This window comes from Zeus faber, assembly GCF_960531495.2.
Source record: "Zeus faber genome assembly, chromosome: 7".
Classification (NCBI taxonomy): domain Eukaryota; kingdom Metazoa; phylum Chordata; class Actinopteri; order Zeiformes; family Zeidae; genus Zeus; species Zeus faber.
Genome location: NC_137203.1, coordinates 35,366,959 through 35,439,047, shown reverse-complemented (window position 1 = coordinate 35,439,047; position 72,089 = coordinate 35,366,959).

Here is a 72,089-nt window from a genome sequence, read left to right as displayed (position 1 = left end):
TGATGAACTAGTATGTGCTGCTAAAGTGTTGTTTGCCAACCAGTTTTAGGCCCATATAAAATGTATTTTTCGAGTTATGATCATTTTCCGAACTTTGGACCGTTTGCTGTCGAGCTGAATTAGAGAAACACCGAACCATTGTCTCTTTGTAGGTGAATGATTCAGAATGCTGCAGTACACCATATAACTTTAATTAATATGAGGAACAATTATTTTGCTTCTTAAGTCCTTCTCAAAGACAGTTTAAATACAATGATAAACTAGTATGTGCAGCTAAAGTCTTGTTTGTCAACCAGTTTTAGGCCCATATAAAATGTATTTTTCGAGTTCTGATAATTTTCATCAATGTCTACACGTGGGAAAAAACGCATTTTCAGTCGATTTAAACGTCGATTTGGCGGAACGGTTAAACGCTTCAGTCATTACTCTATGTGACAGTGTCAGTCAGTTTAAATACAATGATAAACTAGTATGTGCTGCTAAAGTCTTGTTTGTCAACCAGTTTTAGGCCCAAATAAAATGTATTTTTCGAGTTCTGATAATTTTCATCAAAGTCTACACGTGAGAAAAAACGCATTTTCAGCCGATTTAAACGTCGAAAAGGCGAATCGGTTAAACGCTTCAGTCATTACTCTATGTGACAGTGTCAGAAAGTGTAAATACAATGATAAACTAGTATGTGCTGCTAATGTGTTGTTTGCCAACCAGTTTTAGGCCCATATAAAATGTATTTTTCGAGTTATGATCATTTTCCGAACTTTGGACCGTTTGCTGTCTAGCTGAATTAGAGAAACACCGAACCATTGTCTCTTTGTAGGCGCATGATTTAGAATGCTGCAGTACACCATATAACTTTAATGAATATGAGGAACTACTATGTGCTTCTTAAGTCTTTCTCAAAGACAGTTTAAATACAATGATAAACTAGTATGTGCTGCTAAAGTCTTGTTTGTCAACCAGTTTTAGGCCCATATAAAATGTATTTTTCGAGTTCTGATCATTTTCATCAAAGTCTACACGTGGGAAAAAACGCATTTTCAGTCGATTTTAACGTCGAAAATGCGAATCGGTTAAACGCTTCAGTCATTACTCCATGTGACAGTGTCAGAAAGTGTAAATACAATGATAAACTAGTATGTGCTGCTAATGTGTTGTTTGCCAACCAGTTTTAGGCCCATATAAAATGTATTTTTCGAGTTATGATCATTTTCCGAACTTTGGACCGTTTGCTGTCTAGCTGAATTAGAGAAACACCGAACCATTGTCTCTTTGTAGGCGCATGATTTAGAATGCTGCAGTACACCATATAACTTTAATGAATATGAGGAACTACTATGTGCTTCTTAAGTCTTTCTCAAAGACAGTTTAAATACAATGATAAACTAGTATGTGCTGCTAAAGTCTTGTTTGTCAACCAGTTTTAGGCCCATATAAAATGTATTTTTCGAGTTCTGATCATTTTCATCAAAGTCTACACGTGGGAAAAAACGCATTTTCAGTCGATTTTAACGTCGAAAAGGCGAATCGGTTAAACGCTTCAGTCATTACTCCATGTGACAGTGTCAGACAGTTTAAATACAATGATGAACTAGTATGTGCTGCTAAAGTGTTGTTTGTCAACCAGTTTTAGGCCCATATAAAATGTATTTTTCGAGTTCTGATCATTTTCAGAACTTTGGACGATTTGCTGTCTAGCTGAATTAGAGAAACACCGAACCATTGTCTCTTTGTAGGTGAATGATTCAGAATGCTGCAGTACACCATATAACTTTAATTAATATGAGGAACAATTATTTTGCTTCTTAAGTCTTTCTCAAAGACAGTTTAAATACAATGATGAACTAGTATGTGCTGCTTATGTCTTGTCTGTCAACTAGTTTTAGGCCCATATAAAATGTATTTTTCGAGTTATGATAATTTTCATCAAAGTCTACACGTGGGAAAAAACGCATTTTCGGCCGATTTTAACGTCGATTTGGCGGAACGGTTAAACGCTTCAGTCATTACTCTATGTGACAGTGTCAGACAGTTTAAATACAATGATAAACTAGTATGTGCTGCTAAAGTGTTCTTTGTCAAACAGTTTTAGGCCCATATAAAATGTATTTTTCGAGTTATGATCATTTTCAGAACTTTGGACGATTTGCTGTGTGTTGTTTGTCAACCAGTTTTAGGCCCATATAAAATGTATTTTTCGAGTTATGATCATTTTCAGAACTTTGGACGATTTGCTGTCTACCTGAATTAGAGAAACACCGAACAATTGTCTCTTTGTAGGTGCATGATTCAGTATACTGCAATACAGCATAGAACTTTAATTAATATGATGAACTATTATGTGCTTCTTAAGTGTTTCTCACAGAGTTCTAGGCCCATCTAACATGTATTTGTGGAGTTATGATCATTTTCAGAACTTTGGACGATTTGCTGTCGAGCTGAATTAGAGAAACACCGAACCATTGTCTCTTTGTAGGTGCATGATTTTGAATGCTGCAGTACACCATATAACTTTAATTAATATGAGGAACAATTATGTGCTTCGCATATACTATGCACTACGCATTTTCAGCCGATTTTAACGTCGATTTGGCGGAACGGTTAAACGCTTCAGTCATTACTCTATGTGACAGTGTCAGACAGTTTTAATACAATGATAAACTAGTATGTGCTGCTAAAGTGTTGTTTGTCAAACAGTTTTAGGCCCATATAAAATGTATTTTTCGAGTTATGATCATTTTCAGAACTTTGGACGATTTGCTGTCTAGCTGAATTAGAGAAACACCGAACAATTGTCTCTTTGTAGGTGCATGATTTTGAATGCTGCAGTACACCATATAACTTTAATTAATATGAGGAACAATTATGTGCTTCTTAAGTCTTTCTCAAAGACAGTTTAAATACAATGATAAACTAGTATGTGCTGCTAAAGTCTTGTTTGTCAACCAGTTTTAGGCCCATATAAAATGTATTTTTCGAGTTCTGATAATTTTCATCAATGTCTACACGTGGGAAAAAACGCATTTTCAGTCGATTTAAACGTCGATTTGGCGGAACGGTTAAACGCTTCAGTCATTACTCTATGTGACAGTGTCAGTCAGTTTAAATACAATGATGAACTAGTATGTGCTGCTAACGTCTTGTTTGTCAACCAGTTTTAGGCCCATATAAAATGTATTTTTCGAGTTCAGATAATTTTCATCAAAGTCTACACATGTGGGAAAAAACGCATTTTCAGTCGATTTAAACGTCGATTTGGCGGAACAGTTAAACACTTCAGTCATTACTCTATGTGACAGTGTCAGACAGTTTAAATACAATGATAAACTAGTATGTGCTGCTAAAGTCTTGTTTGTCAACCAGTTATAGGCCCATATAAAATGTATTTTTCGAGTTCTGATAACTTTCATCAAAGTCTACACGTGAGAAAAAACGCATTTTCAGCCGATTTAAACGTCGAAAAGGCGAATCGGTTGAACGCTTCAGTCATTACTCTATGTGACAGTGTCAGAAAGTGTAAATACAATGATAAACTAGTATGTGCTGCTAATGTGTTGTTTGTCAACCAGTTTTAGGCCCATATAAAATGTATTTTTCGAGTTATGATCATTTTCCGAACTTTGGACCGTTTGCTGTCTAGCTGAATTAGAGAAACACCGAACCATTGTCTCTTTGTAGGCGCATGATTTAGAATGCTGCAGTACACCATATAACTTTAATGAATATGAGGAACTATTATGTGCTTCTTAAGTCTTTCTCAAAGACAGTTTAAATACAATGATAAACTAGTATGTGCTGCTAAAGTCTTGTTTGTCAACCAGTTTTAGGCCCATATAAAATGTGTTTTTCGAGTTCTGATAATTTTCATCAATGTCTACACGTGGGAAAAAACGCATTTTCAGTCGATTTAAACGTCGATTTGGCGGAACGGTTAAACGCTTCAGTCATTACTCTATGTGACAGTGTCAGTCAGTTTAAATACAATGATGAACTAGTATGTGCTGCTAACGTCTTGTTTGTCAACCAGTTTTAGGCCCATATAAAATGTATTTTTCGAGTTCAGATAATTTTCATCAAAGTCTACACGTGGGAAAAAACGCATTTTCAGTCGATTTAAACGTCGATTTGGCGGAACAGTTAAACACTTCAGTCATTACTCTATGTGACAGTGTCAGACAGTTTAAATACAATGATAAACTAGTATGTGCTGCTAAAGTCTTGTTTGTCAACCAGTTTTAGGCCCAAATAAAATGTATTTTTCGAGTTCTGATAATTTTCATCAAAGTCTACACGTGAGAAAAAACGCATTTTCAGCCGATTTAAACTTCGAAAAGGCGAATCGGTTGAACGCTTCAGTCATTACTCTATGTGACAGTGTCAGACAGTTTAAATACAATGAATAACTAGTATGTGCTGCTAAAGTGTTGTATGTCAAACAGTTTTAGGCCCATTTAAAATGTATTTGTTGAGTTATGATCATTTTCATCATAGTGTGCACATGTGGGAAAAAACGCATTTTCAGCCGATTTAAACGTCGAAAAGGCGTATTGGTTAAACACTTCAGTCAGTACTCTGTGCGACAGTGTCAGACAGTTTAAATACAATGGTGAACTAGTATATGCTGCTAAAGTTTTAGGCCCATACAACATGTATTTGTCGACGTATGAGCATTTTCAGAACATTGGACGGTTTGCTGTCTAGCTGATTTAGAGAAACACCGAACCATTGTCTCTTCAGAGGTGAATGATTCAGAATGCTGCAGTACAGCATTGAAATTTAATTAATATGATGAACTATTATGTCCTTCTTAAGTGTTTCTCACAGAATTCTAGGCCCATCTAACATGTATTTGTGGAGTTATGATCATTTTCATCATAGTGTGCACATGTGGGAAAAAATGCATTTTCAGCCGATTTAAACGTCGAAAAGGAGAATTGGTCAAAAGCTTTAGTCATTACTTTGAGTGACAGAGTCAGACAGTTTAAATACAATGGTGAACTAGTATATGCTGCTAAAGTGTTGTTTGTCAAACAGTTTTAGGCCCATGTAAAATGTATTTGTCGAGTTATGATCATTTTCATCATAGTGTGCACATGTGGGAAAAAATGCATTTTCAGCCGATTTAAACGTCGAAAAGGAGAATTGGTCAAAAGCTTTAGTCATTACTTTGAGTGACAGAGTCAGACAGTTTAAATACAATGAATAACTAGTATGTGCTGCTAAAGTGTTGTATGTCAAACAGTTTTAGGCCCATTTAAAATGTATTTGTTGAGTTATGATCATTTTCATCATAGTGTGCACTGGTGGGAAAAAACGCATTTTCAGCCGATTTAAACGTCGAAAAGGCGAATTGGTTAAACGCTTCAGTCATTACTCTGTGTGACAGTGACAGACAGTTTAAATACAATGATGAACTAGTATATGCTGCTAAAGTGTTGTTTGTCAAACAGTTTTAGGCCCATAGAAAATGTATTTGTCGAGTTATGATCATTTTCATCATAGTGTGCACATGTGGGAAAAAACGCATTTTCAGCCGATTTAAACGTCGAAAAGGCGAATTGGTTAAACGCTTCAGTCATTACTCTGTGTGACAGTGTCAGACAGTTTAAATACAATGAATAACTAGTATGTGCGGCTAAAGTGTTGTTTGTCAACCAGTGCGCATGCGCGACTGGCATCCGACAACACCAGGAAGTGGAACACCGCGGGTGGAACACGGAAGGGAGTTTTTTCCGGACTCCAGAACGTCTTTACGGAATCTTTTTCATTTTTATGTGACTGATCCTCCAGCAGTGGTTGTTTTCAGTGCGTGGGGGGTCCCCCCCCCCACACACCCCAACCACCCTTTTTCTTGGGGTGTGCGATGACCGATCACATTGAAACAAACTCTGCGACCGGGAAAATGGATCACGTACGGCTGAATGAAGAAGCAAACGCACCAAAAGGTGGCGGCGAAGCAGACAGAAGCTATGGAAAAGAGCTTACAGTCTGTGTGGACCTGCAAGGGGAGGAAAGTATTACAAGATTCAAGATTCAAGATTTTTTATTTGTCACATACATATACATACTTCCATACATTTATGCAGTGAAATGTAATGCATGTGATAGCACACAATAAGTCCTAGGAAAAAGTACAAAAATAAAATAAAATAAAAAGTAGAAAATTCCTTTCTAATAGACCGACTAACTGACTCCTAAAACGTAATACAGTAAGTGGAATACTTATAGAATAAGATAAAAAATATATAGAATAAAATACAATAAAAAATAAATTGAAATAAAATGGAATAGGTTGAAGGAATATGGGTATGTATATACAGATATGTGCATTTAAAGTGGCATGTGAATTAAAGTGGCATGTGAATGTGAATAGTGTGAGGTAGTGTTTTGGATAATACAGCACAGTATACAACAGTACGGCGCAGCAATACGGCATCACGAACAACCCTGAACAGTGATACAGTATGCGGTACAGTATGCTTCATACAGTACAGTAGGTAGTGGAGCCTAGTGCATGGCTCAGTTAGGACCCCTGGTGAGGTCAGCGTTGACAGTTCTGATGGCTTGAGGGAAGAAACTCCGTCTCAGTCTCTCTGTTCTCGCTGCGTGACTGCGGAGGCGCTTGCCTGACCGCAGCAGCTGAAACAGTCCGTTGTTGGGGTGATGAGGATCCTTCATGATCCTACGGGCTCTGCTACTACACCTCCTGGTGTATAACTCCTGCAAGGGGGGGAGGGTAGTTCCAGTGGTACGTTCAGCTGAACGCACCACCCTCTGCAGGGCCCGCCTGTCCTGGGCAGTACAGTTCCCAAACCAGGCAGTGATGTTGCCTGTCAGGATGCTCTCCACTGCTCCAGAGTAGAAGGACTTGAGGATCCTCACCGAGACCCGGAATTTCCTCAGCTGCCTGAGGTGGTAGAGACGCTGCCTCGCCTTTCTCACCAGAGTGTCTGTATGAACAGTCCATGTTAAGTCCTCTGTGATGTGGACTCCCAGATATCTGAAGCTGCTCACCCTATCGACAGAAGTCCCATTAATCCACAAGGGCGCGTGCGTCCTCGATTGTGATCCACGCCTAAAGTCCACAATCAGCTCCTTGGTTTTGCTGACGTTCAGGTGGAGGCTGTTGTCCTGGCACCAGAGTGACAGGTCAGCCACCTCCTCGCGGTAGGCCTTCTCATCGCAGTCGGTGATCAGGCCCACGACCACGGTGTCGTCAGCAAACTTGATGATGGTGTTGGAGCTGGACCTGGCCACACAGTCATGTGTGTACAGGGAGTACAGTAGGGGGCTGAGGACGCAGCCCTGGGGGGATCCTGTATTCAGGGTGAGGGAGCTTGACATGTACTTCCCCACCTTGACCACCTGGGGGCGGCCTGTGAGGAAGTCCAGGATCCAGGTGCACAGCGGAGCATTCAATCCTAGCTCCAACAACTTGACAGCCAGTCTGGTGGGGACTATGGTGTTGAAAGCTGAACTATAATCAATGAACAGCATTCTCACATAGGCCCCCTTCTTGCCATCCAGGTGCGTGAGCGTGGTGTGCAGTACCTGGGAGACCGCGTCATCCGTGGATCTGTTCTGCCGGTACGCGAACTGCAACGGGTCCAAGGTGCGGGGGAGGGAGGCGCAGATGTAATCCTTAATCAGCCTCTCGAAACACTTCATGACCACCGAGGTGAGGGCCACCGGACGGTAGTCATTCAGGCAGGTTGGAGAGGCGATCTTCGGGACAGGAACGACGGTGGACCTCTTGAAACAGGACGGGACCACTGATTCAGCCAGGGAGATGTTGAATATTGTGGTGACCACCGGAGCTAGCTGGTTAGCACAGGTCTTCAGTACTCGTCCAGATATGCCATCTGGACCCGCAGCTTTCCTGGTGTTGACACGCATCAGAGCCCTCCTGACCTCGTGCACGGACACTGAGAGTGCGCGCTCGTCCCCAGCGGTGTAACTCCAATTAGCCGGCGAGCTAGCGGTGCTGCTGCCGGACTCGAACCGCGCATAAAAGGAGTTCAGTTGGTTGGCCAGGGAGGCGTCCACACTCGTGGCTGGGGAGGAGCTGCTCTTGTAGTTTGTTATTGTTCGCAGCCCCTCCCACAAGCGTCTTGTGTCCCCCCGCTCCATCTGCAGCTCCACGGTGTCTCTGTACGTCCGTTTGGCGTCCCTCACCGCCCTCCGCAGATTGTACGACGCCGCTTTGTAATTGTCCATGTTGCCAGATACAAGTCCGTCGTTGTAAGCGGCCGTGCGCGCATTCAGAGCGCAGCGGATGGATTTATCAACCCATGGTTTCTGGTTTGGAAATATCCGAACTTTCACCGTGGGAACGATTTCATCCGCGAGCGTAGCCACAAAACTCACTACAACCTCCGTAAACTCGCTGACGTCACTTGAGCTCGCTTGGAACACGTCCCAGTCTACGTCAGTCAGAGCGTCCTGAAGCGCAGCCTCTGATTGGTCCGTCCACCGCTTCACTTCCCTCGTCATCACCAGATCCCGCGCGATCAGAGGCCTGTAAACAGGAAGCAGCGAGATCGCGGCGTGATCTGATTTCCCGAAAGCAGGAAGCGACACGGGCTTGTATCCGTTCTTGTAAGGAGTGTAACAATGGTCCAGAGTTCTGTCTCCCCTGGTGGCACACGTGATGTGTTGGTGGAAATTCGGCAGAACTTTTTTCAGGTTGGCCCTGTTAAAGTCCCCAGTCACCACCACAGCCGCGTCGGGATGTCTGTTCTGAAATCCGCACAACACATCGTGCAGAACCGACAGAGCTGCGTCGGTGTCCGCTTGCGGTGGGATATAAACGGCTGTAATGATGACCGTGCTGAATTCCCGGGGGAGATAAAATGGACGGCATAGTATGGTCAGCTGTTCCAGGTTCGGCGAGCAGGAGTGGGAGAGGAATTTGGTGTTGTTGGCATTACACCAGCGGTTGTTTACCATTAGGCAGACGCCTCCACCTTTGGATTTCCCCGACTCTCCCGTTCTGTCGCCGCGGAACACGGAGAAGGCCTCGGCTGGACGTATGGCTTCATCCGGCACCAGTGGGGTCAGCCATGTTTCCGTCAGGCAGAGGACGCAACAGTTCCTCGTGTCACGCTGGAATTGAATCCTCGCTCGAAGTTCATCCATCTTGTTCTCCAGGGACTGGACGTTAGCAAGAAGGATGCTTGGCAGAGGTGGACGGTAAGGTTGCGTCCTCATTCTGACCCGAATGCCGCCTCGTTTACCTCGGTGCTTCCTCCGTGGGCCGGCTCGTGGAACAGCGACTCCATTTTTGTTGTTGTTGCGAGTGTTCCCGCGTAGGATTTCCGCCGGCCACTCTGCTCCCACGGATAAAAAGTCCCAAAGTTGTTCGTTTAGGGAAATTTTTATATCCATGAGTGCATCGCGGCCGTATGAGTTAATTGTTGATGTTTTTCTGGCGAACATCGTGATAAAAAAAGGAAAAAAATACTAAAGAGTAAGAAAGTAACCGGAGCGCCGGCGCAGGCGACCGCTAGGGGCGGCGCCACTATCGCCACACATCGCCATACGACGACGGAATTGATGAAGAACGTGCGAGAGCTCTGCGGCGGTTTACTAGCTTGCCGCACCACCGGAGATCGACGATACGAACTTACAATGAGTCACCAAAGAGGGAAAGATCGCCTGCTGGAGGGATTCAAGATTGGAGAGGTAAGAATAATAGCCAGAGAATTGAGGAATGACGAGATGGTCGTTTCCTTCCTCAACCTCCCGGCTTATATTACTGACGACGAAATACTGGGGAAGCTACATGGTTGGGGCGTGTCGGCCACCTCGCCGATTAAGCGCAGAATGTGGCCAGGAACCCGTATTGCGGACGGTACACGGTTTATGAGAGTAAAATTCAATAAATTAGTTCAGAGTCTTCCATACTCTGCAAAGTTTCACACTGCCATAGGGCCAGAGTACTTCCGCGTCATTCACGATAGACAATCAAAGGTCTGCCGCCTCTGTATACAGCCTGGACATATCCTACGGGAATGTCCGGAGTTCTTCTGTCGCAAATGTGGATTGCAAGGACACTTTGCGAGAGAGTGCAAAAGTGCCAAGAAATGTGACCTGTGTCATAACACTTGGAATGAATGTGACTGCAATAAGAGCGAGGAGGACGGCGGCGCTCCGCTGGTCACGACGGCCGCTTCAACCGATAGGCAAGGCGAACTGCATAGCGAGGATGAAAATAAAATGGAGACTGAGACAGGGCAGGCGGATGTGAGGGATGAAACTCAACCTGCAGTGGCGGGTAGTATGAACCAAGCAAGCAAGGTGAGGCTAGATCTGAGCTCCGGCTCTGACGAGGAGAGCGGAGCGAGACGAGGAGCGAGGCTGAAGGCGGAGGTGGGAGGGGAGGTGCTAGCCTTGGGAGTGGGCCCCACCCCCGCTCCTACCCCGCTGCTGCTGAAGCAAATCAGAGATCCTGCATCTGAGATGGGAATGATGAATAGGTCATCATCTCAGTCCCAGCCCCTCCAGCGACTGCCTCTTGATAACCCGATCTCAAGTGCAAGTGAGGCCGAATCCGAGATAGACTTGTCTCATATGAACAGAATTGGGAAAAGGCTAAGTGAAAAGCAGATGAGAAGGAGAAGCAAGAGAAACAAAGACAGAGTTAATAACTAAATGTCGAAATCATACTCTCTTCTCAGTGTGACTCTAATGATTAGCTTCACTTCTCTAAATGCTAACGGCCTACGCACAAAATCGAAAATAGATTCTGTACTGCAAACTTTGAACTCAGATGTAGTCTGCCTGCAAGAAACTTGGTGGGACCAGGAGCATCACGACTATGTGGCGAACCAGAGAAACAAGCAGGTATTTTCAAACCACGGGTCAGCAAGATCATGCGGGGTAGCAATCATATCTAAGATTGCTTCAGGCATGAGTGCTGAAGAGATATACAAAGACGATCAAGGCAGAGTATTAATTGTAGATTTTTCACTTAATAAACAACGATATAGAATAATTAACATATATGCACCAAACAATGAAAATCATAGAAAGCAGTTTTTCATTAAATTAAAGAAATGGTACGGAAACAATGTAATAATAACTGGAGACTTTAATGTGGCTCTAACAAAAATGGACGTGTCAGTAAACAATACCTTCAAGAGTGACGCCAGTCGAACAACCCTAATGAATTTGATAAATCACCATAACCTAGTAGAAATGTGGAGAATCTCAAACCCTTTGAAGCGGGACTTCTCGAGAAGGCAGATTGTAAAGGGGGTCCTCAAACAGTCCAGAATCGATCTCTGTCTGGCTTCCTCCAGCATTATCAGGGACATTAACAAAATTAAATATGAGTTCAATAGCTGGAGCGATCACGCATCTTTATACTGGCAATTAGGGGACGATGGAAGGCCCAGAGGTGGGGGCATCTGGTGCTTCAATGCCAGTCTCCTTGAGGACCAAACCTTAAAAAAAAAGACAAGGAATCTACTGAGCAATATAACAGATGAATTAGCTGTAGAAGAAAACTACATTAAATCATGGGACGATGTAAAAAGACGAATTAAGAGAGCCTGTATAAATTATAGTAAAGAGAAAGGATGGCGGGAAGGAATGGAGGAGAGAACATTAAGGCACCTCCTCGCAAAAGAAATTACATTACTTGACCATAACCCTGACAGAAGTTGTGCAAAATTTGAAGAATATGAAGCTAAACTTCACTCTTTTGAAAAGAAAAGATGCATAGGAGCAGCTGTTAGAAGTAGATTTAAAAATATCACAGATGGGGAGAAATGTACAGCTTTTTTCCTTGGCCTAGAAAAACAAAAACAAAACAAAGCCAGAATGGGTCAGATTGAAAATAGTAAGGGGGAAATAATAGCTGAGCAGGAAGACATACTGGACGAAATACATAGGTATTACGAGAACCTCTTTACTAGTAACAGCTCCAATCCAAAACAGACTAAAGAAATACTGGAATGTATTGATAGGGAAATCAATCACATCGACAAAGAAGAGTGCGACACGGTAATCACATTAGCGGAAGTAGAACTGGCAATAGATGGACAAAATAAGAACAAAAGCCCAGGCCCAGACGGAATCTCGACAGAGTTCTACCAGTGCTTCAAAGCCCAGCTGGCCCCCTTGCTGCTAAAACTTTACACTAGTATTAGAGTAAACCAGACAACTCCGGACTCCCTCACAAAAGGTATCATCACAATTGTATTTAAGAATAAAGGATGCCGGAACCAACTGAAAAACTATAGGCCAATTAGCCTACTCAATTCAGATTATAAGATTCTGGCAAAAATTCTGGCTAATAGACTTAAAGCAGTAATAGGCTCAATCATCAGCAATACGCAAACTTACAGTATCCCAGGCAGAGATATTACAGACTCCATCAATACAATTAGGGATACAGTAAAAACAATGACTATGCAGAGGGGCCTGCTGCTTGGAGTAGACCTAGAAAAAGCTTTTGACAGGGTTGAGCATCCGTTCCTCTGGTCCGTAATGGAAAAGTTCGGCTTCGGAGCAAAGTTCATCGATTGGATCAAGGTTTTATATCGAAGTGCGAGTAGCAGGGTGAAATGCAACGGACTTCTCACCAGGGACATTCGGATCGAGAGGTCGGTGAGACAGGGATGCCCCCTCTCAGCTCTGCTATACACCCTGGTCGCAGAACCCCTCGCACTCCTAATACTGAAAGACAAAAATATAAAAGGTATCTTAACGCCAAATGGCAGCAAAACCAAAATAGTCCAATATGCAGACGACATTAATATCATGGTCTCGGATGGTGACAGCATAGACCATGTCTTCAAACACCTAGGGGCCTATGAGAAAGCCTCTGGCGCAAGAATCAATAAAGAAAAATCTGCAATAATGTTCTGCGGTAAGAATCAAAAAACGATAAACAAATGGGGCCTTAAAGAGACCACAGGGTGCAGAGAAATCTGGGGTGTGTACATTGGGAAAGACGAGAGTGAAGCAAGAGATAAAACATGGAAGAGTGTGATAATTAAAATACAGTGTACCTTGAACCTGTGGAGGGCGAGGGGGCTTAGTCTAAAAGGAAAGGTAATAGTATCTAATGCCCTAGTGCTGTCAAAAATAAATCATGCTTTGGGAACCTGTGAGCTGCCCGATTGGGCACTAAATTCATTGAACGGTGAGATCTCCTCCTTTCTTTGGAAGGGTAAGGGAAATATGTTCGCCCACAGGACGTTAATTGCTAATAAACGGGAGGGGGGATTAGGGCTGATTGACATTGGTGCCAAAAGAGACGCACTGAGGGTTAAATTGATAGGGAAATTCTTGGATTCGACCAGGCAGTATCCCTGGGAGGACGCACTCGCAGGCTACCTGGCGGAGTTTGGGGAGAGGAGCAAATACAATCTCTGTACCCACTACCCCAGAAAAACTTACAGTGGCCTGCCGGGCTTCTACCAGGAGGTGCTGGAGGCATGGGGAAGGATACTCCCCCACCTCAGACCCGAGTGCAGTAAAAAAGAGCATGTGCTGCAGTTACCTTTCCTCTCGAATCCATGCTTCACCTATAATGGGAGAAACCTCGTCAGCAGTCACTTAACGGCAGCAGGCCTAACAAGAGTGGGACAGGTGACCGACCACAAAGGGAACTTTGATATAGGGAATGTACTATGGGAATTAGACAGATGGAAGGTGCAATACAGGGAAAAACTGATTGTCTCTTTCGGGGAAAAATTTGATCAAAGCCTACTACCTGAGTGGCGAGGCATGCTCAAAGAGAAAGGAACCAAGGTGCAGGATGATGCCCTGAACTTCCTCCTGTGCCTTAGAGGAAAATTCCCCACCATCCAATCAGTGAAAACCAGAGACTGGTATAGATTACTCATTTCAAAGATTGTGACAATTCCAGCTTCAGAAAAGGCCTGGTCAAGGATATTTCCTGGCTATTCAATTAGAAATATATGGAACAACATGGAAATCCCTTTTGCCACATCAGCCATCTTCCACCTGGATTTCAAGATAAGGCACAGGAGGATTTTTACTGGCATCATCCTGCATCAATAACACAAAGACTTGCACAAAAGGGAGTGTGTGGTCTGCATGGAAGAAGCAGAAGACATTGAGCACCTGTTCCTTAGGTGCACGGCCCTCACAAACTATAGGGAGAGGGTCAAGAGCCTACTGGTGGAACATTGTGGCCTTAGGAGACTAACAGGGCTTACATGTGACTGGGCCTACATGTTTGCCCCCCCCCCCAAAACAATGAGCCCAACGGTAAACTTACTGATAAACACTGTGCTGGCATTTGCCAGGCGCGCAACATGGACAAGAAGGAACTTGGCACTATATGAGGGTAGAGACGTAAGCATACAAAGCCTCTTTGGAAACTCACTAAAGGCCCACCTATTGTTGCTAAATGGAGGAAACAAAGACCTTTTTGTAATCCAATTTATGCAACAACCTACCCTACTCCAGGAAACTGAATGCCACTCTCTCTCCTTCGCATTCTGATAGGATAGAGAAGGGAGAAAAAGGGAAAACATGTATTTCCCAAGTGTTTAAAAATGTTTTCTTGGCATAATTGTTACTGTTGATGATTCTGTATTTTTATATAAAAAAAAAAAAATGTATTTGTTGAGTTATGATCATTTTCATCATAGTGTGCACATGAGGGAAAAAACGCATTTTCAGCCGATTTAAACGTCGAAAAGGCGAATTGGTTAAACGCTTCAGTCATTACTCTGTGTGACAGTATCAGACAGTTTAAATACAATGATGAACTAGTATGTGCTGCTAAAGTGTTGTTTATCAAACAGTTTTAGTCCCATAGAAAATGTATTTGTCGAGTTATGATCATTTTCATCATAGTGTGCACATGTGGAAAAAAACGCATTTTCAGCCGATTTAAACGTCGAAAAGGCGTATTGGTTAAACACTTCAGTCATTACTCTGTGTGACAGTGTCAGACAGTTTAAATACAATGATTAACTAGTACGTGCTGCTAAAGTGTTGTTTGTCAACCAGTTTTAGGCCCATATAAAATGTATTTGTTGAGTTATGATCATTTTCATCATAGTGTGCACATGTGGAAAAAAACGCATTTTCAGCCGATTTAAACGTCGAAAAGGCGTATTGGTTAAACACTTCAGTCATTACTCTGTGTGACAGTGTCAGACAGTTTAAATACAATGATTAACTAGTACGTGCTGCTAAAGTGTTGTTTGTCAACCAGTTTTAGGCCCATATAAAATGTATTTGTCGAGGTATGAGCATTTTCATAACATTGGACGGTTTGCTGTCTAGCTGAATTAGAGAAACACCGAACCATTGTCTCTTCAGAGGTGAATGATTCAGAATGCTGCTGTACAGCATAGAAATTTAATTAATATGATGAACTATTATGTGCTTCCTAAGTGTTTCTCTCAGATTTCTATGCCCATCTAACATGTATTTGTGGAGTTATGATCATTTTCAGAACTTTTGACGGTTTGCTGTCTAGCTGAATTAGAGAAACACCGAACCATTGTCTCTTCAGAGGTGAATGATTCAGAATGCTGCAGTACAGCATAGAAATTTAATTAATATGATTAACTATTATGTGCTTCTTAAGTGTTTCTCACAGATTTCTAGGCCCATCTAACATGTATTTGTGGAGTTATGATCATTTTCATCATTGTGTGCACATGTGGGAAAAAACGCATTTTCAGCCGATTTAAACGTCGAAAAGGGGAATTGGTTAAACGCTTCAGTCATTACTCTGTGTGACAGTGTCAGACAGTTTAAATACTATGGTGAACTAGTATATGCTGCTAAAGTGTTGTTTGTCAAACAGTTTTAGGCCCATGTACAATGTATTTGTCGAGTTATGATTATTTTCATCATTGTGTGCACATGTGGGAAAAAACGCATTTTCAGCCGATTTAAACGTCGAAAAGGGGAATTGGTTAAACGCTTCAGTCATAACTCTGTGTGACAGTGTCAGACAGTTTAAATACAATGGTGAACTAGTATATGCTGCTAAAGCGTTGTTTGTCAACCAGTTTTAGGCCCATACAACATGTATTTGTCGAGGTATGAGCATTTTCAGAACATTGGACGGTTTGCTGTCTAGCTGAATTAGAGAAACACCGAACCATTGTCTCTTCAGAGGTGAATAATTCAGAATGCTGCAGTACAGCATAGAAATTTTATTAATATGATGAACTATTATGTGCTTCCTAAGTTTTTCTCTCAGATTTCTATGCCCATCTAACATGTATTTGTGGAGTTAGGATCATTTTCATCATAGGGAAAAAACGCATGTGGGAAAAAACGCATTTTCAGCCGATTTAAACGTCGAAAAGGGGAATTGGTTAAACGCTTCAGTCATTACTCTGTGTGACAGTGTCAGACAGTTTAAATACAATGGTGAACTAGTATATGCTGCTAAAGTGTTGTTTGTCAAACAGTTTTAGGCCCATGTACAATGTATTTGTCGAGTTATGATTATTTTCATCATTGTGTGCACATGTGGGAAAAAATGCATTTTCAGCCGATTTAAACGTCGAAAAGGGGAATTGGTTAAACGCTTCAGTCATTACTCTGTGTGACAGTGTCAGACAGTTTAAATACAATGGTGAACTAGTATATGCTGCTAAAGTGTTGTTTGTCAAACAGTTTTAGGCCCATCTAACATGTATTTGTCGAGTTATGATAATTTTCAGAACATTGGACGGTTTGCTGTCTAGCTGAATTAGAGAAACACCGAACCATTGTCTCTTCAGAGTTGAATGATTCAGAATGCTGCAGTACAGCATTGAAATTTAATTAATGTGATGAACTATTATGTGCTTCCTAAGTTTTTCTCTCAGATTTCTATGCCCATCTAACATGTATTTCTGGAGTTATGATCATTTTCAGAACTTGTGACGGTTTGCTGTCTAACTGAATTAGAGAAACACCGAACCATTGTCTCTTCAGAGGTGAATGATTCAGAATGCTGCAGTACAGCATAGAAATTTAATTAATATGATGAACTATTATGTGCTTCTTAAGTGTTTCTCACAGATTTCTAGGCCCATCTAACATGTATTTGTGGAGTTATGATCATTTTCATCATTGTGTGCACATGTGGGAAAAAACGCATTTTCAGTCGATTTAAACGTCGAAAAGGGGAATTGGTTAAACGCTTCAGTCATTACTCTGTGTGACAGTGTCAAACAGTTTAAATACAATGGTGAACTGGTATATGCTGCTAAAGTGTTGTTTGTCAAACAGTTTTAGGCCCATCTAACATGTATTTGTCGAGTTATGATCATTTTCATCATTATGTGCACATGTGGGAAAAAACGCATTTTCAGCCGATTTAAACGTCGAGAAGGAGAATTGGTTAAACGCTTCAGTCATTACTCTGTGTGACAGTGTCAGACAGTTTAAATACAATGGTGAACTAGTATATGCTGCTAAACTGTTGTTTGTCAAACAGTTTTAGGCCCATCTAACATGTATTTGTCGAGTTATGATCATTTTCAGAACATTGGACGGTTTGTTGTCTAGCTGAATTAGAGAAACACCGAACCATTGTCTCTTCAGAGGTGAATGATTCAGAATGCTGCAGTACAGCATTGAAATTTAATTAATGTGATGAACTATTATGTGCTTCCTAAGTTTTTCTCTCAGATTTCTATGCCCATCTAACATGTATTTCTGGAGTTATGATCATTTTCAGAACTTGTGACGGTTTGCTGTCTAACTGAATTAGAGAAACACCGAACCATTGTCTCTTCAGAGGTGAATGATTCAGAATGCTGCAGTACAGCATAGAAATTTAATTAATATGATGAACTATTATGTGCTTCTTAAGTGTTTCTCACAGATTTCTAGGCCCATCTAACATGTATTTGTGGAGTTATGATCATTCTCATCATTGTGTGCACATGTGGGAAAAAACGCATTTTCAGCCGATTTAAACGTCGAAAAGGGGAATTGGTTAAACGCTTCAGTCATTACTCTGTGTGACAGTGTCAGACAGTTTAAATACAATGGTGAACTAGTATATGCTGCTAAAGTGTTGTTTGTCAAACAGTTTTAGGCCCATGTAAAATGTATTTGTCGAGTTATGATTATTTTCATCATTGTGTGCACATGTGGGAAAAAACGCATTTTCAGCCGATTTAAACGTCGAAAAGGGGAATTGGTTAAACGCTTCAGTCATTACTCTGTGTGACAGTGTCAGAAAGTTTAAATACAATGGTGAACTAGTATATGCTGCTAAAGTGTTGTTTGTCAAACAGTTTTAGGCCCATCTAACATGTATTTGTCGAGTTATGATAATTTTCAGAACATTGGACGGTTTGCTGTCTAGCTGAATTAGAGAAACACCGAACCATTGTCTCTTCAGAGTTGAATGATTCAGAATGCTGCAGTACAGCATTGAAATTTAATTAATGTGATGAACTATTATGTGCTTCCTAAGTTTTTCTCTCAGATTTCTATGCCCATCTAACATGTATTTCTGGAGTTATGATCATTTTCAGAACTTGTGACGGTTTGCTGTCTAACTGAATTAGAGAAACACCGAACCATTGTCTCTTCAGAGGTGAATGATTCAGAATGCTGCAGTACAGCATAGAAATTTAATTAATATGATGAACTATTATGTGCTACTTAAGTGTTTCTCACAGATTTCTAGGCCCATCTAACATGTATTTGTGGAGTTATGATCATTTTCATCATTGTGTGCACATGTGGGAAAAAACGCATTTTCAGCCGATTTAAACGTCGAAAAGGGGAATTGGTTAAACGCTTCAGTCATTACTCTGTGTGACAGTGTCAAACAGTTTAAATACAATGGTGAACTGGTATATGCTGCTAAAGTGTTGTTTGTCAAACAGTTTTAGGCCCATCTAACATGTATTTGTCGAGTTATGATCATTTTCATCATTATGTGCACATGTGGGAAAAAACGCATTTTCAGCCGATTTAAACGTCGAGAAGGAGAATTGGTTAAACGCTTCAGTCATTACTCTGTGTGACAGTGTCAGACAGTTTAAATACAATGGTGAACTAGTATATGCTGCTAAAGTGTTGTTTGTCAAACAGTTTTAGGCCCATCTAACATGTATTTGTCGAGTTATGATCATTTTCAGAACATTGGACGGTTTGCTGTCTAGCTGAATTAGAGAAACACCGAACCATTGTCTCTTCAGAGGTGAATGATTCAGAATGCTGCAGTACAGCATTGAAATTTAATTAATGTGATGAACTATTATGTGCTTCCTAAGTTTTTCTCTCAGATTTCTATGCCCATCTAACATGTATTTCTGGAGTTATGATCATTTTCAGAACTTGTGACGGTTTGCTGTCTAACTGAATTAGAGAAACACCGAACCATTGTCTCTTCAGAGGTGAATGATTCAGAATGCTGCAGTACAGCATAGAAATTTAATTAATATGATGAACTATTATGTGCTTCTTAAGTGTTTCTCACAGATTTCTAGGCCCATTTAACATGTATTTGTGGAGTTATGATCATTCTCATCATTGTGTGCACATGTGGGAAAAAACGCATTTTCAGCCGATTTAAACGTCGAAAAGGGGAATTGGTTAAACGCTTCAGTCATTACTCTGTGTGACAGTGTCAGACAGTTTAAATACAATGGTGAACTAGTATATGCTGCTAAAGTGTTGTTTGTCAAACAGTTTTAGGCCCATCTAACATGTATTTGTCGAGTTATGATAATTTTCAGAACATTGGACGGTTTGCTGTCAAGCTGAATTAGAGAAACACCGAACCATTGTCTCTTCAGAGTTGAATGATTCAGAATGCTGCAGTACAGCATTGAAATTTAATTAATGTGATGAACTATTATGTGCTTCCTAAGTTTTTCTCTCAGATTTCTATGCCCATCTAACATGTATTTCTGGAGTTATGATCATTTTCAGAACTTGTGACGGTTTGCTGTCTAACTGAATTAGAGAAACACCGAACCATTGTCTCTTCAGAGGTGAATGATTCAGAATGCTGCAGTACAGCATAGAAATTTAATTAATATGATGAACTATTATGTGTTTCTTAAGTGTTTCTCACAGATTTCTAGGCCCATCTAACATGTATTTGTGGAGTTATGATCATTTTCATCATTGTGTGCACATGTGGGAAAAAACGCATTTTCAGCCGATTTAAACGTCGAAAAGGGGAATTGGTTAAACGCCTCAGTCATTACTCTGTGTGACAGTGTCAGACAGTTTAAATACAATGGTGAACTAGTATAAGCTGCTAATGTTTTGTTTGTCAAACAGTTTTAGGCCCATGTAAAATGTATTTGTCGAGTTATGATCATTTTCATCATTGTGTGCACATGTGGCAAAAAACGCATTTTCAGCCGATTTAAACGTCGAAAAGGGGAATTGGTTAAACGCTTCAGTCATAACTCTGTGTGACAGTGTCAGACAGTTTAAATACAATGGTGAACTAGTATATGCTGCTAAAGCGTTGTTTGTCAAACAGTTTTAGGCCCAAACAACATGTATTTGTCGAGGTATGAGCATTTTCAGAACATTGGACGGTTTGCTGTCTAGCTGAATTAGAGAAACACCGAACCATTGTCTCTTCAGAGGTGAATGATTCAGAATGCTGCAGTAAAGCGTTGAAATTGTATTAATATGATGAACTATTATGTGCTTCCTAAGTTTTTCTCTCAGATTTCTATGCCCATCTAACATGTATTTCTGGGGTTATGATCATTTTCAGAACTTGTGACGGTTTGCTGTCTAGCTGAATTTGAGAAACACCGAACCATTGTCTCTTCAGAGGTGAATGATTCAGAATGCTGCAGTACAGCATAGAAATTTAATTAATATGATGAACTATTATGTGCTTCTTAAGTGTTTCTCACAGATTTCTAGGCCCATCTAACATGTATTTGTGGAGTTATGATCATTTTCATCATAGTGTGCACATGTGGGAAAAAACGCATTTTCAGCCGATTTAAACGTCGAAAAGGGGAATTGGTTAAACGCTTCAGTCATTACTCTGTGTGACAGTGTCAGACAGTTTAAATACAATGGTGAACTAGTATATGCTGCTAAAGTGTTGTTTGTCAAACAGTTTTAGGCCCATCTAACATGTATTTGTCGAGTTATGATCATTTTCAGAACATTGGACGGTTTGCTGTCTAGCTGAATTAGAGAAACACCGAACCATTGTCTCTTCAGAGGTGAATGATTCAGAATGCTGCAGTACAGCATTGAAATTTAATTAATGTGATGAACTATTATGTGCTTCCTAAGTTTTTCTCTCAGATTTCTATGCCCATCTAACATGTATTTCTGGAGTTATGATCATTTTCAGAACTTGTGACGGTTTGCTGTCTAACTGAATTAGAGAAACACCGAACCATTGTCTCTTCAGAGGTGAATGATTCAGAATGCTGCAGTACAGCATAGAAATTTAATTAATATGATGAACTATTATGTGCTTCTTAAGTGTTTCTCACAGATTTCTAGGCCCATCTAACATGTATTTGTTGAGTTATGATCATTTTCATCATTGTGTGCACATGTGGGAAAAAACGCATTTTCAGCCGATTTAAACGTCGAAAAGGGAATTGGTTAAACGCTTCAGTCATTACTCTGTGTGACAGTGTCAGACAGTTTAAATACTATGGTGAACTAGTATATGCTGCTAAAGTGTTGTTTGTCAACCAGTTTTAGGCCCATCTAACATGTATTTGTCGAGTTATGATCATTTTCATCATTATGTGTACGTGTGGGAAAAAACGCATTTTCAGCCGATTTAAACGTCGAAAAGGGGAATTGCTTAAACGCTTCAGTCATTACTCTGTGTGACAGTGTCAGGCAGTTTAAATACAATGGTGAACTAGTATATGCCGCTAAAGCGTTGTTTGTCAAACAGTTTTAGGCCCATACAACATGTATTTGTCGATGTATGAGCATTTTCAGAACATTGGACGGTTTGCTGTCTAGCTGAATTAGAGAAACACCGAACCATTGTCTCTTCAGAGGTGAATGATTCAGAATGCTGCAGTACAGCATAGAAATTTAATTAATATGATGAACTATTATGTGCTTCTTAAGTGTTTCTCTCAGATTTCTATGCCCATCTAACATGTATTTCTGGAGTTATGATCATTTTCAGAACTTGTGACGGTTTGCTGTCTAACTGAATTAGAGAAACACCGAACCATTGTCTCTTCAGAGGTGAATGATTCAGAATGCTGCAGTACAGCATAGAAATTTAATTAATATGATGAACTATTATGTGCTTCTTGAGTGTTTCTCACAGATTTCTAGGCCCATCTAACATGTATTTGTGGAGTTATGATCATTTTCATCATTGTGTGCACATGTGGGAAAAAACGCATTTTCAGCCGATTTAAACGTCGAAAAGGGGAATTGGTTAAACGCTTCAGTCATTACTCTGTGTGACAGTGTCAGACAGTTTAAATACAATGGTGAACTAGTATATGCTGCTAAAGCGTTGTTTGTCAAACAGTTTTAGGCCCATACAACATGTATTTGTCGATGTATGAGCATTTTCAGAACATTGGACGGTTTGCTGTCTAGCTGAATTAGAGAAACACCGAACCATTGTCCCTTCAGAGGTGAATGATTCAGAATGCTGCAGTACAGCATAGAAATTTTATTAATATGATGAACTATTATGTGCTTCCTAAGTTTTTCTCTCAGATTTCTATGCCCATCTAACATGTATTTCTGGAGTTATGATCATTTTCAGAACTTGTGACGGTTTGCTGTCTAACTGAATTAGAGAAACACCGAACCATTGTCTCTTCAGAGGTGAATGATTCAGAATGCTGCAGTACAGCATAGAAATTTAATTAATATGATGAACTATTATGTGCTTCTTAAGTGTTTCTCACAGATTTCTAGGCCCATCTAACATGTATTTGTGGAGTTATGATCATTCTCATCATTGTGTGCACATGTGGGAAAAAACGCATTTTCAGCCGATTTAAACGTCGAAAAGGGGAATTGGTTAAACGCTTCAGTCATTACTCTGTGTGACAGTGTCAGACAGTTTAAATACAATGGTGAACTAGTATATGCTGCTAAAGTGTTGTTTGTCAAACAGTTTTAGGCCCATGTAAAATGTATTTGTCGAGTTATGATTATTTTCATCATTGTGTGCACATGTGGGAAAAAACGCATTTTCAGCCGATTTAAACGTCGAAAAGGGGAATTGGTTAAACGCTTCAGTCATTACTCTGTGTGACAGTGTCAGACAGTTTAAATACAATGGTGAACTAGTATATGCTGCTAAAGTGTTGTTTGTCAACAAGTTTTAGGCCCATCTAACATGTATTTGTCGAGTTATGATCATTTTCATCATTATGTGTACATGTGGGAAAAAACGCATTTTCAGCCGATTTAAACGTCGAAAAGGGGAATTGCTTGAACGCTTCAGTCAGTACTCTGTGTGACAGTGTCAGACAGTTTAAATACAATGGTGAACTAGTATATGCTGCTGAAGCGTTGTTTGTCAAACAGTTTTAGGCCCATACAACATGTATTTGTCGAGGTATGAGCATTTTCAGAACATTGGACGGTTTGCTGTCTAGCTGAATTAGAGAAACACCGAACCATTGTCTCTTCAGAGGTGAATGATTCAGAATGCTGCAGTAAAGCATTGAAATTGTATTAATATGATGAACTATTATGTGCTTCCTAAGTTTTTCTCTCAGATTTCTATGCCCATCTAACATGTATTTCTGGGGTTATGATCATTTTCAGAACTTGTGACGGTTTGCTGTCTAGCTGAATTTGAGAAACACCGAACCATTGTCTCTTCAGAGGTGAATGATTCAGAATGCTGCAGTACAGCATAGAAATTTAATTAATATGATGAACTATTATGTGCTTCTTAAGTGTTTCTCACAGATTTCTAGGCCCATCTAACATGTATTTGTGGAGTTATGATCATTCTCATCATTGTGTGCACATGTGGGAAAAAACGCATTTTCAGCCGATTTAAACGTCGAAAAGGGGAATTGGTTAAACGCTTCAGTCATTACTCTGTGTGACAGTGTCAGACAGTTTAAATACAATGGTGAACTAGTATATGCTGCTAAGGTGTTGTTTGTCAACCAGTTTTAGGCCCATCTAACATGTATTTGTCGAGTTATGATCATTTTCATCATTATGTGTACATGTGGGAAAAAACGCATTTTCAGGCGATTTAAACGTCGAAAAGGGGAATTGCTTAAACGCTTCAGTCATTACTCTGTGTGACAGTGTCAGACAGTTTAAATACAATGGTGAACTAGTATATGCTGCTAAAGCGTTGTTTGTCAAACAGTTTTAGGCCCATACAACATGTATTTGTCGAGGTATGAGCATTTTCAGAACATTGGACGGTTTGCTGTCTAGCTGAATTAGAGAAACACCGAACCATTGTCTCTTCAGCGGTGAATGATTCAGAATGCTGCAGTAGAGCATTGAAATTTAATTAATATGATGAACTATTATGTGCTTCCTAAGTTTTTCTCTCAGATTTCTATGCCCATCTAACATGTATTTCTGGAGTTATGATCATTTTCATCATAGTGTGCACATGTGGGAAAAAACGCATTTTCAGCCGATTTAAACGTCGAAAAGGGGAATTGGTTAAACGCTTCAGTCATTACTCTGTGTGACAGTGTCAGACAGTTTAAATACAATGGTGAACTAGTATATGCTGCTAAAGTGTTGTTTGTCAAAAAGTTTTAGGCCCATGTAAAATGTATTTGTCGAGCTATGATCATTTTCATCATTGTGTGCACATGTGGGAAAAAACGCATTTTCAGCCGATTTAAACGTCGAAAAGGGGAATTGGTTAAACGCTTCAGTCATAACTCTGTGTGACAGTGTCAGACAGTTTAAATACAATGGTGAACTAGTATATGCTGCTAAAGTGTTGTTTGTCAAACAGTTTTAGGCCCAAACAACATGTATTTGTCGAGGTATGAGCATTTTCAGAACATTGGACGGTTTGCTGTCTAGCTGAATTAGAGAAACACCGAACCATTGTCTCTTCAGAGGTGAATGATTCAGAATGCTGCAGTACAGCATAGAAATTTTATTAATATGATGAACTATTATGTGCTTCCTAAGTTTTTCTCTCAGATTACTATGCCCATCTAACATGTATTTCTGGAGTTATGATCATTTTCAGAACTTGTGACGGTTTGGTGTCTAACTGAATTAGAGAAACACCGAACCATTGTCTCTTCAGAGGTGAATGATTCAGAATGCTGCAGTACAGCATAGAAATTTAATTAATATGATGAACTATTATGTGCTTCTTAAGTGTTTCTCACAGATTTCTAGGCCCATCTAACATGTATTTGTGGAGTTATGATCATTCTCATCATTGTGTGCACATGTGGGAAAAAACGCATTTTCAGCCGATTTAAACGTCGAAAAGGGGAATTGGTTAAACGCTTCAGTCATTACTCTGTGTGACAGTGTCAGACAGTTTAAATACAATGGTGAACTAGTATATGCTGCTAAAGTGTTGTTTGTCAAAAAGTTTTAGGCCCATGTAAAATGTATTTGTCGAGTTATGATCATTTTCATCATTGTGTGCACATGTGGGAAAAAACGCATTTTCAGCCGATTTAAACGTCGAAAAGGGGAATTGGTTAAACGCTTCAGTCATAACTCTGTGTGACAGTGTCAGACAGTTTAAATACAATGGTGAACTAGTATATGCTGCTAAAGTGTTGTTTGTCAAACAGTTTTAGGCCCAAACAACATGTATTTGTCGAGGTATGAGCATTTTCAGAACATTGGACGGTTTGCTGTCTAGCTGAATTAGAGAAACACCGAACCATTGTCTCTTCAGAGGTGAATGATTCAGAATGCTGCAGTACAGCATAGAAATTTTATTAATATGATGAACTATTATGTGCTTCCTAAGTTTTTCTCTCAGATTACTATGCCCATCTAACATGTATTTCTGGAGTTATGATCATTTTCAGAACTTGTGACGGTTTGGTGTCTAACTGAATTAGAGAAACACCGAACCATTGTCTCTTCAGAGGTGAATGATTCAGAATGCTGCAGTACAGCATAGAAATTTAATTAATATGATGAACTATTATGTGCTTCTTAAGTGTTTCTCACAGATTTCTAGGCCCATCTAACATGTATTTGTGGAGTTATGATCATTCTCATCATTGTGTGCACATGTGGGAAAAAACGCATTTTCAGCCGATTTAAACGTCGAAAAGGGGAATTGGTTAAACGCTTCAGTCATTACTCTGTGTGACAGTGTCAGACAGTTTAAATACAATGGTGAACTAGTATATGCTGCTAAAGTGTTGTTTGTCAAACAGTTTTAGGCCCAAACAACATGTATTTGTCGAGTTATGATTATTTTCATCATTGTGTGCACACGTGGGAAAAAACGCATTTTCAGGCGATTTAAACGTCGAAAAGGGGAATTGGTTAAACGCTTCAGTCATTACTCTGTGTGACAGTGTCAGACAGTTTAAATACAATGGTGAACTAGTATATGCTGCTAAAGTGTTGTTTGTCAACAAGTTTTAGGCCCATCTAACATGTATTTGTCGAGTTATGATCATTTTCATCATTATGTGTACATGTGGGAAAAAACGCATTTTCAGCCGATTTAAACGTCGAAAAGGGGAATTGGTTAAACGCTTCAGTCATTACTCTGTGTGACAGTGTCAGACAGTTTAAATACAATGGTGAACTAGTATATGCTGCTAAAGTGTTGTTTGTCAACCAGTTTTAGGCCCATCTAACATGTATTTGTCGAGTTATGATCATTTTCATCATTATGTGTACATGTGGGAAAAAACGCATTTTCAGCCGATTTAAAACGTCGAAAAGGGGAATCGCTTAAACGCTTCAGTCATTACTCTGTGTGACAGTGTCAGACAGTTTAAATACAATGGTGAACTAGTATATGCTGCTAAAGCGTTGTTTGTCAAACAGTTTTAGGCCCATACAACATGTATTTGTCGAGGTATGAGCATTTTCAGAACATTGGACGGTTTGCTGTCTAGCTGAATTAGAGAAACACCGAACCATTGTCTCTTCAGAGGTGAATGATTCAGAATGCTGCAGTACAGCATTGAAATTTAATTAATATGATGAACTATTATGTGCTTCCTAAGTTTTTCTCTCAGATTTCTATGCCCATCTAACATGTATTTCTGGAGTTATGATCATTTTCAGAACTTGTGACGGTTTGCTGTCTAGCTGAATTAGAGAAACACCGAACCATTGTCTCTTCAGAGGTGAATGATTCAGAATGCTGCAGTACAGCATAGAAATTTTATTAATATGATGAACTATTATGTGCTTCCTAAGTTTTTCTCTCAGATTTCTATGCCCATCTAACATGTATTTGTGGAGTTAGGATCATTTTCATCATAGTGTGCACATGTGGGAAAAAACGCATTTTCAGCCGATTTAAACGTCGAAAAGGGGAATTGGTTAAACGCTTCAGTCATTACTCTGTGTGACAGTGTCAGACAGTTTAAATACATTGGTGAACTAGTATATGCTGCTAAAGTGTTGTTTGTCAACCAGTTTTAGGCCCATCTAACATGTATTTGTCGAGTTATGATCATTTTCATCATTATGTGTACATGTGGGAAAAAACGCATTTTCAGCCGATTTAAACGTCGAAAAGGGGAATTGCTTAAACGCTTCAGTCATTTCTCTGTGTGACAGTGTCAGACAGTTTAAATACAATGGTGAACTAGTATATGCTGCTAAAGCGTTGCTTGTCAAACAGTTTTAGGCCCATACAACATGTATTTGTCGAGGTATGAGCATTTTCAGAACATTGGACGGTTTGCTGTCTAGCTGAATTAGAGAAACACCGAACCATTGTCTCTTCAGAGGTGAATGATTCAGAATGCTGCAGTACAGCATAGAAATTTAATTAATATGATGAACTATTATGTGCTTCCTAAGTTTTTCTCTCAGATTTCTATGCCCATCTAACATGTATTTCTGGAGTTATGATTATTTTCAGAACTTGTGACGGTTTGCTGTCTAGCTGAATTAGAGAAACACCGAACCATTGTCTCTTCAGAGGTGAATGATTCAGAATGCTGCAGTACAGCATTGAAATTTAATTAATATGATGAACTATTATGTGCTTCCTAAGTTTTTCTCTCAGATTTCTATGCCCATCTAACATGTATTTCTGGAGTTATGATCATTTTCAGAACTTGTGACGGTTTGCTGTCTAGCTTAATTAGAGAAACACCGAACCATTGTCTCTTCAGAGGTGAATGATTGAGAAAGCTGCAGTACAGCATAGAAATTTAATTAATATGATGAACTATTATGTGCTTCCTATGTTTTTCTCTCAGATTTCTATGCCCATCTCACATGTATTTGTGGAGTTAGGATCTTTTTCATCATTGTGTGCACATGTGGGAAAAAACGCATTTTCAGCCGATTTAAACGTCGAAAAGGGGAATTGGTTAAACGCTTCAGTCATTACTCTGTGTGACAGTGTCAGACAGTTTAAATACAATGGTGAACTAGTATATGCTGCTAAAGTGTTGTTTGTCAAACAGTTTTAGTCCCATACAACATGTATTTGTCGAGTCGAAAAACTTCAAAATATACAACGCCGAAAAATATCACAAATACTTCAAAATTTTCAACCCAGATAAATATCCCAAAAACGACTTACGGAAAATGTCGAAAAACGTCAAAATACACAACGCCAAAAAATGTCCCAAAAACGTCAAAATATACAACCCAGGTAATATCCCAAAGACGATATAAAACTATGTCGAAAAACGTCAAAATATACAACGCCAAAAAATATCCCAAAAACTACATAATACTATGTCGAAAAACATCAAAATATACCACGTCGAAAAATATCACAATAACGTAAAAATATACAACCCAGATAAATATCCCAAAAAACGACATAATATACGATGTCGAAAAAAGTCAACATATACAACACCAAAAAATGTCCCAAAAACGTCAAAATATACAACCCAGAAAAAAAATCCCAAAAACGATATATTACTATGTCGAAAAACGTCAAAATATACAACGCCAAAAAATATCCCAGAAACTACATTATACTATGTCGAAAAAAGTCAAAATATACAACGCCAAATATGTCCCAAAAACGTCAAAATATACAACCCAGAGAAATATCCCAAAAACGACATAATACTATGTCAAAAAACGTCCAAATATACAACACGAAAAAATTTCCCAAAAACGACATAATACTATGTTGAAAAACGTCAAAATATACCACGTCGAAAAATATCACAATAACGTAAAAATATACAACCCAGATAAATATTCCAAAAACGACATACTTGTTACGTCGAAAAAAGTCAAAATATACAATGCCAAAATATGTCCAAAGACGTCAAAATATACAACCCAGATAAATATCCCAAGAACGACATACTTGTTATGTCGAAAAAAGGCAAAATATACAACACCAAAAAATATCCCAAAAACTACATGTCGAAAAACGTCAAAATATACAACGCCAAAATATGTCCCAAAAACGTCACAATATACAACCCAGATAAATATCCCAAAAACAATATATTACTATGTCGAAAAACGTCAAAAAATACAACGCCAAAAAATATCCCAAAAACTACATAATACTATGTCGAAGAACGTCAAAATATACAACACCAAAAAATATCCCAAAAACTACATAATACTCTGTCAAAAAACGTCAAAATATACAACGCCGAAAAATATCACAAATACTTCAAAATTTACAACCCAGATAAATATTCCAAAAATGACATGATACTATGCCGAAAAACGTCAAAATATACAACACCAAAAAATATCCCAAAAACTACATAATACTATGTCGAAAAACATCAAAATATACATCGCCAAAAAATGTCCCAAAAACGTCAAAATATACAACCCAGATAAAAATCCCAAAAACGATATATTACTATGTCGAAAAACGTCAAAATATACAACGCTGAAAAATATCACAAATACTTCAAAATATACAACTCAGATAAATAATCCAAAAACGACATCCAAAAAAAGTCGAAAAAAGTCCAAATATACAAGAACAAAAAATATCCCAAAAACGACCAGTATGTCATATGTATCCCAAAGTACGACACTATGTCAAAAAACTTCTATATATACAACGCCAAAAAATATCCCAAAAATGACATAATACCATGTCGAAAAACATCAAAATATAAAATGCCGAAAAATATCCCAAAAACGACATACTATATTTGTCAAAAAAAGTCAAAATATACAGCGCCAAAAAATGTCCCAAAAACGTCAAAATATACAACCCAGATAAAAATCCCAAAAACGATTTATTACCATGTCGAAAAACGTCAAAATATACAACGCCAAAAAATATCCCAAAAACTGCATAATACTATGTCGAAAAACGTCAAAATATACCACGTCGAAAAATATCACAATAACGTAAAAATATACAACCCAGATAAATATTCCAAAAATGACATACTAAACTATGTCGAAAAAAGCCAAAATATACAGCGCCAAAATATGTCCAAAAACGTCAAAATATACAACCCAGATAAATATCCCAAAAAAGGACATAATATACTATGTCGAAAAAAGTCAACATACACAACACCAAAAAATATCCCAAAAACTACATAATACTATGTCAAAAAACGTAAAAAAATATACCATGCCGAAAAATATCACAAATACTTCAAAATTTACAACCCAGATAAATATCCCAAAAACGACATACGGAAAAAGTAGAAAAAAGTCAAAACATACAACGCCAAAAAATATCCCAAAATCGACATAATACTATATCGAAAAACGTCAAAATATACAACCCAGATAAATATCCCCAAAACTACATAATACTATGTCAAAAAACGTAAAAATATACAACGCTGAAAAATATCACAAATACTTCAAATTATACAACTCAGATAAATAAGCCAAAAACGACATCCAAAAAAAGTCGAAAAAAAGTCAAAATATACAAGGCCAAAAAATATCCCAAAAACGACCTATTACACTATGTCGAAAAACGTCTATATATACAACGCCAAAAAATATCCCAAAAATGACATAATACCATGTCGAAAAACGTCAAAATATAAAACGCCGAAAAATATCCCAAAAACTACATATTATACTATGTCGAAAAAAGTCAAAATATACAACTCCAAAAAATATCCCAAAAACTAGAGAATACTATGTCGAAAAATGTCAAAATATACAACGCCGAAAAATGTCACAAATACTTCAAAGTATACAACCCAGATAAATATTCCAAAAACGACATACTTGTTACGTCGAAAAAAGTCAAAATATACAACGCCAAAATATGTCCAAAGACGTCAAAATATACAACCCAGATAAAAATCCCAAGAACGACATACTTGTTACGTCGAAAAAAGTCAAAATATACAACACCAAAAAATATCCCAAAAACGACATAATACTATGTCGAAAAACGTCAAAATATACAACGCCAAAATATGTCCCTAAAACGTCAAAATATACAACCCTGAGAAATATCCCAAAAACAATTTATTACTATGTCGAAAAACGTCAAAAAATACAACGCCAAAAAATATCCCAAAAACTACATAATACTAGGTCGAAGAACGTCAAAATATACAACACCAAAAAACATCCCAAAAACTACATAATTCCTATCTGTCACTGTCACACAGAGTAATGACTGTAGCTTTTAACCAATTCGCCTTTTCGACGTTTAAATCGGCTGAAAATGCATTTTTTCCCACATGTGCACACTATGATGAAAATGATCATAACTCCACAAATACATGTGGGATGGGCCTAGAAGTCTGTGAGAAACACTTAAGAAGCACATAATGGTTCATCATATTAATTAAATTTCTATGCTGTACTGCAGCATTCTGAATCATTCACCTCTGAAGAGACAATGGTTCGGTGTTTCTCTAATTCAGCTAGACAGCAAACCGTCAAAAGTTCTGAAAATGATCATAACTCCACAAATACATGTTAGATGGGCATAGAAATCTGTGAGAAACATTTAAGAAGCACATAATAGTTCATCATATTAATTTAATTTCTATGCTGTACTGCAGCATTCTGAATCATTCACCTCTGAAGAGACAATGGGTCGGTGTTTCTCTAATTCAGTTAGACAGCAAACCGTCCAAAGTTCTGAAAATTATCATAACTCGAAAAATTCATGTTAGATGGGCTTAAAACTCTGTGAGAAACACTTATGGACCACATAATAGTTCATCATATTAATCAAATTTCTATGCTGTACTGCAGCATTCCGAACCATTCACCTTTGATGAGACAATGGTTCAGTGTTTCTCTAATTCAGCTAGACAGCAAACCGTCCAAAGTTCTGACGTGATCAAAACTCCACAAATACATGTTAGATGGGCCTAGAGGTCTGTGAGAAACACTTAAGAAGCACATAATAGTTCCTCATATTAGATTTCAATGGTGTACGGCAGCATTCTGAATCATTCACCTATAAAGAGACAAAGGTTCGGTGTTTCTCTAATTCAGCTAGACCGCAAATCGTCCAAAGTTCTGAAAATGATCATAACTCGAAAAATACATTTTACTGTTTGACCAACAACACTTTAGCAGCATATACTAGTTCATCATTGTTTTTAAACTGTCTGTCACTGTCACACAGAGTAATGACTGTAGCTTATAACCAATTCGCCTTTTCGACGTTTAAATCGGCTGAAAATGCGTTTTTTCCCACATGTGCACACTATGATGAAAATGATCATAACTCGACAAATACATTTTATTTGGGTCTAAAACTGTTTGACAAACAACACTTTAGCAGCATATACTAGTTCACTATTGTATTTAAACTGTCTGGCACTGTCACACAGAGTAATGACTGAAGTGTTTAACCAATTCGCCTTTTCGACGTTTAAATCGGCTGAAAATGCGTATTTTCCCACATGTGCACACTATGATCAAAATGATCAAACCTCGACAAATACATTTTAAATGGGCCTAAAACTGTTTGACATACAACACTTTAGCAGCACATACTAGTTATTCATTGTATTTAAACTGTCTGACACTGTCACACAGAGTAATGACTGAAGCTTTAAACCAAATCGCCTTTTCGACGTTTAAATCGGCTGAAAACGCATTTTTTCCCACATGTGCACACTATGATGAAAATGATCATAACTCAACAAATACATATTAGATGGGCCTAGAACTCTGTGAGAAACACTTAAGAAGGACATAATAGTTCATCATATTAATTACATTTCTATGCTGTACTGCAGCATTCTGAATCATTCACCGCTGAAGAGACAATGGTTCGGTGTTTCTCTAATTCAGCTAGACAGCAAACCGTCAAAAGTTCTGAAAATGATCATAACTCCACAAATACATGTTAGATGGGCATAGTAATCCGTGAGAAACACTTAAGAAGCACATAATAGTTCATCATTTTAATTAAATTTCTATGCTGTACTGCAGCATTCTGAATCATTCACTTATGAAGAGACAATGGTTCGGTGTTTCTCTAACACAGCTAGACAGCAAACCGTTCAAAGTTCTGAAAATGCTCATAACTCGACAAATACATGTTGTATGGGACTAAAACTGTTTGACAAGCAACACTTTAGCAGCACAGACTAGTTCATCATATTAATTAAATTTCTATGCTGTACTGCAGCATTCTGAATCATTCACCTCTGAAGAGACAATGGTTCGGTGTTTCTCTAATTCAGCTAGATACCAAACCGTCCAAAGTTCTGAAAATGATCATAACTCGAAAAATAAATGTTAGATGGGCCTAAAACTCTGTGAGAAACACTTATGGGGCTCATAATAGTTCATCATATTAATCAAATTTCTATGCTGTACTGTAGCATTGTGAATCATTCACTTATGAAGAGACAATGGTTCGGTGTTTCTCTAATTCAGCTAGACAGCAAACCGTCCAAAGTTCTGAAAATGATCATAACTCCACAAATACATGTTAGATGGGTCTAGAACTCTGTGAGAAAAACTGAAGAAGCACATAAAAGTTCATCAAATTAATTAAATTCATATGCTGTACTGCAGCATTCTGAATCATTCACCTCTGAAGAGACAATGGTTCGGTGTTTCTCTAATTCAGCTAGACAGCAAACCGTCCCAAGTTCTGAAAATGCTCATAGCTCGACAAATACATGTTAGATGGGCCTAAAACTCTGTGAGAAACACTTATGGAGCACATAATAGTTCATCATATTGATCAAATTGATCAAATTTCTATGCTGTACTGCACCATTCTGAACCATTCACCTCTGAAGAGACAATGGTTCGGTGTTTCTCTAATTCAGCTAGACAGCAAACCGTCCAAAGTTCTGAAAATGCTCATAACTCTACAAATACATGTTGTATGGGACTAAAACTGTTTGACAAACAACACTTTAGCAGCACATACTTGTTCATCATAGTATTTAAACTGTCTGACACTGTCACACAGAGTAATGACTGAAGCGTTTAACCAATTCGCCTTTTCGACGTTTAAATCGGCTGAAAATGCGTTTTTTCCCACATGTGCACACTATGATGAAAATGATCATAACTCGACAAATACATTTTATATGGGCCTAAAACTGTTTGACATACAACACTTTAGCAGCTTATACTAGTTCATCATTGTATTTAAACTGTCTGACACTGTCACCGAGAGTAATGACTGAAGCTTTTAACCAATTCGCCTTTTCGACGTTTAAATCGGCTGAAAATGCATTTTTCCCCACTTGTGCACACTATGATGAAAATTATCATAACTCCACAAAAAAATGTTAGATGGGTCTAGAAGTCTGTGAGAAACACTTAAGAAGCACATAATAGTTCATCATATTAATTAAATGACTATGCTGTACTGCAGCATTCTGAATCATTCACCTCTGAAGAGACAATGGGTCGGTGTTTCTCTAATTCAGTTAGACAGCAAACCGTCCAAAGTTCTGAAAATTATCATAACTCGAAAAATTCATGTTAGATGGGCTTAAAACTCTGTGAGAAACACTTATGGACCACATAATAGTTCATCATATTAATCAAATTTCTATGCTGTACTGCAGCATTCTGAACCATTCACCTTTGATGAGACAATGGTTCAGTGTTTCTCTAATTCAGCTAGAAAGCAAACCGTTCAAAGTTCTGAAACTGCTCATAACTCGACAAATAGATGTTGTATGGGACTAAAACTGTTTGACAAACAACACTTTAGCAGCACAGACTAGTTCATCATATTAATTACATTTCTATGCTGTACTGCAGCATTCTGAATCATTCACCTCTGAAGAGACAATGGTTCGGTGTTTCTCTAATTCAGCTAGACAGCATACCGTCCACAGTTCTGAAAATGATCATAACTCCACAGATACATTTTAGATGGTTCTAGAACTCTGTGAGAAAAAACTTAAGAAGCACATAATAGTTCATCAAATTAATCAAATTTCTATGCTGTACTGCACCATTCTGAATCATTCACCGCTGAAGAGACAATGGTTCGGTGTTTCTCTAATTCAGCTAGACAGCAAACCATCAAAAGTTCTGAAAATGATCGTAACTCCACAAATACATGTTATATGGGACTAAAACTGTTTGACAAACAACACTTTAGCAGCACAGACTAGTTAGTCATAGTATTCAAACTGTCTGACACTGTCACACAGAGTAATGACTGAAGCGTTTAACCAATTCGCCTTTTCGACGTTTAAATCGGTTGAAAATTTGTTTTTTCCCACATGTGCACACTATGATGAAAATGATCATAACTCGACAAATACATGTTGTATGGGACTAAAACTGTTTGACAAGCAACACTTTAGCAGCACATACTTGTTCATCATAGTATTTAAACTGTCTGACACTGTCACACAGAGTAATGACTGTCTGAAAATGATCATAACTCGAAAAATACATGTTAGATGGGCCTAAAACTCTGTGAGAAACACTTATGGAGCACATAATAGTTCATCATATTAATCATCATATTATGTACTGCAGCATTCTGAACCATTCACCTTTGATGAGACAATGGTTCGGTATTGAAAGAAAGATTGAATGATTGAAAGAAATGTAGATTGAAATAAAGAATGAAAGAAAGATTTGAAGTAAGAATGAAATATTGAAAGAAAGATTTTAGGAAAGGTTGAAAGACTGAAAGAAAGAATGAAAGATTGAAAGAAAGATTGAAAGATTGAAAGAAATATTGAAAGAAAGAGAATTTGAAAGTAAGAAAGATTGAAAGAAAGATTGAAAGTAATAAAGATTGAAAGAAAGAATAAAAGAAAAATTGAAAGATTGAAAGATTGAAAGAAAGATTGAAAGAAAGATTTAACGAAAATTGAAAGACTGAAAGTAAGAATGAAAGAAAGATTGAAAGTTTGAAAGAAAGAATGAAAGAATTAAAGAAAGATTGAAAGAAATATTGAAAGAAAGAATGAAAGATTGAAAGAAAGAATGAAAGAATGAAAGAAATACTGAAAGAAAGAAAGATTGAAAGTAAGAACGATTGAAAGAAAGATTTATAGAAAGATTGAAAGACTGAAAGAAAGAATGAAAGATTGAAAGAAATATTGAAAGAAAGAGAGATTGAAAGATTAAAAGATTGAAAGAAAGATTGAAAGTAATAAAGATTGAAAGAAAGAATGGAGGAATAATTGAAAGATTGAAAGAAAAAATGAAAGAATTAAAGAAAGATTGTAAGAAATATTGAAAGAAAGATTGAAAGAAAGAATGAAAGAAAGATTGTAAGAAAGAATGAAAGTAAGAAAGAAATATTGAAAGATTGAAAGAAATATTGAAAGAAAGAAAGATTGAAAGTAAGAACGATTGAAAGATTGAAAGAAAGATTGAATGTTTGAAAGAAAGATTGAAAGTATTAAAGATCGAAAGAAATATTTAAAGAAAGATTGAAAGATTGAAAGAAAGAATGAAATAACGATTGAAAGAAAGAATGAAAGAATGAAAGAAATATTGAAAGATTGAAAGAAAAATTGAAAGAAAAAGAGATTGAAAGAAAGAAAGATTGAAAGAAAGATTGAAAGTGATGAAGTTTGAAAGAAAGAATGAAGGAAAAACTGAAAGATTGAAATACTGAAAGAATGAATGAAAGATTGATTGAAAGATTGAATGAAAAAATGAAAAACTTAAAGAAGATTGAAAGAAATATTGAAAGATAGATTGAAAGATTGAAAGAAAGAAAGATTGAAAGAAAGAAGGAAAGAAAGATTGTAAGAAAGAATGAAAGTAAGAAAGAAAGATTGAAATATTGAAAGAAATATTGAAAGAAAGAAAGATTGAAACTAAGAATGATTGAAAGAAAGATTGAAAGAAAGATTGAAAGCTTGAAAGAAAGATTGAAAGAAAGATTTTAAGAAAGGTTGAAAGACTGAAAAAAAGAATGAAAGATTGAAAGAAAGAATGAAAGAATGAAAGAAAGATTGAAAGATTGAAAGAAATATTGAAAGAAAGAGAGATTGAAAATAAGAAAGATTGAAAGAAAGATTGAAAGTAATAAAGATTGAAAGAAATAACAAAAGAAAGATTGAAAGAAAGAATGAAAGAAAGATTGAACGATTGGAAGAAATTTTGAAAGATAGAAAAATTTAAAGTAAGAAAGATTGAAAGAAAGAATGAAAGAAAGATTGAAAGATTGAAAGATTGAAAGAAAGATTGAATGTTTGAAAGAAAGATTGAAAGTATTAAAGATCGAAAGAAATATTTAAAGAAAGATTGAAAGATTGAAAGAAAGAATGAAATAACATTTGAAAGAAAGAATGAAAGAATGAAAGAAAAATTGAAAGATTGAAAGAAATATTGAAAGAAAGAGAGATTGAAAGATTAAAAGATTGAAAGAAAGATTGAAAGTTATGAAGATTGAAAGAAAGAATGAAGGAAAAACTGAAAGATTGAAAGACTGAAAGAATGAATGAAAGAAAGATTGAAAGATTGAAAGAAAAAATGAAAAACTTAAAGAAAGATTGAAAGAAATATTGAAAGACAGATTGAAAGATTGAAAGAAAGAAAGATTGAAAGAAAGAATGAAAGAAAGATTGTAAGAAAGAATGAAATATTGAAAGAAAAAATGAAAGAAAGACTGAAAAAAACAAAGAAAGATTGAAAGAAATAAAGATTTAAAGAAAAAAAGATTTAAAGAAAGATTGAAAGACTAAAAGTAAGAATGAAAAAAAAGATTGAAAGAAAGATTGAAAAAAGAAAGAAAGATTGAAAGAAAGATTGAAAGAAAGATTGAAAGAAAGATTGAAAGAAAGAATGAAAGTTTGAAAGAAAGATTGAAAGAAAGATTGAAAGAAAGATTGAAAGACTGAAAGAAAAAATGAAAGAAAGATTAAAAGAGAGATTGAAAGATTGAAAGATTGAAAGAAGGAATGAAAGAAAGATTGAATGATTGAAAGATTGAAATAAAGAATGAAAGATTGAAAGAAAGAATAAAAGAATGATTGAAAGAAAGAATGAAAGAATGAAAGAAAGATTGAAAGATTGAAAGAATATTGAAAGAAAGAGAGAATGAAAGTAAGAAAGATTGAAAGAAAGATTGAAAGTAAAAAAGATTGAAAGAAAGATTGAAAGAAAAAATGAAAGATTGAAAGATTGAAAGAAAGATTTAAAGAAAGATTTAAAGAAAGATTGAAAGACTGGAAGAAAGAATGAATAAAAGAATTAAAGAAAGATTGAAAGATTGAAAGAAAGATTGAAAAAAGAATGATTGAAAGAAAGAAAGATTTAAAGAATGAAAGATTTAAAGAAAGATTGAAAGACTAAAAGTAAGAATGAAAAAAAAGAATGAAAGCAAGATTGAAAGATTGAAAGATTGAAAGAAAGAATCAAAGATTGAAAGAAAGAATGAAAGAATGAAAGATAGATTGAAAGACTGAAAGAAATATTGAAAGAAGGAGAGAATGAAAGTAAGAAAGATTGAATGAAAAATTGAAAGATTGAAAGATTGAAAGAAAGAATGAAAGAAAGATTGAAAGATTGAAAGAAATACTGAAAGAAAGAAAGAAAGATTGAAAGTAAGAACGATTGAAAGAAAGCTTGAAACGAAAGATTGAAAGAAAGAATGAAAGAAAGATTGAAAGATTGAACGATTGAAAGAAAGAATGAAAGATTGAAAGAAAGAATAAAAGAACGATTGAAAGAAAGAATGAAAGATTGAAAGAAAGAATGAAAAAAAGATTGTATGAAAGAATGAAAGAAAGATTGAAAGATTGAAAGAAAGATTGAAAGAAAGATTGAATGTTTGAAAGAAAGATTTAAAGAAAGATTGAAAGACTGAAAGAAAGAATGAAAGAAAGATTGAAAGTTTGAAAGAAAGAATGAAAGAATTAAAGAAAGATTGAAAGAAATATTGAAAGAAAGAATGAAAGATTGAAAGAAAAAAATGAATGAAAGATTGTAAGAAAGAATGAAAGAATGAAAGAAAGAATGAAAGTATGAAAGAAAGATTGAAAGATTGAAAGAAAGATTGAAAGAACGATTGAAAGAAAGATTTATAGAAAGATTGAAAGACTGAAAGAAAGAATGAAAGAAAGATTGAAAGTTTGAAAGAAAGAATGAAAGAATTAAAGAAAGATTGAAAGAAATATTGAAAGAAAGAATGAAAGATTGAAAGAAAAAAATGAAAGAAAGATTGTAAGAAAGAATGAAAGAATGAAAGAAAGAATGAAAGTATGAAAGAAAGAATGAAAGTATGAAAGAAAGATTGAAAGATTGAAGGAAAGATTGAAAGAACGATTGAAAGAAAGAATGAAAGAATGAAAGAAAGATTGAAAGATTGAAAGAAAGATTGAAAGTAATAAAGATTGAAAGAAGGAATGAAGGAAAAATTGAAAGTTTGAAAGACTGAAAGAATGGATGAAAGAAAGATTGAAAGATTGAAAGAAAGAAAGATTGAAAGAAAGAATGAAAGAAAGATTGAAAGATTGAAAGAAATACTGAAAGAAAGAAAGAAAGATTGAAAGTAAGAACGATTGAAAGAAAGCTTGAAAGAAAGATTGAAAGAAAGAATGAAAGAAAGATTGAAAGAATGAAAGATTGAAAGAAAGATTGAAAGATTGAAAGAAAGAATAAAAGAACGATTGAAAGAAAGAATGAAAGAATGAAAGAAAGATTGAAAGATTGAAAGAATATTGAAAGAAAGAGAGAATGAAAGTAAGAAAGATTGAAAGAAAGATTGAAAGACTGAAAGAAAGAATGAATAAAATAATTAAAGAAAGATTGAAAGATTGAAAGATTGAAAGAAAGATCGAAAAAAGAATGATTGAAAGAAAGAAAGATTTAAAGAATGAAAGATTTAAAGAAAGATTGAAAGACTAAAAGTAAGAATGAAAAAAAAGAATGAAAGAAAGATTGAAAGATTGAAAGATTGAAAGAAAGAATGAAAGATTGAAAGAAAGAATGAAAGAACGATTGAAAGAAAGAATGAAAGAATTAAAAAAAAGAATGAAAGAAAGATTGAAAGATTGAAAGATTGAAAGAAAGAATGAAAGATTGAAAGAAAGAATGAAAGAACGATTGAAGGAAAGAATGAAATTATGAAAGAAAGATTGAAAGATTGAAAGAAATATTGAAAGAAAGAGAGAATGAAAGTAATAAAGATGGAAAGAAAAATTGAAAGAAAGATTAAAAGAGAGATTGAAAGATTGAAAGATTGAAAGAAAGAATGAAAGATTGAAAGAAAGAATGAAAGAATGAATGAAAGATTAAAAGATTGAAAGAAAGGTTGAAAGATAGAATGAAAGAAAGATTGAAATATTGAAATTTTGAAAGAAAGATTTAAAGAAAGATTGAAAGACTAAAAAAAAGAATGAAAGAAAGATTGAAAGGTTGAAAGAAAGAATGAAAGAATGAAAGCAAGATTGAAAGATAGAAAGAAAGATTGAAAGAAAGAATGAAAGTATGAAAGAAAGATTGAAAGATTGAAGGAAAGATTGAAAGAACGATTGAAAGAAAGAATGAAAGAACGAAAGAAAGATTGAAAGAAAGATTGAAAGTAATAAAGATTGAAAGAAGGAATGAAGGAAAAATTTAAAGTTTGAAAGACTGAAAGAATGAATGAAAGAAAGATTGAAAGATTGAAAGAAAGAAAGATTGAGAGAAAGAATTAAAGAATGAAAGAAAGATTGAAAGATTGAAAGAAATACTGAAAGAAAGAAAGAAAGATTGAAAGTAAGAACGATTGAAAGAAAGCTTGAAAGAAAGATTGAAAGAAGGAATGAAAGAAAGATTGAAAGATTGAAAGATTGAAATAAAGAATGAAAGATTGAAAGAAAGAATAAAAGAACGATTGAAAGAAAAAATGAAAGAATGAAAGAAAGATTGAAAGATTGAAAGAATATTGAAAGAAAGAGAGAATGAAAGTAAGAAAGATTGAAAGAAAGATTGAAAGTAAAAAAGATTGAAAGAAAGAATGAAAGAAAAATTGAAAGATTGAAAGATTGAAAGAAAGATTTAAAGAAAGATTGAAAGAAAGATTGAAAGACTGGAAGAAAGAATGAATAAAAGAATTAAAGAAAGATTGAAAGATTGAAAGATTGAAAGATTGAAAGAAAGATTGAAAAAAGAATGATTGAAAGAAAGAAAGATTTAAAGAATGAAAGATTTAAAGAAAGATTGAAAGACTAAAAGTAAGAATGAAAAAAAAGAATGAAAGCAAGATTGAAAGATTGAAAGATTGAAAGAAAGAATGAAAGATTGAAAGAAAGAATGAAAGAATGAAAGAAAGATTGAAAGACTGAAAGAAATATTGAAAGAAAGAGAGAATGAAAGTAAGAAAGATTGAAAGAAAAATTGAAAGATTGAAAGATTGAAAGAAAGAATGAAAGAAAGATTGAAAGATTGAAAGAAATACTGAAAGAAAGAAAGAAAGATTGAAAGAAAGATTGAAAGATTGAAAGAAATACTGAAAGAAAGAAAGAAAGATTGAAAGTAAGAACGATTGAAAGAAAGCTTGAAAGAAAGATTGAAAGAAAGAATGAAAGAAAGATTGAAAGATTGAAAGATTGAAAGAAAGAATGAAAGATTGAAAGAAAGAATAAAAGAACGATTGAAAGAAAGAATGAAAGAATGAAAGAAAGATTGAAAGAATATTGAAAGAAAGAGAGAATGAAAGTAAGAAAGATTGAAAGAAAGATTGAAAGAAAGAATGAAAGAAAAATTGAAAGATTGAAAGATTGAAAGAAAGATTTAAAGAAAGATTTAAAGAAAGATTGAAAGACTGAAAGAAAGAATGAATAAAAGAATTAAAGAAAGATTGAAAGATCGAAAGATTGAAAGATTGAAAGAAAGATTGAAAAAAGAATGATTGAAAGAAAGAAAGATTTAAAGAATGAAAGTAAGAATGAAAAAAAAGAATGAAAGAAAGATTGAAAGATTGAAAGATTGAAAGAAAGAATGAAAGATTGAAAGAAAGAATGAAAGAACGATTGAAAGAAAGAATGAAAGAATGAAAGAAAGATTGAAAGATTGAAAGAAATATTGAAAGAAAGAGAGAATGAAAGTAAGAAAGATGGAAAGAAAAATTGAAAGATTGAAAGATTGAAAGAAAGAATTAAAGAAAGATTGAATGATTGAAAGATTGAAAGAAAGATTGAAAGAAAGATTGAAGAAAGAAAGATTTAAAGAAAAAAATATTTAAAGAAAGATTGAAAGACTAAAAGTAAGAATGAAAAAAAAGATTGAAAGAAAGATTGAAAAAAGAAAGAAAGATTGAAAGAAAGATTGAAAGAAAGATTGAAAGAAAGAATGAAAGTTTGAAAGAAAGATTGAAAGAAAGATTGAAAGAAAGATTGAAAGACTGAAAGAAAAAATGAAAGAAAGATTAAAAGAGAGATTGAAAGATTGAAAGATTGAAAGAAAGAATGAAAGATTGAAAGAAAGAATGAAAGAATGAATGAAAGATTAAAAGATTGAAAGAAATATTGAAAAAAAGAAAGATTGAAAGTAAGAAAAATTGAAAGAATGAATGAAAGAAAAAAAAAAGACTGATAAAAAGAAAGAATGTTTGAGAGATCAAAATATTTAAAGATAGAAAGATTGAAAGAAAGATTTTAAGACTGAATTAAAGAATTAAAGAAAGATTGAAAGAAAGGTTGAAAGATAGAATGAAAGAAAGATTGAAAGATTGAAAGTTGTAAAGAAAGATTGAAAGAAAGATTTAAAGAAAGATTGAAAGACTAAAAAAAAGAATGAAAGAAAGATTGAAAGGTTGAAAGAAAAAATGAAAGAATGAAAGAAAGATTGAAAGATTGAAAGAAAGATTGGAAGAAAGAATGAAAGTATGAAAGAAAGATTGAAAGATTGAAGGAAAGATTGAAAGAACGATTGAAAGAAAGAATGAAAGAATGAAAGAAAGATTGAAAGATTGAAAGAAAGATTGAAAGTAATAAAGATTGAAAGAAGGAATGAAGGAAAAATTGAATGTTTGAAAGACTGAAAGAATGAATGAAAGATTGAAAGAAAGATTTTAAGAAAGGTTGAAAGACTGAAAGAAAGAATGAAAGAATGATTGAAAGATTGAAAGAAAGAATGAAAGATTGAAAGAAAGAATATAAGAACGATTGAAAGAAAGATTGAAAGTAAGATTGAAAGTTTGAAAGAAAGATTGAAAGAAAAATTGAAAGAAAGTTGAAAGACTGAAGGAAAGAATGAGTGAAAGATTGAAAGAAAGATTAAAAGAAAAAAAGATTGAAAGTATTAAAGACTGAAAAAAATATTGAAAGAAAGATTTAAAGACTGAAAGATAGAATGAAAGAAAGATTGAAAGATTGAAAGATTGAAAGAAAGAATGAAAAAAAGATTGAAAGACTGAAAAAAATATTGAAAGAAAGATTGAAAGATTGAAAGATAGAATGAAAGAAAGATTGAAAGATTGAAAGATTGAAAGAAAGAATGAAAGAAAGATTGAAAGACTGAAAGAAAGAATGAAAGAAAGATTGAAAGTGCGAAAGAAAGAATGAAAGAATTAAAGAAAGATTGAAAGAAATATTGAAAGAAAGAATGAAAGATTGAAAGAAAGAATGAAAGTAATAAAGATTGAAAGAAGGAATGAAGGAAAAGTTGAATGTTTGAAAGACTGAAAGAATGAATGAAAGAAAGCTTGAAAGAAAGATTGAAAGAAAGATTTTAAGAAAGGTTGAAAGACTGAAAGAAAGAATGAAAGAAAGAATGATTGAAAGATTGAAAGAAAGAATGAAAGATTGAAAGAAAGAATATAAGAACGATTGAAAGAAAGATTGAAAGTAAGATTGAAAGTTTGAAAGAAAGATTGAAAGAAAAATTGAAAGAAAGATTGAAAGAGTGAAGGAAAGAATGAGTGAAAGATTGAAAGAAAGATTAAAAGAAAAAAAGATTGAAAGTATTAAAGACTGAAAAAAATATTGAAAGAAAGATTGAAAGATTGAAAGATAGAATGAAAGAAAGATTGAAAGATTGAAAGATTGAAAGAAAGAATGAAAGAAAGATTGAAAGACTGAAAAAAATATTGAAAGAAAGATTGAAAGATTGAAAGATAGAATGAAAGAAAGATTGAAAGATTGAAAGATTGAAAGAAAGAATGAAATAAAGATTGAAAGACTGAAAGACAGAATGAAAGAAAGATTGAAAGTGCGAAAGAAAGAATGAAAGAATTAAAGAAAGATTGAAAGATTGAAAGAATATTGAAAGAAAGAGAGAATGAAAGTAAGAAAGATTGAAAGAAAGATTGAAAGTAAAAAAGATTGAAAGAAAGAATGAAAGAAAAATTGAAAGATTGAAAGATTGAAAGAAAGATTTAAAGAAAGATTTAAAGAAAGATTGAAAGACTGAAAGAAAGAATGAATAAAAGAATTAAAGAAAGATTGAAAGATCGAAAGATTGAAAGATTGAAAGAAAGATTGAAAAAAGAATGATTGAAAGAAAGAAAGATTTAAAGAATGAAAGATTTAAAGAAAGATTGAAAGACTAAAAGTAAGAATGAAAAAAAAGAATGAAAGAAAGATTGAAAGATTGAAAGATTGAAAGAAAGAATGAAAGATTGAAAGAAAGAATGAAAGAACGATTGAAAGAAAGAATGAAAGAATGAAAGAAAGATTGAAAGATTGAAAGAAATATTGAAAGAAAGAGAGAATGAAAGTAAGAAAGATGGAAAGAAAAATTGAAAGATTGAAAGATTGAAAGAAAGAATTAAAGAAAGATTGAATGATTGAAAGATTGAAAGAAAGATTGAAAGAAAGATTGAAGAAAGAAAGATTTAAAGAAAAAAAGATTTAAAGAAAGACTGAAAGACTAAAAGAAGGAATGAAAAAAAAGATTGAAAGAAAGATTGAAAAAAGAAAGAAAAGTTGAAAGAAAGATTGAAAGAAAGATTGAAAGATTGAAGGAAAGATTGAAAGAACGATTGAAAGAAAGAATGAAAGAATGAAAGAAAGATTGAAAGATTGAAAGAAAGATTGAAAGTAATAAAGATTGAAAGAAGGAATGAAGGAAAAATTGAATGTTTGAAAGACTGAAAGAATGAATGAAAGAAAGCTTGAAAGAAAGATTGAAAGAAAGATTTTAAGAAAGGTTGAAAGACTGAAAGAAAGAATGAAAGAAAGAATATAAGAAAGATTGAAAGAAAGAATGAAAGATTGAAAGAAAGAATATAAGAACGATTGAAAGAAAGATTGAAAGTAAGATTGAAAGTTTGAAAGAAAGATTGAAAGAAAAATTGAAAGAAAGATTGAAAGACTGAAGGAAAGAATGAGTGAAAGATTGAAAGAAAGATTAAAAGAAAAAAAGATTGAAAGTATTAAAGACTGAAAAAAATATTGAAAGAAAGATTTAAAGACTGAAAGATAGAATGAAAGAAAGATTGAAAGATTGAAAGATTGAAAGAAAGAATGAAAGAAAGATTGAAAGACTGAAAAAAATATTGAAAGAAAGATTGAAAGATTGAAAGATAGAATGAAAGAAAGATTGAAAGATTGAAAGATTGAAAGAAAGAATGAAAGAAAGATTGAAAGACTGAAAGAAAGATTGAAAGTGCGAAAGAAAGAATGAAAGAATTAAAGAAAGATTGAAAGAAATATTGAAAGAAAGAATGAAAGATTGAAAGAAAGAATGAAAGTAATAAAGATTGAAAGAAGGAATGAAGGAAAAATTGAATGTTTGAAAGACTGAAAGAATGAATGAAAGAAAGCTTGAAAGAAAGATTGAAAGAAAGATTTTAAGAAAGGTTGAAAGACTGAAAGAAAGAATGAAAGAAAGAATGATTGAAAGATTGAAAGAAAGAATGAAAGATTGAAAGAAAGAATATAAGAACGATTGAAAGAAAGATTGAAAGTAAGATTGAAAGTTTGAAAGAAAGATTGAAAGAAAAATTGAAAGAAAGATTGAAAGACTGAAGGAAAGAATGAGAGAAAGATTGAAAGAAAGATTAAAAGAAAAAAATATTGAAAGTATTAAAGACTGAAAAAAATATTGAAAGAAAGATTGAAAGATTGAAAGATAGAATGAAAGAAAGATTGAAAGATTGAAAGATTGAAAGAAAGAATGAAAGAAAGATTGAAAGACTGAAAAAAATATTGAAAGAAAGATTGAAAGATTGAAAGATAGAATGAAAGAAAGATTGAAAGATTGAAAGATTGAAAGAAAGAATGAAATAAAGATTGAAAGACTGAAAGAAAGAATGAAAGAAAGATTGAAAGTGCGAAAGAAAGAATGAAAGAATTAAAGAAAGATTGAAAGATTGAAAGAATATTGAAAGAAAGAGAGAATGAAAGTAAGAAAGATTGAAAGAAAGATTGAAAGTAAAAAAGATTGAAAGAAAGAATGAAAGAAAAATTGAAAGATTGAAAGATTGAAAGAAAGATTTAAAGAAAGATTTAAAGAAAGATTGAAAGACTGAAAGAAAGAATGAATAAAAGAATTAAAGAAAGATTGAAAGATCGAAAGATTGAAAGATTGAAAGAAAGATTGAAAAAAGAATGATTGAAAGAAAGAAAGATTTAAAGAATGAAAGATTTAAAGAAAGATTGAAAGACTAAAAGTAAGAATGAAAAAAAAGAATGAAAGAAAGATTGAAAGATTGAAAGATTGAAAGAAAGAATGAAAGATTGAAAGAAAGAATGAAAGAACGATTGAAAGAAAGAATGAAAGAATGAAAGAAAGATTGAAAGATTGAAAGAAATATTGAAAGAAAGAGAGAATGAAAGTAAGAAAGATGGAAAGAAAGAATGAAAGAAATAATTAAAGAAAGATTGAAAGAACAAATGTAAGAAAGATTGAAAGATTGAAAGATTGAAATAAAGATTGAAAGTTTGAAAGAAAGATTGAAAGAAAGATTTAAAGAAAGAAAGATTGAAAGAAATATTGAAAGAAAGATTGAAAGAATTAACAAAAGAAAGATTGAAAGAAAGAATGAAAGAAAGATTGAACGATTGGAAGAAATATTGAAAGAAAGATAGATTGAAAGTAAGATAGATTGAAAGAAAGAATGAAAGAAAGATTGAAAGATTTAAAGAATGAATGAAAGAAAGATTGAAAGATTGAAATATTGAAAGAAAGAATGAATGAAAGATTGAAAGATTGAAAGAAAGATTGAAAGATTGAAAGATTGAAATAAAGATTGAAAGTTTGAAAGAAAGATTGAAAGAAAGATTGAAAGAAAGAAAGAAATATTGAAAGAAAGATTGAACGAAAGATTGAAAGAAAGAAAGATTGAATGATTGAATGATTGAAAGAAAGACTGAAAGAAAGAATGACGGACAGAAAGATTGAAAGAAAGAATGAAAGAAAGATTGAAAAAAAGATTGAAAGATTAAACAATTGAAAGAAAGATTGCAAGAAAGATGGAAAGAATGAAAGATTGAAATAATGATTGAAAGTTTGAAAGAAAGATTGAAAGAAAGTTTTAAACAAAGAAAGATTGAAAGTAAGAAAGATTGAAAGAAATATTGAACGAAAGATTGGAAGAAAGGATGAAAGAAAAATTGAAAGAAAGATTGAAAGAAAGATTGAAAGAAAGATTGAAAGAAAGATTTAAACAAAGAATGATTTAAACAAAGAAAGATTGAAAGTAAGAAAGATTGAAAGAAATATTGAACGAAAGATTGAAAGAAAGGATGAAAGAAAGATTGAAAGAAAGATTGAAAGATTGAAATATTGAAAGAAAGAATGAAAGAAAGATTGAAAGATTGAAAGAAAGATTGAAAGATTGAAAGATTGAAATAAAAATTGAAAGTTTGAAAGAAAGATTGAAAGAAAGATTTAAAGAAAGATTGAAAGACTGAAAGAAAAAATGAAAGGCAGATTGAAAGAAAGATTGAAAGATTGCAAGAAAGAATGAAAGAAATATTGAAAGATTGAAATATTGAAAGAAAGAATGAAAGAAAGATTGAAAGATTGAAAGAAAGATTGAAAGATTGAAAGATTGAAATAAAGATTGAAAGTTTGAAAGAAAGATTGAAAGATTGAAAGAAAGATTGAAAGAAAGATTGAAATAAAGATTGAAAGTTTGAAAGAAAGAAAGAAAGATTGAAAGAAAGATTGAAAGAAAGATTGAAAGAAAGAATGAAACAAAGATTGAAATAAAGAATGAAAGAAAGATTGAAAGAAAGATTGAAAGAAAGAAAGATTGAAAGATTGAATGATTGAAAGAAAGACTGAAAGAAAGAATGACGGACAGAAAGATTGAAAGAAAGAATGAAAGAAAGATTGAAAAAAAGATTGAAAGATTAAACAATTGAAAGAAAGATTGCAAGAAAGATGGAAAGAATGAAAGATTGAAATAATGATTGAAAGTTTGAAAGAAAGATTGAAAGAAAGATTTAAACAAAGAAAGATTGAAAGTAAGAAAGATTGAAAGAAATATTGAACGAAAGATTGAAAGAAAGGATGAAAGAAAGATTGAAAGAAAGATTGAAAGATTGAAAGAAAGATTGAAAGAAAGATTGAAAGAATGATTTAAACAAAGAAAGATTGAAAGTAAGAAAGATTGAAAGAAATATTGAACGAAAGATTGAAAGAAAGGATGAAAGAAAGATTGAAAGAAAGATCGAAAAAAAGAAACATTGAAAGAAAGATTGAACGACTGAAGGAAAGAATGAAAGAAAGATTGAAAGAAAGATTGAAAGAAAGATTTAAACAAAGAAAGATTGAACGTAAGAAAGATTGAAAGACATATTGAACGAAAGATTGAAAGAAAGGATGAAAGAAAGATTGAAAGAAAGATTGAAAGATTGAAAGAAAGATTGAAAGAAAGATTGAAAGAATTAAATATTGAAATAATGATTGAAGTTTGAAAGAAAGATTGAAAGAAAGATTTAAACAAAGATAGATTGAAAGTAAGAAAGATTGATAGAAATATTGAACGAAAGATTGAAAGAAAGGATGAAAGAAAGATTTAAACAAAGATAGATTGAAAGTAAGAAAGATTGAAAGAAATATTGAACGAAAGATTGAAAGAAAGGATGAAAGAAAGATTGAAAGAAAGATTGAAAAAAGAAAGATTGAAAGAAAGATTGAAAGAATTAAATATTGAAATAATGATTGAAGTTTGAAAGAAAGAATGAAAGAAAGATTGAAAGATTGAAAGATTGAAAGAAAGAATGAAAAATTGAAAGAAGGAATGAAAGAACGATTGAAAGAAAGAATGAAAGAATGAAAGAAAGATTGAAAGATTGAAAGAATTATTGAAAGAAAGAGAGAATGAAAGTAAGAAAGATTGAAAGAAAGATTGAAAGTAATAAAGATTGAAAGAAAGAATGAAAGAAAAATTGAAAGATTGATAGATTGAAAGAAATATTGAAAGAAAGAGAGAATGAAAGTAAGAAAGATTGAAAGAAAGATTGAAAGTAATAAAGATTGAAAGAAAGAATGAAAGAAAAATTGAAAGATTGATAGATTGAAAGAAAGATTGAAAGAAAGATATAAAGAAAGATTGAAAGACTGAAAGAAAGAATGAATAAAAGAATTAAAGAAAGATTGAAAGATTGAAAGATTGAAAGAAAGATTGAAAGAAAGAAAGATTTATAGAAAGAATGAAAGAAAGATTGAAAAAAGATTGAAAAAAAGAAAAATTGAAAGAAAGATTGAAAGAAATATTGAAAGACTGAAGGAAAGAATGAAAGAAAGATGGAAAGAAAGATTGAATGAAAGAAAGATTGAAAGTAAGAAAGATTGAAAGAAATATTGAATGAAAGAATGATTGAAAGATTGAAAGAAAGAATGAAAGAAAGATTGAAAGATTGAAAGATTGAAAGATTGAAAGAAAGAATGAAAGAAAGAGTGAAAGATTGAAAGAAAAATTGAAAGAAAGATTGAAAGATTGAAAGATTGAAAGAAAGATTGAAAGTTTGAAAGAAATATTGAAAGACTGAAAGAAAGATTGAAAGAAAGATTGAAAAAAGAAAGAAAGATTGAAAGATTCAATGAAAGAAAGATTGAAAGATTAAAAGAAAGAATGAAAGAAAGATTGAAAAATTGAAAGATTGAAAGAAAGACTAAAAGAAAGAAAGAACGATTGAAAGAAAGATTGAAAGAAAGATTGAAAGAAAGAAAGATTGTAAGAAAGAATAAAACAAAGATTGAAATAAAGAAAGAAAGAAAGATTGAAAGAAATATTGAAAGAAAGATTGAAAGACTGAAAGAAAGAATGAAAGAAAGATTGAAAGTTTGAAAGAAAGAATGAAAGAATTAAAGAAAGATTGAAAGAAATATTGAAAGAAAGAATGAAAGAAAGATTGAAAGATTAAACAATTGAAAGAAAGATTGCAAGAAAGATTGAAAAAAGAAAGATTGAAAGAAATAATGAAAGAAAGATTGAACGATTGGAAGAAATATTGAAAGATAGAAAAATTGAAAGTAAGAAAGATTGAAAGAAATAATGAAAGAAAGATTGAAAGATTGAAAGAAAGAATGAAAGAAAGATTGAAAGATTGAAATATTGAAAGATAGAATGAAAGAAAGATTGAAAGATTGAAAGAAAGATTGAAAGTTTGAAAGAAAGATTGAAAGAAAGATTTAAAGAAAGAAAGATTGAAAGAAATATTGAAAGAAAGATTGAAAGATTGAAAGAAAGATTGAAAGAAAGAATGAAAGAAAGATTGAACGATTGAAATATTGAAATAAAGAATGAAAGTTTGAAAGAAAGATTGAAAGAAAGTTTTAAAGACAGAAAGATTGAAAGTAAAAAAGATTGAAAGAAATATTGAAAGAAAGATTGAAAGATTGAAAAAAAGAATAAAAGAAAGATTGAAAGAATGAAAGAAAGATTGAAAGAAGGAATGAAAGAATGAAAGAAAGATTGAAAGATTGAAAGAAATATTGAAAGAAAGAACGATTGAAAGATTGAAAGAAAGAATGAAAGATTGAAAGAAAGATTGAAAGATTGAAAGAAAGATTGAAAAAATGAAAGATTGAAAGAAAGAATAAAAGAAAGATTGAAAGAACAATTGAAAGATTGAAAGAAAGAATGAAAGAAAGATTAAAGGAAGGAATGAAAGAATGAAAGAAAGATTGAAAGATTGAAAGAAATATTGAAAGAAAGAGAGAATGAAAGTAAGAAAGATTGAAAGAAAGATTGAAAGTAATAAAGATTGAAAGAAAGAATGAAAGAAAAATTGAAAGATTGATAGATTGAAAGAAAGATTGAAAGAAAGATTGAAAGAAAGATTGAAAGACTGAAAGAAAGAATGAATAAAAGAATTAAAGAAAGATTGAAAGATTGAAAGATTTAAAGAAAGGTTGAAAGAAAGAAAGATTCATAGAAAGAATGAAAGAAAGATTGAAAAAAGAAAGAAAGATTGAAAGAAATATTGAAAGATTGAAAGAAAGAATGAAAGAAAGATTGAAAAAAGATTGAAAAAAAGAAAAATTGAAAGAAAGATTGAAAGAAATACTGAAAGACTGAAGGAAAGAATGAAAGAAAGATGGAAAGAAAGATTGAATGAAAGAAAGATTGAAAGTAAGAAAGATTGAAAGAAATATTGAAAGAAAGATTGAAAGATTGAAAGAAAGAATGAAATAAAGAATGAAAGAAAGATTGAAAGATTGAAAGATTAAAAGAAAGAATGAAAGAAAGAGTGAAAGATTGAAAGAAAAATTGAAAGAAAGATTGAAAGATTGAAAGATTGAAAGAAAGATTGAAAGTTTGAAAGAAATATTGAAAGACTGAAAGAAAGATTGCAAGAAAGATTGAAAAAAGAAAGAAAGATTGAAAGATTCAATGAAAGAAAGATTGAAAGATTAAAAGAAAGAATGAAAGAAAGATTGAAAAATTGAAAGATTGAAAGAAAGACTAAAAGAAAGAAAGAACGATTGAAAGAAAGATTGAAAGAAAGATTGAAAGAAAGAAAGATTGTAAGAAAGAATGAAACAAAGATTGAAATAAAGAAAGAAAGAAAGATTGAAAGAAAGATTGAAAGAAAGATTGAAAGACTGAAAGAAAGAATTAAAGAAAGATTGAAAGTTTGAAAGAAAGAATAAAAGAATTAAAGAAAGATTGAAAGAAATATTGAAAGAAAGAATGAAAGAAAGATTGAAAGAAATATTGAAAGAAAGAATGAAAGAAAGATTGAAAGATTAAACAATTGAAAGAAAGATTGCAAGAAAGATTGAAAAAAGAAAGATTGAAAGAAATAATGAAAGATAGATTGAACGATTGGAAGAAATATTGAAAGATAGAAAAATTTAAAGTAAGAAAGATTGAAAGAAATAATGAAAGAAAGATTGAAAGATTGAAAGAAAGAATGAAAGAAAGATTGAAAGATTGGAAGAAATATTGAAAGAAAGAGAGAATGAAAGTAAGAAAGATTGAAAGAAAGATTGAAAGTAATAAAGATTGAAAGAAAGAATGAAAGAAAAATTGAAAGATTGATAGATTGAAAGAAAGATTGAAAGAAAGATATAAAGAAAGATTGAAAGACTGAAAGAAAGAATGAATAAAAGAATTAAAGAAAGATTGAAAGATTGAAAGAAATAATGAAAGATAGATTGAACGATTGGAAGAAATATTGAAAGATAGAAAAATTGAAAGTAAGAAAGATTGAAAGAAATAATGAAAGAAAGATTGAAAGATTGAAAGAAAGAATGAAAGAAAGATTGAAAGATTGGAAGAAATATTGAAAGATAGAAAAATTGAAAGAAAGAAAGATTGAAAAAAAGAATTAAAGAAAGATTGAAAGATTGAAAGAAAGAATGAAAGAAAGATTGAAAGATTGAAAGATTGAAATATTGAAAGAAAGAATGAAAGAAAGATTGAAAGATTGAAAGAAATATTGAAAGAAAGAGAGATTGAAAGAAAGATTGAAAGTTTGAAAGAAAGATTGAAAGAAAGATTGAAAGACTGAAAGAAAGAATGAAAGAAAGATTGAAAGTTTGAAAGAAAGAATAAAAGAATTAAAGAAAGATTGAAAGAAATATTGAAAGAAAGAATGAAAGAAAGATTGAAAGATTAAACAATTGAAAGAAAGATTGCAAGAAAGATTGAAAAAAGAAAGATTGAAAGAAATAATGAAAGAAAGATTGAACGATTGGAAGAAATATTGAAAGATAGAAAAATTGAAAGTAAGAAAGATTGAAAGAAATAATGAAAGAAAGATTGAAAGATTGAAAGAAAGAATGAAAGAAAGATTGAAAGATTGAAATATTGAAAGATAGAATGAAAGAAAGATTGAAAGATTGAAAGAAAGATTGAAAGTTTGAAAGAAAGATTGAAAGAAAGATTTAAAGAAAGAAAGATTGAAAGAAATATTGAAAGAAAGATTGAAAGATTGAAAGAAAGATTGAAAGAAAGAATGAAAGAAAGATTGAACGATTGAAATATTGAAATAAAGAATGAAAGTTTGAAAGAAAGATTGAAAGAAAGTTTTAAAGACAGAAAGATTGAAAGTAAAAAAGATTGAAAGAAATATTGAAAGAAAGATTGAAAGATTGAAAAAAAGAATAAAAGAAAGATTGAAAGAATGAAAGAAAGATTGAAAGAAGGAATGAAAGAATGAAAGAAAGATTGAAAGATTGAAAGAAATATTGAAAGAAAGAACGATTGAAAGATTGAAAGAAAGAATGAAAGATTGAAAGAAAGATTGAAAGATTGAAAGAAAGATTGAAAAAATGAAAGATTGAAAGAAAGAATAAAAGAAAGATTGAAAGAACAATTGAAAGATTGAAAGAAAGAATGAAAGAAAGATTAAAGGAAGGAATGAAAGAATGAAAGAAAGATTGAAAGATTGAAAGAAATATTGAAAGAAAGAGAGAATGAAAGTAAGAAAGATTGAAAGAAAGATTGAAAGTAATAAAGATTGAAAGAAAGAATGAAAGAAAAATTGAAAGATTGATAGATTGAAAGAAAGATTGAAAGAAAGATTGAAAGAAAGATTGAAAGACTGAAAGAAAGAATGAATAAAAGAATTAAAGAAAGATTGAAAGATTGAAAGATTTAAAGAAAGGTTGAAAGAAAGAAAGATTCATAGAAAGAATGAAAGAAAGATTGAAAAAAGAAAGAAAGATTGAAAGAAATATTGAAAGATTGAAAGAAAGAATGAAAGAAAGATTGAAAAAAGATTGAAAAAAAGAAAAATTGAAAGAAAGATTGAAAGAAATACTGAAAGACTGAAGGAAAGAATGAAAGAAAGATGGAAAGAAAGATTGAATGAAAGAAAGATTGAAAGTAAGAAAGATTGAAAGAAATATTGAAAGAAAGATTGAAAGATTGAAAGAAAGAATGAAATAAAGAATGAAAGAAAGATTGAAAGATTGAAAGATTGAAAGAAAGAATGAAAGAAAGAGTGAAAGATTGAAAGAAAAATTGAAAGAAAGATTGAAAGATTGAAAGATTGAAAGAAAGATTGAAAGTTTGAAAGAAATATTGAAAGACTGAAAGAAAGATTGCAAGAAAGATTGAAAAAAGAAAGAAAGATTGAAAGATTCAATGAAAGAAAGATTGAAAGATTAAAAGAAAGAATGAAAGAAAGATTGAAAAATTGAAAGATTGAAAGAAAGACTAAAAGAAAGAAAGAACGATTGAAAGAAAGATTGAAAGAAAGATTGAAAGAAAGAAAGATTGTAAGAAAGAATGAAACAAAGATTGAAATAAAGAAAGAAAGAAAGATTGAAAGAAAGATTGAAAGAAAGATTGAAAGACTGAAAGAAAGAATTAAAGAAAGATTGAAAGTTTGAAAGAAAGAATAAAAGAATTAAAGAAAGATTGAAAGAAATATTGAAAGAAAGAATGAAAGAAAGATTGAAAGAAATATTGAAAGAAAGAATGAAAGAAAGATTGAAAGATTAAACAATTGAAAGAAAGATTGCAAGAAAGATTGAAAAAAGAAAGATTGAAAGAAATAATGAAAGATAGATTGAACGATTGGAAGAAATATTGAAAGATAGAAAAATTTAAAGTAAGAAAGATTGAAAGAAATAATGAAAGAAAGATTGAAAGATTGAAAGAAAGAATGAAAGAAAGATTGAAAGATTGGAAGAAATATTGAAAGAAAGAGAGAATGAAAGTAAGAAAGATTGAAAGAAAGATTGAAAGTAATAAAGATTGAAAGAAAGAATGAAAGAAAAATTGAAAGATTGATAGATTGAAAGAAAGATTGAAAGAAAGATTGAAAGAAAGATTGAAAGACTGAAAGAAAGAATGAATAAAAGAATTAAAGAAAGATTGAAAGATTGAAAGATTGAAAGAAAGGTTGAAAGAAAGAAAGATTTATAGAAAGAATGAAAGAAAGATTGAAAAAAGAAAGAAAGATTGAAAGAAATATTGAAAGATTGAAAGAAAGAATGAAAGAAAGATTGAAAAAGGATTGAACAAAAAGAAAAATTGAAAGAAAGATTGAAAGAAATACTGAAAGACTGAAGGAAAGAATGAAAGAAAGATGGAAAGAAAGATTGAATGAAATAAAGATTGAAAGTAAGAAAGATTGAAAGAAATATTGAAAGAAAGATTGAAAGATTGAAAGAAAGAATGAAAGAAAGAATGAAAGAAAGATTGAAAGATTGAAAGATTGAAAGAAAGAATGAAAGAAAGAGTGAAAGATTGAAAGAAAAATTGAAAGAAAGATTGAAAGATTGAAAGATTGAAAGAAAGATTGAAAGTTTGAAAGAAATATTGAAAGACTGAAAGAAAGATTGCAAGAAAGATTGAAAAAAGAAAGAAAGATTGAAAGATTCAATGAAAGAAAGATTGAAAGATTAAAAGAAAGAATGAAAGAAAGATTGAAAAATTGAAAGATTGAAAGAAAGACTAAAAGAAAGAAAGAACGATTGAAAGAAAGATTGAAAGAAAGATTGAAAGAAAGAAAGATTGTAAGAAAGAATGAAACAAAGATTGAAATAAAGAAAGAAAGAAAGATTGAAAGAAAGATTGAAAGAAAGATTGAAAGACTGAAAGAAAGAATTAAAGAAAGATTGAAAGTTTGAAAGAAAGAATAAAAGAATTAAAGAAAGATTGAAAGAAATATTGAAAGAAAGAATGAAAGAAAGATTGAAAGATTAAACAATTGAAAGAAAGATTGCAAGAAAGATTGAAAAAAGAAAGATTGAAAGAAATAATGAAAGATAGATTGAACGATTGGAAGAAATATTGAAAGATAGAAAAATTGAAAGTAAGAAAGATTGAAAGAAATAATGAAAGAAAGATTGAAAGATTGAAAGAAAGAATGAAAGAAAGATTGAAAGATTGGAAGAAATATTGAAAGATAGAAAAATTGAAAGAAAAAAAGATTGAAAAAAAGAATTAAAGAAAGATTGAAAGATTGAAAGAAAGAATGAAAGAAAGATTGAAAGATTGAAAGATTGAAATATTGAAAGAAAGAATGAAAGAAAGATTGAAAGATTGAAAGAAATATTGAAAGAAAGAGAGATTGAAAGAAAGATTGAAAGTTTGAAAGAAAGATTGAAAGAAAGATTGAAAGACTGAAAGAAAGAATGAAAGAAAGATTGAAAGTTTGAAAGAAAGAATAAAAGAATTAAAGAAAGATTGAAAGAAATATTGAAAGAAAGAATGAAAGAAAGATTGAAAGATTAAACAATTGAAAGAAAGATTGCAAGAAAGATTGAAAAAAGAAAGATTGAAAGAAATAATGAAAGAAAGATTGAACGATTGGAAGAAATATTGAAAGATAGAAAAATTGAAAGTAAGAAAGATTGAAAGAAATAATGAAAGAAAGATTGAAAGATTGAAAGAAAGAATGAAAGAAAGATTGAAAGATTGGAAGAAATATTGAAAGATAGAAAAATTGAAAGAAAGAAAGATTGAAAAAAAGAATTAAAGAAAGATTGAAGGATTGAAAGAAAGAATGAAAGAAAGATTGAAAGATTGAAAGATTGAAATATTGAAAGAAAGAATGAAAGAAAGATTGAAAAATTGAAAGAAATATTGAAAGAAAGAGAGATTGAAAGAAAGATTGAAAGTTTGAAAGAAAGATTGAAAGAAAGATTTAAAGAAAGAAAGATTGAAAGAAATATTGAAAGAAAGATTGAAAGATTGAAAGAAAGATTGAAAGAAAGAATGAAAGAAAGATTGAACGATTGAAATATTGAAATAAAGAATGAAAGTTTGAAAGAAAGATTGAAAGAAAGTTTTAAAGAAAGAAAGAAAGATTGAAATAAATAATGAAAGAAAGATTGAAAGAAGGAATGAAAGAATGAAAGAAAGATTGAAAGATTGAAAGAAATATTGAAAGAAAGAACAATTGAAAGATTGAAAGAAAGAATGAAAGATTGAAAGAAAGATTGAAAGATTGAAAGAAAGATTGAAAGAAAGAATGAAAGAAAGATTGAACGATTGAAATATTGAAATAAAGAATGAAAGTTTGAAAGAAAGATTGAAAGAAAGTTTTAAAGAAAGAAAGATTGAAAGTAAAAAAGATTGAAAGAAATATTGAAAGAAGGATTGAAAGATTGAAAAAAAGAATAAAAGAAAGATTGAAAGAATGAAAGAAAGATTGAAATAAATAATGAAAGAAAGATTGAAAGAAGGAATGAAAGAATGAAAGAAAGATTGAAACAAAGATTAAAGGAAGGAATGAAAGAATGAAAGAAAGATTGAAAGATTGAAAGATTGAAAGAAAGAATAAAAGAAAGATTGAAAGATTGAAAGAAAGATTGAAAAAATGAAAGATTGAAAGAAAGAATAAAAGAAAGATTGAAAGAACGATTGAAAGATTGAAAGAAAGAATGAAACAAAGATTAAAGGAAGGAATGAAAGAATGAAAGAAAGATTGAAAGATTGAAAGAAATATTGAAAGAAAGAACGATTGAAAGATTGAAAGAAAGAATGAAAGATTGAAAGAAAGATTGAAAGATTGAAAGAAAGATTGAAAAAATGAAAGATTGAAAGAAAGAATAAAAGAAAGATTGAAAGAACGATTGAAAGATTGAAAGAAAGAATGAAAGATTGAAAGAAACATTGAAAGAAAGATTGAAAGATTGAAAGAAAGAATGAAAGAGAGATTGAAAGATTGAATGAAAGATTGAAAGATCGATTGAAAGATTGAAAGATTGAAAGAAAGATTGAAAGTTTGAAAGAAAGATTTAAAGAAAGATTGAAATATTGAAAGAAATATTGAAAGAGAGAAAGATTAAAAGTAAGAAAGATTGAAAGAAAGAATGAAAGAAAGATTGAATGATTGAAAGATTGAAAGAAAGATTGAAAGAAAGAAAGATTGAAAGAAAGAATGAAAGATTGAAAGAAGGAATGAAAGAATGAAAGAAAGAATGAAAGAAAGATTGAAAGAAAGATTGAAAGAAATATTGAAAGAAAGAAAGATTGAAAGTAAGAAAGATTGAAAGAAAGAATGAAAGAAAGATTGAAAGATTGAAAGAAAGATTGAAAAAAGAAAGATTGAAAGAAAGATTGAAAGAAAGATTGAACGACTGAAAGAAAGAATGAAAGAAAGATTGAAAGATAGATTGAAAGAGAGATTGAAAGAAATATTGAAAGACTGAAAGAAAGAATGAAAGAAAGATTGAAAGAAAGATTGAAAGATTGAAAGAAAGATTGAAAGAACGATTGAAATAAAGGAGAACGAAAGAAAGGTTGATCCATTAACATCAGCACAACCCCATTGTGTTTATTGTTCTATGATAAGATTGAAAGAAAGATTGAAAATAAGATTGAAAGAAACAAAGATTGAAAGAAAGATTAAAAAAAAATGAGTACTAGTCACTTTTAAAAAATCATTTGTCCTATGGATTAAATGCCATACACACTTGCATCTCTCCCCTCCCACCCCACACACATTCACATGACCAATCCTCCCAACACCCACACACACATGCGTACATGCACACACACACACACACACACACACACTAGCACAGGAATAAATGTACCCGTACATGTTAGGCCCACGGCCTCCCAGCGCCACTAGAGGCCGCCCTTGCCCCATCTGCAGCTCCCTACTCAGACCCAATTGCACACACCTGGGATCAATTACCCGCACTGTATTTAGCCCCAGCTTCCTAGCCATTCCTTGCCAGACCGTCAACTAGCTTTCCCCGAGTTGCATCGCGATTGGCTCCCTTCCTAGTTCCTAGTTCCTAGTTCCCAGTTCCCAGTTCCAAGTTCCTAGTTTATGTCTTGTTGTCTCGCCTTCCCTTCACCTGTCTGTCTCCGCTTGTCGACCAGGACTCTCCACCCAGCCTGGTTCCCCGTCTCTCCACCTGGATCCTGGACCCCATCTCCTGGTCATCATCGTCCCTGCCCTGCCCTGCTCCATCCCCTCCCGACCAGGTCCCCCCGGCCAGCTCCACCGTCCCAGTTAATAAACATCCCTTGCCTGCCTCCCGTGTCCCTGTGTCGTGCGTTTGGGTTCCTCCCTGTTCGGGTCGTGACAGTACGGTCTGGCCAGGAAAACATGGACCCAGCCGACACAGAAGGGCTCCGCCGCGCACTCCGGGACAGAGGAGTGTTGCTTGGGCAACATGACCGGGTCCTCCGGGACATCGCGGAACACCTCCGGACCATCTCTGCGGCCGTCAGCAGCCTGCAGGGCCCTCCGGCCCCCGTGGCCTCCCCTGCTCCTCCGACCTGCCCTCCTTCCCCCACCAGGGCTCCCAGCGCCTCTCTCGTTCCCCCTGAGCCCCACGTTCCGGCTCCAGCGCCTTACGACGGCGATTTCGGCACCTGCCGCGCCTTCCTTGTGCAGTGCGCGGTGGTTTTCCAACAGCGGCTGTCGTCGTACGACTCCGATAGTGCCCACATCGCGTTCCTCATCTCCTGCCTGAGAGGGGCGGCTCTCGGCTGGGGTTCCGCGGTTTGGAGTCAGGGGGGTCCCGTGAGTCTCTCCTACGATCTGTTTACCCGCGAAATGAGGAGAGTCTTCGACCACCCAGTTTGCGGCAAGGAGGCCGCCAGAAGACTCCTCTCCCTCCGCCAGGGTTCCCGTAGCGTCGCCTCCCTCGTCGTCGAGTTCCGGACTCTAGCCGCGGAAAGCGGCTGGAATGACGGAGCCCTGCAGGACGTGTTCCAGCGTGCCCTGAACGACGAGTTGCGGGACGAGCTGGCACGGCGGGACGAGCCCACGGACCTGGACCAACTAGTGGAGACCTCAATCCGCCTGGACAACCGGCTACGGGAGCGCCATCGCGAGAGGGAGGGGGCGAGCCTCCAGTCCGTGCCTCCCGCCTGGGCGGCCACGCCCCAGTCTCCAGCGCCCGCTACTCTCGGGCGCCGCACAAGTCCCCCGACTCTCTCCGATGCCGAGCCAATGCAGCTTGGTCGCTCCCGGATCTACCCAGAGGAGCGAGCACGCCGCCTACAGACCGGTGCCTCTCTGTATTGCGGTCGGCTGGGACACCTCTGAGCCACCTGCCCGGTCCGGCCACGAGAGGGCGACTCCTCGGTAGGGCTACGCTCCGGCCGCTCCTTACCACGTCATCGCCCCTATGACTGCGCAATCAACCTCCTGCCAGGCGCCCCCCTCCCCTGCAGTCGCCTGTATAACGTCTCCCGGTCTGAACAGGAGGCCATGGAGACTCACATCCGCGACTCTCTCGCTGCCAGGATTACTCGTCCCTCGTTTTCTCCGCTAGGCGCAGGGTTCTTCTTTGTTGCGGAGAAGGACAAGACCCTCCGTCCTTGCGTCGATTTCAGGGGACTGAACGATATCACGATCAAAGACAAGTACCCCTTGCCCCTGATGGATTCAGTCTTCGTCCCCATCCAGGGGGCCACCCACTTTTCCAAGCTGGACCTCCGCAACGCTTACCACCTGGTCCGCATCCGCAAAGGGGACGAGTGGAAGACTGCCTTTAACACCCCGCTCGGTCACTTTGAGTACCTTGTTATGCCCTTTGGGCTGTCAAATGCCCCAGCGGTCTTCCAGGCCCTAATTAACGGGAGGTTAGCAACTAGCTTTCCCCGAGTTGCATCGCCGCGTCAGCCGCGTCAGCCGCATCAGCGATTGGCTCCCTTCCTAGTTCCTAGTTCCCAGTTCCAAGTTCCAAGTTCCTAGTTTATGTCTTGTTGTCTCGCCTTCCCTTCACCTGTCTGTCTCCGCTGGTCGACCAGGACTCTCCACCCAGCCTGGTTCCCCGTCTCTCCACCCGGATCCTGGACCCCATCTCCTGGTCATCATCGTCCCTGTCCTGCCCTGCTCCATCCCCCCCCGACCAGGTCCCCCCGGCCAGCTCCACCGTCCCGGTTAATAAACATCACTTTATTATTTGCCTGCCTCCCGTGTCCCTGTGTCGTGCGTTTGGGTTCCTCCCTGTTCTGGTCGTGACAGTACATCCAGTATGTATACACACACAGTCATGTTAACCTATACACTGTGGTTTAAACAGGACTACGTACTACCCATATGCACTCACAGCACTGTGTATATCCTCTCCCACCACACACATTCACATAACAAACCGTCCCGGCACACATACACACACACACACACACAATGATGCAAGTCATATCAACACAGCTGAAGCCGCCTTGTGTTATGAATTCCTCTCATGCCGCAGCCTTCAGCTCTCCAGTAGCTCTCCAGCAGCTCCTCGTGTCCCAGCAGAGCTGCCGTGCAGTTGTTCTGCTGCTAAAGGCTGTCAACGTTCAGCGGGCGGACGCTCGTTTGCCCCCACCCTCCGAGCTCCCCTGCCATCCAGGGTCCTTCTGACCCACCCCCCCCCTTTAGCAGGGAGCTTGCCATCCTGCTTCTGTGTGTGGCCAGAGTCCACCGCTGCACACATCCCCTGGCCGACACGGCCCGTTGTGTTGTTTTTTTTTTATAATAGGGGGGATAAACAAAGTGTGTGTGTGGCGGAACAATCTCACGGGTTACAGGGGCCAAGTTGGGTTCACCTGTCGACGATGACGAAGCCCGGCATTGACGTGCAAGCTTGGCGGCGGTAGTGGAGTCGGGTGGTGGGGGTAGGCAGACTCAGAGCTTTACAAGGAGCGGGGCCGGGAAATGTGGCGCACGGCTGAAGGCGACGTAGCTAAATCACCTCCACGGGGTGTTTACGGGGAAGGATCATTAGCGAGCTCGGCTACCTGCGTTACCCCTCGCTCTCCCTCCGTCAGCGTTTCGGCAGGAGTCCAGGGAGTCTGATGCCCTCATTAATAAAGATTACTATCTTATCCTACAATGAATAGTAGTAATTTTAATAATTATGCCGAACAGCGATAAACTTAATCTCATTAAATTAATGCCCAATCGTTCTTCTTTACAAAGAATAATCCACGTATTCATAATAATAAATAATAATTTGGTTATCAAAATGCGTCATTATAGACGTTTTTTTTAATATCTTAATGGTATATTTTGTACGATCACATTAGCATGATGTAATAATAATTTTGGGAATGCATTATTAAAATATATTAAAATAATTTATTTGGATGGAGTAATTTTTTGGAGAAGCTTCCGCATTGCGGGAGGAGAACGTCTGAGAGAAGCACACTATATTTACCCTATCTCCTCATGCCGTGACTGTGCCCAATATTGAAACAGCAGAAGAAGAACGGGGGCAATAAAATGGATATAGAGTAAGTGCACGAAAAAAAAATGTTTTAGAAAGTTAACTTTTCAATTGTTACACGTTTTTGCTGTTAAATGCTAGCAGGTTTTGTGTTATAACACGATATAACACGGAGAGATTATGCATGCAAAAGTTAATGACTTTGTTTTATTTTATAAAGCCGTTTTTAACATGCACAGTATCTAGCTTTAGTTAAATGTGTGTTGGAGTGGAGTGTTAACTAGCATTTAGATTTAGTTTACTGTGTGTTGGGGCAGGGAGACGGTACTGTGAGAGAGAGACGGTTTTCAAACAGACAGACGGACCCGCTAGCTAAGTTTCACTTGATCGGTTCTCCACCAAAGCGTGCTGAGAGAGTCCGGACTGTTTTTTGCCAGTTTAGACTTTATTTGAAGGTACAATGGTACCTCGACTTATGACTGCATCTACTTACTAATCCAAGATACGATAGTCGTGAAAATTAGCATCGTCTTACGACTGACTGCTCCAAGATACGACCGTGGAAATTTGTAGTTGGCGCGTCGGCGTCAGTCAGCGGGCGACCTACATCGTGTGTGCACGTTGTTCGTGGCTTATCGATTTTTTTTTCATATTTACTGTGTTTGTGCTGTGCATTTTGTTTTTTTGTTTTTTAACTTATGAAAGCAATATGTGCTCTCTGTCATTTGGGTGGGCCGGCTGTACAAGTGGTTGCCTGCTGAAATAGAATATTTTCTGCAATGATATCTGTTATCCTCGGGCAGTGCCTGACTTTAAGGATAAACAGTAAAAGATAACATTTATAAAGTCGCGATCATGTGGGACATCTGGAACAATCACAGCATCCCATTTTGCTGGTTCATACACATTGCTGTATGGAGGTGATTTAGCAGCATGAGAAATGTACCACTGAATTTTGGAGTCCTAAATAGTTGTAACTGGTTCTAATGTTGTGGCTGATCGGTGTGTATGTTGTTGTATGATGTTGTTGTGATTTAATTTTTTCCTATTGAAATAAAAAAAAATGAAAGTCAAACCTGATTTTAAATTTCACTCATCCTTTGGTCATGAAATGGAAAAATAATTTTTCAATTTTGATTTTTGTATCTCCAAAAAAGCAAAATTTGAAAACCACTCATACCCCATTTTTTCCATTTCTGATTCTGAATTGAGAATAGAGTAACCAAAAGATACAGCGATTGAAAGACCTGGTCTACACTCCTAATTGTATTTGTCCTTTTACATTTCTATTTCTATCTTAGAAATCTCTGAGAGAAGGAGGTGGTTACCTGAGGAGGTCCATGCGGTGGAAAAGAACCTGAAGGCTTTCATTGAAAGTGGTAAAGTGCCGGGAAGGACTGAGTGTGATGCATGTATTAGAGCTTCACCTGAAGCTCTAAACCAGCGAAGCTGGACTGCATTGAAGTACTATGTAAAAAATCGTATCACTGCCATCCAATGCGAAAGTGCGAGAAGAATTTATTAATAGAGTTGTTAAAGCATTTGCTCAAACATGTTGGTTCACGTTGCTCAAAAATGTTGGTTCATTTGATGCAACTTCATTTTTGATGATGTTTGTGTTGTTCGTTGGCATCCTGAGTACCCAGGTATACACTGGAGTTCAACTAGTTATTGATTTTATCAGGCGAAAACATTGATAATTAGTAGTTAGGTGCAGTCAAAGGCCGCAAGTCAATTCATCTGCTGATAACAACTGACTCTACGGTGGTCAACGGGAAAACTCTGCAACTAAAGAAAATACATGTAAATAGACAAAACGCAAGCAAATTTAGAAAATGTCATCATCAATTTGACAACACAGGCAACAACACAATGGAAAAGTTCACGAAGGAACAAACTTAAAATAAAAACATCAAGAAATGTTTGTGTATCATATCTGATATATTCCCCAAATGAAGTGTCCGTGGTGAATTGCTTTTAAGTTTGTTTCTGTGCAAATGTTTCCATTGTTTTGCATCTCTTGCCTGTGTTGTCAAATTGATGATGATGTTTTCTGAATTTGCTTGTGTTTTGTCTATTTGCAGTGAGTTTTCGTGCCGACCACCGTAGGGTAGGTTTTTATCAGCAGATTAATTGAAAATGGATAGTTAGGTGCAGGCAAAGGCCAAAGGTCAGGGTTTACCACCATACTACTCTTCCCCCGCGTGAATACATTGCACTTTTTCTTTGTTACAAAGCATATCAGGAGACTTACTAAGCCCTGTGTGAGCCCTTGTTTGTTTTCTTGTGCCATCTGCTCCTTTTTATTTTATAATAAATAATTCTAATTTTTTATCTACCTTTTGTACAGTGGGTGTAGGTTTATTCCCCGTTCGATTAAGTTTGGAAGAAAATATTATACTGTCAAAACTATCAAATTCAATAACAATTGATTCTGTGCTCTCTTTTAAAGTATATGTGGTATTTGTCATACTTATCTGGAAATCAATTGATGAACCGGTATTTAAGTCGAAAATGATCTGCATAATATGCTCAAATTTACTACATTTACTTACAGCGTGCTTAGGTAGAAAAATAATCTTTACTTTCCAATTTTTGATATGTTTAAGTGGTGTTGGCCTGAGGCCTGATTTCTTAAATTGGTTGTATATCCTTTCAAATTAATAATTATACTTTTGGAAGGTTTATATTTTTCAATCAGAATCTGACCTATTGATTAAAAAAAGTGTTCAGTGTCAAAGTTTGCATGTCAATAGACCATAACATGGTGGGTCCCCTGTGTAATCAAAAAGTCAGGTGGGGTTCCCATGAGGCTCAAAAATTCAGGTCTAAAATCTTTTTGAGGGTTATCATTTTTTTAAGTAGTTTTTGTATCATCAAAAAATGATCCGTGATTTATGTACTCAACACTAAACATTTTACGAGACACAAGGACGCGTTAGCATGGGCTATGCCACGTGAAAACCCCAGCATGCAATGGGGGGCGTACCTTCGTATTCCTGTCTATTATTTGTCCGCATTTTGTTAATTGTTTATATTCTTGTTATTTACATTTACATTTACATTTAGTCATTTAGCAGATGCTTTTATCCAAAGCGACTTACAAGGGAGAATAACATTCAAGCTACAGCTATTTCTCTACATTCTGCTGGTACTTGTAGAGTTAATTGACTAACCGATATGATGGTCTATAGACCAATCAATAGAAAAAATAGTTTCACCTTTACAGCCAGCAGTAAGGTTTTTGGATGCTTTAAATTGCAGTACACTTGTTCTAGAAAATGATCAGTTTCTAAGTTATGGAGCCATTTCAAAATGTTATTGTCGAATTAGTGTCTTGTGCTGTTCTTATTTATCTATTGTGCCTCAACACTTTTAGAAGCCTCGTGGAAAGTCAGTAGTATTTATTTTGGGTTTTTGTCTGTTAAGAAACAGGTGATCACCAGAAAGTGCGCCTGTAGCCAATTTCCACCGTGACTGGACGAAGCCACAAGCTGGTCATTACAGCAGAGTCTCCAGATAAGAAGGTATTTTTGTTTGATTATTTATGAACAATACTTGAAGACAAAAGTTGTGATTTTCATGAAAAAAAAAGACTTTCTATGTTTCTAGTTTGTACTTCTTGTTGGTGACTCCCATCTACGGAGCATTGTGGATGGATTTGTGAAGATGCCAGGGGACCGAGGTACTGAATGCTTTTTTGTCTCGGAGACCTGACGCAGTTTGTGTTGTAGCCCCTAGCAGCGACTTGACGGCCAGCAGGACCATCGACGAGGCAGCAGTAGACTTTCGCAGCCTCCTGGTCAGTGTCTGCAGTCGCTGGCCAAAGTTACGCTTCATGTTTAGTACATTTTTGGTAGTATTGGTACTATTAATACTTTTGCTTTGTGAGCTCTGCAGAACATATTTTACATTTTGAAAACAAATGTACTGTAATAAACACCTTTTTTTTTTTGTGTGTTTGTATAGGTGTTTGTCCTGGACTTCCTTCCGCGTCTGACTATTTGCTCCGTGAGGAATACCATCCTGTGGCGGCATGCATGGGAAGCATATTTTAATTTTAGTACAGTTAAATGTATAACGGAGTATATATTTTTAGACAAACCAATTCAATAAATATTTCTAATGAACAAAGTTGACATCTATGTATGCATATTTCTATTCGTCCTAATCGTTGTTTTAAGGCATCAAGTACTTTTCTGCAGCCAACCACTTCCCATTGAACCACCCAGAGCTGTGAAGCAGAGATGGTGTAAGTACAATTGTACAATTTGTTGTCATGTCACGTGATGGCTATTTTATGAATAACTTTGCTATGTTGTGAAACCATGGCCCTGTGACATTGCTGTGAAATGCTGCTTATCGCCAACTGGAGACAACAGCGCCGCCAACAGCACGAAAGTCAAAGGTTTCTCCCGGCAGGTCACTTCCAACATTCTCTCCAAAAGTGGTTGTGAAGGGAGAGCTCATCGTGCCTCATCCTTCACCTAACCCTTTTGAGTGGAGACTGGTTGGAAGGGGCAGAAAGATAATCGGTTGCACACTGTTATTGTTGGGGTAAGACCCTCTGGAAACTGTGATAGTCTCTGATATTCACTCAAAGTGTACCGATTTTCATTAAACAATTTTAATATGTTTGTTATGTGTGTAGTTGGCCTTTTGTCAAGACATTGTCTTAAATCGACATTTTGCTCTATGATTTCACAGGTGGACACAACACCAGTAGCGTCGCCGGAATGATCCATCCCGTTATCAACTTGTTCCATCGCATCTTTCTAGCGCTGTCCAGTGTGGAGAATTTTATATTGTTTTTATATCAACAATTGTATATCAATTTTATATCAAGAAAATTTTGCTTTGCTTACATGGGAAAGCCACGGTGGGACATTGGCAGAAAGCTACTGCCTCCAAGAGGACACTGGGAACGGAGCAGGTTTGCTTTGTTCGTTGTTTTTCTTCTTTTTTCAATGACATTTTTGATAGTAGTACTTCATTTTAGTTTTATTTTGTCCATGCATTTCATTCTCTTGCTTTTTTTTAGGGGAAGGCAGCACCAACCGTTGTGGAGGTGTCTTCAAAGCCACACCTGCCAGTGATGTGCCAGTTCTTGTGAAGGAATAGCAGCGCTCTCAAACATTTGTCAAAGGTCAGAGTGATGCTGCTCCTTATTATCCTGATATGGAGAGTGCTACAGTGTTTTCTGATGTTGCAGCAGAGCTTGACGCTAGCAGTTCTGTCATGGGAACAATTGATGTCACTTCTATCAGCGGAACAGGTGATAGCTGAGAACATTTTTTAACAAAGAAAAACGTAGAACACTTTCAGTGCCGGGAAAGCATACGTTGAGTGTTTACACAAATGGTCCTTTTACGATCTAGAAAAACTGAGATAACGACTAAAACTTTCGTGACAGTGATATACAGGAATGTAAGATCTCCTGTGAAAGAGTCGGGCGTCACCAAACAAACATATGCCTCAGCATTCAGACATCACTTGGTGGTAGAATTATATCATTCATTAACATTGATCATCATTTTTCTCTCACACTCCCTTCTGTTGTTCCCAGTGGAATGATACAAAAGGAAAATGCAATAATGCTTAAGTATAATATAATTGAGGCAAAGGGATCAGAAAATGATGTATAAATTGAGTACAATACATTTATACAGAGATATTGTTTTATCTGTGTCCTTTTGATGGAGGGGCCAAGGAAAATGATGACCATATAACAAGGTGGGAAGTGGCCAGGTGTAATCAAATGTGAAGCAGAAGTCCAGCGGTGGAGCCGTCTGTGGGGCGCCAATGTTGGTGTAGAAAGCCCCTTCGATAACTGCTTCCAAAACACACATTTCTTCGGCTGTGGTAAGGGGAATGGCAGTAACCCAAGTAGCCTATGTAGGTATGGTTGAAGTGGTTCCATCGCAGTTGCAGGGTGAGCAGCGTTCAGCGTACACTCACGTTGTCTCCTCAACGAGTACCTAGAGGGGAGTAGGAACTTTCTTGCGATGAGATACGTGTATCCATATTGGTCGTTCTACCACCGTAACTGCTGCTGCAGTGGTCCCTAACCCTGCTGGAAAGGTCCTAGGAATCTGGCAGAGTTCCAGCTTTTCCTCTGTAAGTCGCGATCACCACCCATTCACCTGGTCAGCGGCCGTGTAGAGGTCCTTCAAGTGGGACGGGTAGGGCTGCTTTGACCTGGGCACATAGACTTAAACACTTGGGTGAGAGACACATTTTGACAACATTGTTTGGTATAGGTCCAAGATTGTTAAATGGGCGTTAAATAGTTGAATAGCAGACTACAGGCTCAGTACAAAAATGAATGTATGCACACTCGTGTAACAACAGAATAATATTATCACAATGTCTAATATGTAGGAGATAATAGGCGGCCATTTTGACACGCCCATGCATGGCACCACTAGAATATCAAATGACACACTGGGACTGACGAGTGTGCAAAGATTTGTGAATTTCCAAGTATCTTTTGGAACATGAAATTGTACGTGTTGCCACGCCCACACCGTGTGCCAAAATATATATGTATTTTAATAAGTTTTAGCTGTGAAGGTGTCTTGTAGACACTCGTCAAGTTTGAAGTCGATCCGATAAATCGCCAAGGAGGAGTTTCGCGAAAGTACAAAGCATAAATATGACTAAAAAGTCAGGAAAATTCAAAATGGCCGACTTCCTGTTGGGTTTCCGTCATGGCGGAAATATATATTTTTTCCAAGTCTAGAGAGGTTACAAATGTGTACCGAATTTTGGGAGTTTACGTGGAAAAAGGTGAATAGGTCAGAAAATTATTATTTTATTTTCTAGGGTGGCGTGGCAACACGTAAAATTTCATGTTCCAAAGATACTAATTCACGAAACTTTGCGCACTTGTTAGTCCCAGTGTGGCAATTGATATTGTATGAGTTGCCTGCATGGGCGTGGCAAAATGGCCCGACACACCCTGTTGAAAATGCCAAAACATCAAACCTATTCACTTTTTACCATGAAATTCACAAAATTCGGGACACTTTTGTAACTTCTTGGATTAAATGTGTAATTTTAGTCACTTTCCGTTCATTTTCTCGCTTTGTACTTTCGTAAACTCCTCCGAGGCCATTTATCTGGCTTCAAACTTGGCGAGTGTCTACAAGACACCTTCACGATTAAAAGATATTAAAAAAAATTATAATTGTCACACGATGTGGCCGTGGCAAAGCGTTGGATTTTGTGTTCCAAAAAAAGCTGTGTTTTTGTAATATTTTATCCACTTTTTATGCTTTGTACTTTCGTGAACTTCTCCTGGGGGATTTTTTGGATTGAGACTCATTGGGGATTAAAAGTTATTAAAACATTTTTTTTTCGTCACGATGCGGGTGTGGCAACGCGTTGAATTTTATGTTAAAAAAAACAGTTTACGTGACTTTTGGGGCCTTGAGAAACTACAAAATTATTGCAAAACTTTGCACACTCTTCAGTCCCAGTGTGGCATTCAATATTCTATGGGTCCTATACATGGGCGTGTCAAAATGATCAACTAGATGCAGTTATCGTGGATGAGGATGTCGGGGTCCTGGTGCTGGGGAAAGGAGGCCCATACCTATAGCAACATAGGTGTCGCCACATTCCTTCTGTCTCAATGCCATGTACGCTTGTATTTCTGGTTTTCCCAACGCAGTCATGATGCATTTTTCACTAGAGTACAAATGCATGGTATACAACAACATCCACATACAATTAACAGAGCAGCAATGATAGAAACGTTGATTATGCATGATAAAATGAGGCCTTTTCATTTGGAAAACATAGAGTCCAACCAACCAGTGATGTGATCATCCATTCCTGCATTTTCTTTTAGTTCTACGCTCCGTGAGTGGAGTAGCAATTCCTCCTACTGGTTCCTGTGTTTATAAGCACATTACTCCATGCCCCACAATCAATATGGGTACCTTAAACCTCGTCCAGCCACCAGTCACTTGTTAGTCTAGGGTTGGTGGACCACGCATATTTCTCATTCCACTGGTACTGCTCCTACCCTGTGGAATCACACTTTATTATGGAACAGAAATCAACATTGAATGCCAGGATTTGTCCTTCATAGGCATAAATGACAAGAACTGTTTCTTTCATTCGGCCCCACTCTTTGACCTTTGTCATATACTGGTCATACGATAATTGGGGTCCCACTTGGTAAGAATATGTATACTGTGTAGGGTCCAGGACTTCTCCTAGGGTAAACAAAAAAAATATTTTTTTTTTTTTACATGGTTAATTACAGAATGCTTACGTCTTTCAGCTGGATCCTTGTTTCTGTGAGAGTTCTTGCGGGTGGGGTGACAGGGGCGCAGTGGGAGAGGTGGTGACAGGGAGCACCAGTTTTATTTTTGAGCTTTACTGCATGTGAGGTGGCCAACACTACCTCCCAAGGTCCAGTCCACCTTGGCTCAGGCCACTTCTGTTTGTGGACCTTGATGTGGACCCAGTCTCCGGGGCTGACCACCAGGGTGTGGGGCAGTCTGGGGCAGTGTTCTTGACCTGTGAATACAAAACTCGAGATACTGCGGTTAGAGCTTTGACATATTCAGGTAAACCTTCCTGGAAATCATCAAAAGCGGGTGATTTAGCTGGTAGGTTGTGAGGACCTGGCATGGGGCGGCCTGTTAATATCTCGTGTGGGCTAAGATGTGTTTGACTATGGGGAGAGGTCTCGCATGGACATTAATGCTAGGGGTAGGGCATCTACCCACGTTAGTTTAGTCGTTTTTGTGATGTTCTGTAGAGACATACTGAGTTGCTGTTTTGTCTCTATCAGCACCTTGGCCATTTTTTCTTTCAACGTCTGGTTTGCACTTTCAACTAGGCCTTTTGACTGGGGGTGATAGACTGAACCAGATCTATGGGAGATACCTAATGCCTGTTCTACCTGGCTGAGTTTTTTATCGCTGGTAAAATGAGATCCATTGTCCGAGCAGATAACTGTGGGGTAACCCCACCGAGGAATGCGTTTTTTCCATAACCATTTAATCACAGATACTGCATCCTCTCTTTTGCAAGGGACTGCTTCTACCCATTTGGAGAATCGATCTACCATCACGAGTAGGTATCTGTACCCTTGTACTCTGTTGTCCCTGCCCATGCCGGTGTAATCTATGCATATTTCTCTGAAGGGGTAGGGGGACACTGAGAATGTTCCCAAAGGTCTT